General features: G+C 41.7%; 4 protein-coding genes and 1 long non-coding RNA gene across 14 annotated transcripts; 2 read left to right on the forward strand and 3 right to left on the reverse strand.

Annotated features, from left to right (window-relative positions):
• The first annotated feature begins 331 nt into the window (after positions 1-331).
• Positions 332-14,203, forward strand: PLEK (pleckstrin). Its single transcript, XM_023923201.2, has 9 exons — positions 332-570; positions 1,102-1,257; positions 6,031-6,212; positions 7,154-7,245; positions 8,071-8,255; positions 9,407-9,511; positions 11,229-11,312; positions 11,956-12,025; positions 12,858-14,203. Exons 1-9 carry the CDS (start codon positions 523-525, stop codon positions 12,995-12,997), a joined length of 1,062 nt encoding a protein of 353 aa, XP_023778969.1. The 5' UTR covers positions 332-522; the 3' UTR covers positions 12,998-14,203.
• A 1,355-nt stretch (positions 14,204-15,558) lies between these two features.
• On the forward strand, positions 15,559-39,187 carry APLF (aprataxin and PNKP like factor). 9 transcript variants are annotated; one of them, XM_086879268.1, is made up of 9 exons: positions 15,559-15,656; positions 24,580-24,731; positions 25,389-25,515; positions 27,341-27,519; positions 30,210-30,598; positions 32,303-32,428; positions 33,626-33,672; positions 34,695-34,733; positions 38,312-39,187. In XM_086879268.1, exons 2-9 carry the CDS (start codon positions 24,633-24,635, stop codon positions 38,518-38,520), a joined length of 1,215 nt encoding a protein of 404 aa, XP_086735394.1. In that variant the 5' UTR covers positions 15,559-15,656; positions 24,580-24,632; the 3' UTR covers positions 38,521-39,187. The 9 variants fall into 9 exon arrangements, with proteins under 9 accessions (XP_086735394.1, XP_086735392.1, XP_086735398.1 ...); XM_086879266.1 differs by having other exon boundaries at positions 15,594-15,656; positions 34,680-34,733; XM_086879267.1 differs by lacking the exon at positions 15,559-15,656 and adding an exon at positions 22,978-23,246.
• Positions 19,543-22,955, reverse strand: FBXO48 (F-box protein 48). Of its 2 annotated transcripts, XM_023923356.2 has the most exons (3): positions 22,683-22,955; positions 21,280-21,379; positions 19,543-19,716 (listed from the first exon to the last, which is right to left on the reverse strand). In XM_023923356.2, the coding sequence occupies exons 1-3, from the start codon at positions 22,953-22,955 to the stop codon at positions 19,625-19,627; spliced, it is 465 nt and encodes a 154-aa protein (XP_023779124.2). In that variant the 3' UTR covers positions 19,543-19,624. The 2 variants fall into 2 exon arrangements, with proteins under 2 accessions (XP_023779124.2, XP_086735399.1); XM_086879273.1 differs by lacking the exon at positions 19,543-19,716 and having other exon boundaries at positions 20,218-21,379.
• Positions 39,188-40,932: 1,745 nt separating the features above from the next.
• PROKR1 (prokineticin receptor 1) lies at positions 40,933-49,001 on the reverse strand. Its single transcript, XM_023923197.2, has 3 exons — positions 47,978-49,001; positions 45,817-46,488; positions 40,933-43,186 (listed from the first exon to the last, which is right to left on the reverse strand). The coding sequence occupies exons 2-3, from the start codon at positions 46,311-46,313 to the stop codon at positions 42,490-42,492; spliced, it is 1,194 nt and encodes a 397-aa protein (XP_023778965.1). The 5' UTR covers positions 46,314-46,488; positions 47,978-49,001; the 3' UTR covers positions 40,933-42,489.
• A 5,205-nt stretch (positions 49,002-54,206) lies between these two features.
• On the reverse strand, positions 54,207-56,589 carry LOC147655144 (uncharacterized). Its single transcript, XR_015283864.1, has 2 exons — positions 56,501-56,589; positions 54,207-55,826 (listed from the first exon to the last, which is right to left on the reverse strand). It is a non-coding gene; the product is annotated as an uncharacterized LOC147655144 (long non-coding RNA).
• Between the last annotated feature and the right edge of the window lie 13,094 nt (positions 56,590-69,683).

A 69,683-nucleotide genomic window follows, 5' to 3' on the forward strand; every position in this document is an offset into this window, starting at 1 on the left:
TCCTTAACCAAGTGAGGCTCCTCCACCTTCCTGCCAGGCTCCACATGTTTGCCCACTGGGAGCCAGATTTGGAAGGCAGGGTGAAGTGAAAGCAGCGATGCATTGGAAATCTGTCCCTGAAATCATTTGGCATGCAGCAGGCAGCAGCACCGTGCCCTGTTTGTTGTTTTGCTAGAGTTCATGTCTTTGCAGAGCAGGCCCGATTTCTTGTGACTGAACACTAAAGCACTCATTTAATTTGGCAGGATTCTGCCATGGAGGCTGGCTGTATTTGATAGGGTGGGGTGTTTGGTCAGGCTGTTGTCTGTGCTGTCAGAGACAGGCTATAAATACACATGTGCTTCTGCATTTCCCTATCTCTCGCTCTGTAAGAGGAAATGGCCTTGCGATTAGCATTCAGAGGAACTTGTGAAATGACACAGCTGTGCTGTAAAAACACCATCCCACAGACTTTGCTGCCAGAGGAACTCAACAGCACTGTTGAGAGTGCAGGACTCTCCCGAGAGCAGGACTGCCCAAGCCATGGAGCGAGAGCCGATGCGCATCAGGGAGGGCTACTTGGTTAAGAAGGTAGGTGGGTAAGAGAAAACTAACTCTGAACAGGTTGGGAAGATGTAGGGAAACATTCTGTGAAATCCTGGCAAAGAGGTAACAGGAAATAGCCACAACCTACTCAGTTGCATTTAATTGGGTTAAACATCAAGGAAGAATAGTGAGATTAAAGGTGTCACCTCACCTTGGCCTCGAGACAGTGTGTTGGGCCATGGGCACATCCATTCTTTGGGAAGGTGGTTGCTGCTCCACAGTATGCTCTCCTCTGGAGTATTTTGTGGCACAGCCCATGGGAAAAAGCCTTTACTTTTATTTAAATCCACAGTGGCTTCCATTGGCAGAGCAACTACAAGGGAAAATAAATGGTGATCCAAAAAATAACAATGTTTAACTCCATAGTAGGATGGGTGTAATTGCGGCTTGTTCTCCTTGAAACACAAACTGTAGTTATTTTAGCACCAGTCAGACATTCCCTGGAAGCTCATATCTTCCTTGGGTACCACCTGAAGAGTGATTCATTGAACATAATACGTGATTTATTGATGGCAGGGCAGCATGTTTAATACCTGGAAGCCAATGTGGGTTGTGCTCTTAGAAGATGGAATTGAATTCTACAAGCGGAAGGCTGACAACAGTCCCAAAGGGATGATCCCACTAAAAGGAAGTTCTATTCACAGCCCATGCCAAGATTTTGGCAAAAGAATGGTAAGTACTTATTCAATAAAAAGAATTGACAGTATACTTATACTTCTGGAAGCACTGAAAAGGCAAAAGGCTGGTGGCTGCCGATTCCTGGCACTCATCCTAGTGGCAATTCTCATCTGCCTTGAGAGGTCACAAGCAGGCTTGGAATTGTGCACTATTTGAATTCAGGACACTTCAAGAGGACTAATTCAGAAAGCATTCTGGGGGTTGGTTGGTTTTTATTAAACTTCTGAGTCTCTCAGACAGCAGAACTAAATTTTATTGGTCTGAAGACATTTTGCAGCTGAATGGCAACAACTCCTGTATTAAATATAAATCTCATTGCTACAGAATAAAGCTGTGGGAAAATATTTTGTGAGCAGGAGAAGCATTTATTTTTCGTCAAGGAACAACTGGCTTGCTCAGACAGGAAGAACATAAATGCTGTGACACACGTATTTTGTTACAGGGTTCCTGAAATATAATTTTTGGTAAACCAGAAGTTCTCATATGAGCAAAGAATCATACTATTATTCAACTCAGTTTCATCAAATAAGTATCACATCCCCAGGAATTCCTCTGAAAAAGGGGTCCCCCAGAATCTGGAACCACAGTTTAAAGATATTTACTCCACAGGTGCCTGACTAAAGATAGAAGTCTCTGTGAGAGTATTAGAAAAATAGAAAGTGTGAGACTGCTGAGACAGTGAACTTTACTTTTTCATGTGAGTAAAGTGAGGATAATTAAACCTGTCCTTAGGTTTTGTAGTTAGTGGAATCAGGATCCTTCGTTTCAGATTTTCAGATTTGGACCTTCTGGCTTTATTTTTTCCTTCTTTTCTTTCTTCTACTTTCTTTCCTTTTTTCCTTTTATTTTGGGGGTGGGGGGAAAGGGGTGGTGTTGGTTTGGTTTTTTTTTTGTTGTTGTTGTTGCAGAACCCATATTTATATGAAAACACCTGTTTTATATTTAAAAACCCACCTTGATTCTTACTAAGTATTTTCAGAGTTACATCTATCAAGAGAAAGGGCCTGTTAACTTCCAAGCTGTCTTTGAGGCAGATAGAAAAAGGATGGTACAGGGAATAAAGATTGCTGTTAATCCTGTGCTGATTATTTTAACAAGGTTCAGCACAACACTCCTTAGTCTGTACATGAGGTATGAAGGGTACTATGTTCAAGAATATCACAGACCTACATTGTAATGGTAGAAATTAAGTTTTTCTCACAAAACATCCTTTTCCAGACAGTTTTGTGTTGAGTTTTGTTTTTTTCCTTTAACTCCCAGAAAGGCACTGCCGTCATTATTGTTTCATAGTAGTTGCTTGAAAATGTCAGTAACACATTTACAGTAAAGGAAAAATAATTCACCAGCAAATGTGCATTCAACAAAGTAGACATAGAGAGAGGTCTGAAGTACCTGATGTCTGCTGAAGGCAGAGTGAGAGAGATCCTCACCTGCCCAAAGGGTTTCTTTGGGATATACCAGTCTCCAGAAGGTGCAGTATCTGTATGGAAGGGTGATAATCTCTGAAGATCATTCCTTTGGCTGCACTGGGTTTTGTGTCATGCTTCATTTTACATTAGGTGTTTACATAATGAGATTTATGTTTCATTTTGCTTCCTGGGGTCTTTTCTGAGGGATAATAAAGACAAAGAGAGACCCAGGAGTCGAGGCACACAAAATAGCTTTTCATAAATGATATTTTCTGCAGGGTTTGCTGAAGTCAATGGAAACAATCAAAATTACTTCAGCAGGCTTTGGAGCAGATCCTCCATATGAGGTGGTGAGATTGTTCTGCAAGTCCATAAACCAGCCCTGGAGATGGATTTTCTCTTAAAATTTGCATTGTTCAAATAGTAAAAAATTGAACATGTTCATTCATATGAGCAAAGCTATCTCCAGGATTGTTCTTACAAATATAATATGATTAAACCTAAGTTTCTAGGTGTATTCCTTCGAAATGTAGTATGTTTATTTTTGCATCATACATTTTACATCTTTGCTGTACTGTTGAATTCAATGCCTCTGCATTCTGTTCTGGCTTCTCACTGGTTATGTGTCAAAGGATACATTTTTCCTCCTGTGGGAATTATTCTGGTTCTTAAGTTTACATGGCTAGAAATGAAAGAGTATTTTCAGGACAGGAATTATATGGTAATTATATGGAATATGGTGAATAGTGGGATAATTCTCCTTGGGTCAGTTTTAAGTATAGTCTCATTTGTCTGGGTCCAGTTTGGAGCAGGGACTGTTGGGCCACAAACAAACTTCTATATTTCTCTGGTTAAATTTCTGAATCAGCTTGTGTATCTGCACCAGGACCTTGTTTGAAAGCTCAGAGAACATCACCAACATGCTTGGTTTACTACATCAATTGCAAAATGCAGGTGCTGAGGGGGAAAGAAGCAGTCTTGGATTTGTTAAACACAGATAAAGGTTGTTCAGAAGGGGCTGCAACTGCATATTTTGAGATTATATTTCAAAATGCATTCACCACTATTTGCTGTCCTTGATGTGATGTTTGATCATTGTTTAATGTAACATAAATTTTTATATTCTTCAGCTTTTTCCATTTCCCCCATGGTTTTCTTGTGGATAGCATTATTGTGTTTGGTTGCTCATGGTCAGATTCATTTCTCCTAGTTTAAACTATCTAAAATGTTGGTATTTACTTTAGTGTAATGGTCTAATTTTCTCAAAAACACAACCAGATATACATCATCAGAGGGAGGCTTGGTCACATCTAGGACTGGAGACTCAACCTCTTTACCAATTTCAGAGGAAGCTTGGAATTCTGTCTAGCTTACTGGCCTAACTTTGTAAATGCTAAAAAGAAAGGGCTTTGCCAGTCTTCTCCATGTGCTGAAAATGAAAACTCTTCTTTAGCATTTCACTGTTGCTTCTCAGCTCTTTGAGAAGGTTATTTTTTTCCTTTGGTAATAAATCTTGTCAATGCTTTGGTGTTTCATTCTGTTAATCTGGAGTGTTAGCTTGACTGTTGAATATTGGGATTTGGATAGATCTGTCTTTTTGCTTTTCTCATGCACTGTACATTGATTTTCAGTACGTAGGTCTTTCCTGCATAACAGAAAAGGTGAGTATTGCTGGAAATATGAACAGTATCAGATAAGAAAAGGTTGCTTTTCTGTCTGAGATGGATTTTTGAGGACTCATTGCTTTGTAAGTTTGAAACGTATCTTCCATGAAATTCGGTTGGACTTCTGCACAATTTCAGGGTGTCAGAACTTTTCCTGTTGGCCATTGTTTGAAAAAGGCTTGCAAGGGATGTTCAGAAATGTTACAAACATGGGATTCAGCAGAGCCATTCAGTGTGTTGATTTCACTGATGTAAATTTGCTGCTCTTTGGCAGTAACCTTTGCTTTCCTTTCCCTCACCACGTCATGCTGTTGGCTTGTGGCTTACCTTGGCATTTTTAGACACCTGCTGAGTCAGAACCTGTGATATTTATTATAACACAACTACAGAACAAATTAGTGTCACTAATGGGGAACTATATTTTAGAGGAAGTGGAAACATGAGTAATTAGATCCAGATTTTCCATTCAGAAGATCACTGGATGGAAATGAGTTCAAACAGTGTAAACTTTGTTGGATAGTTTTGGGTTTTTGTTTTGTTTTTTTTTTTTTTGGTTGATTTTTGTTGTTTTGGGGTTTTTTTAGTTGTTTTGTTTTGTTTTCCAGGTTATTTTTATTTTTCTGTTCACAACTACCTCTAGAGGATCTATTCTCATTTTTGAATAAAACAGTCTTTCCATTGTTGCTAGTGTGTTTAGATAGGTGATTCTAAGGTGTAGCCAAGGATTGGATACATCATCTCCCTACTAAGCCATTAAAGGCTTACTAGGCTGCAAATGTACTCAGGTACTCTCCAGTGTATGGCTTTTTTCCTCTTGTGAGTCAGTAGCTGAATATGGTGTGGGGTATTTTTCCTCCTTAGATTGCTCACAATGTTTGTGTCTCTAAACAAATTTACATCCATTGTAAGCCTGCAGGGGCTGGGTGCTTCTGAAGCCTTAGGATTTTAACTTTCATATTTTTCAAATCCTCTACTGCTTTAGTGTATAACTCTAAAATTCCATACTGTCTTCACATTTTAATCAGACAAAACAATTCCTCTAGGCCTGAAGCTCAAGGACACCTCCCTGTCTCAGGCCCCAAAAGTATAAACAAAAGTGGGTTGTGAGTGGAATCAAACTGGGAGTATAAGACTTCATTACCTGAAGCTGTAACTGGAAGATTAACATATTAAGATATGTAAATGGACCAAATTTGTATCTGTCTGAAAAACTCGTGACTGTCGTCCACCGGGGGTGTAGCCTCTCAGAGACTTGTGACTGCCCATGGTGTATCTATTGAAGGCCTTCAATAAATACCTGCTTTTATTCTCTTAATCTTGTCTAGGCTCTGTTCCAGGTAGCCACTCCAAGGAATCACTTCAGCCTTTCAGCTGTGTTGAACTTCCCAGCAAAAGTTACAATCAGCAGCTCTATTGGTGCCACACACCTTGCTGACAATGTCAGGGATCAGTCACAGTGAAGTAACAAAAGCATTCAGTTATGTGCAGTGTTTGTTCATCGTTTCCTTCAGAGTTTCTATAATTTTAAGATTAAAAGTGTTTTTAATTAAAAGATTAAAATGTCTCTAAGGCCCTTTCCATAGTCCTTAGGCATAGGTAAGCTCTGTGTTGTGGTGGTACTAACTTAATTGTGCCCAACTGGCTACACCAAAGTAACTTTTTTAAAAAAAACCTCCCATAATTTATCATTCCAGTTTGTCTTCAAGCTCACTGTGGCCAAGCAGCAGGATCACTTTTTTCAAGCTGCCTACCTGGAGGAGAGAGACGCCTGGGTGCGGGATATCAAGAAAGCAATTCATCACATAGATGGAGGCCAAAGGTTTGCCAGAAAATCCACAAGAAAATCGATCAGATTGCCTGAAACAATCAATCTGAGGTTTGTTCTCACAGCTCTGAGCCCCCATTTACTTCCACCTGTAGTCAGTGTGTCAGACATGTAACCTTGGTCAGGAAGAACAATCAGAACCGGGAAGCTCTTTTAAATATACTATCATTTACAAAGAAATGCTTATTTATCAAAGGTTTTTGCTGATAAAAGGATTTCTGGGCATACTGTGGTGAAAGAGGATACACAGCCAAAGTGTGACTCTTCCAGGAGAAGCATTTTATATAATAAAACATTTATTACAAAAATATTTTAGACCTTTAGTTTCCTCTCAAAAGAAATGCTGATGTTAGCCTAGTTTTTGGATGGTGAGGAGACTGTGGTGCCTGCCAAAGGACATGAAACTGGCAAAGGCAGAAGAAGAGATAAAGGGAAGCAATCTGTACTTTTAAAAATCAAGAATGACTTATTTGCTGTCTCTGAGCTGTAAATACCAAGATAAAAATGAGCCTGAAGCGTTCTTATAAGACAGTAAAACTGCACAGGGCCAAGATCATCTGAGAGCATGCAGGCTCTGGCACAGGGAGAGGTTTTCTGCTCAGCCCAGAACCTTTGGGTGAACACAGAGCACAGCAGTGAAATGAGCTCTCCCACTGGGGCTGTGGGGCCCTGTGAAAGTGCCTCAGCAGTGGGCGTACTTCTCTTCACGCTACAGTCACCACAAGTAGTTGCATTCTCAAAACAGGGAGATGTGGTGAGCCCTTTGTGCACTCCACCCTCTGCTCCCACAGCTGTGAGGTAACGTAGCGAGACCTCCAGGCTTTGCAACTTGAATTTTTCAGGAGATGCAGGAGATGAAACTACGCTGTGTTACATCCCTGCAGAGAGCCACGTGCCAACAAAACATGAAGCCCCCATGAATGACAATGACATTATTGTACAAACTGGCAAAACATTTTGCTAACAGCTTCTGTGGTTCTTTTTATGCACAGTGCTTTGTACCTCTCAATGAAAGATCCTGAAAATGGAATAAAGGAGTTGAAGCTGGAAAAAGATAAAAGAGTGTTCAATCACTGCTTTACAGGTAAGGAGCTCCTGTCCCTCTATTCCGTACAATAAAGGGAGCACAGAGTTGAAAAACTAAAGAGATAAAACAGCTCTAAGTTCTGTAGAGCACAGAAAGGTTTGATGTTTCCTTGACTAACCCAGGAGATGCTCAAAGGATATATCTTGGAAAAGTGTTCAGTTATGGCCATGGTAAACAAAGGAGAAGGATGAAATTTTACCAGTGTCAGAAAGATTGGAGTAATCTTTTGAGTAGATTGTAGTGTGAAACACTTAACTACAGAAAATTTATTCCATTCTGAATTTTTCATCACCGAAAGGTGTCCCATTGTAATTCCTGCTTCTCTCCAAGTCAAATCTGTGTTTGTGCAAAAACACATGGATGTAGCACGTGAGGACATTGTTTAGTGGTGGACATGGCTGGGTTAATGGTTGGACCGATGATCTAGAGCTCTTTCCCAACTTCAGTGATTCTGTGATTCTGTAAAAGTCACCCTGTTTCCAGGAGCATTATGTTAGTAGCACAGCAGCCTGGAAGGCTGCCTTTTCCAGGCTTGGGCAATCCCTGTTTTTGAGGCTTCCTAGCTCTGCTCTGCATCCCCTCCCAGCTCTCTTCTCCCTCAGGAATGGTGTTTGAGAGTTGTCCTGGCCCCTGCCATCAGCTGGCAGGGCTGTGCCTCACTAGATGGTCAAGAACTTCCCTAGATTAGCTTCCCACGTTGTTGCTAAGAACATTTCTTCAGGAGATTGATGAATACATGGAGCAGGCTTGTTTCCTGTGTGCTTTTAGGCTTTTTCATGTCTGTCTTGGCTTGTGGCTGACATTTTGTTCCTTTGTAACCAGGCACCTGTGTGATTGACTGGCTGGTGTCCAGCAGCTCCATCCGAAATCGCAAAGAGGGTCTCCTGCTTGCCTCTTCCCTCCTGAGCGAAGGCTACCTACAGCCTGCTGGGGATACATCCAAGGCAGCTGCTGAGGGACTGTCAGACACCCCCTTCCTAGATCTCAGTGATGCCTACTACTACTTTGTGAGCATTGTATTCTGGTTTTCTATTGTCTCAGACTTATTGATGCTCTGCTCTTCTCATGCTTCTTCTTGGGCTTCTTAAATCCTGGAGGAAAGATTGTACAGGAATGGAGAAAGCTATCTTAATTGTCTTTTTCCTGTGAGAATGAGCCTGCTCACTTTCATAGCTGTTACCAGACAGGGTTTTTTTCTGGCACCCTTCTAAGTGTGAACTGAGTGCTGAGAACAAGCTGGGTTCTTTTTAACTTAGCCCTTGTTCCTGGTAATTGTACTGGTGACCAGAATTTAACCATCTGTTTTCCTGTTGGCTCAGTGGAAGAGAAGAGAGTAAATCATTATCACAGAATGGCAGAAGCTACAAACCCATTTTTGTGCAGAGCCATCAAATCTGGCTCAGTGTGAGTGTGCACCCACACAGCTTGCCTGTGAGCAAAGAACTAAAAGTTTTTTTAATATCCCCCAGTAACCTGTCCTGGGTGTCATACCCAGCCTTCTCCATTTATTACTTCATATTCTGTGGACTGATTTGAAGAACTTGAAATATCACAGCCAAATACTGTTTGAAAGATATTTGGCTTATGAACTTAGGCTAACAGAAAAGCATGCTTTCTATAAAGTGAAAACAAGTACATTGGTATTACAATTCTATTTGTATTTACCACATGGAATCATTTGGCCTCAGCAAAATGACTCTCCCACTACTCATTTGTTTTCCTGAATGTGTTTGGGAGACTTTACCAGTTCAGCAGAGATACTGCTGGTAAAGACAGCCTTGTGGCCTCCTGGGATGCTTCTTGTAGCAGCCTTTGTGTACACTGCTTGCTTTTGGATCATTTCTAGTGTGATTCAATACCAATGTGGTGTGAGGATGCCACAGTAAGTCAGTGTCTGACTTGGTATCACAGAACTGTAGTCCCACCTCACACTGAAATGTGATTTGGAGAGCTCCTCAACTTCACTGGGAGGCTTTTTCAGTAAAAGGTTAGATTATTTAACAGTAACCATCACAACAACAACAAGAACAAAAATAATATTTTCTTTGGGGTGGCAAAAAGCAGGCTGGAAGGAAGCCAAAAGAAGCCAGACTGGTACATGTACACAAGCATGCAGCAGCTGTGTAATTTCTGTAACATTTCTCTTGTGGTCTTGCAGCCAGACAGTGGATTTTTCTGTGAGGGATATTCCAGTGATGATGATGTGGTCCTAAAAGAAGAATTCAGAGGCACAATTGTCAAACAAGGATGTTTGCTGAAACAGGTCAGTATTGCCCATCTTCCATCCTGTCACTAGGATGATGTGACATGGGTGCAAGATTACTCTTTTACACTTAAAAACTTCAGGTAAGAGAGAAACTACCCTATGGCATCTCCACACTTGGCAGATTTCATCTCTGTCCCTCTTGCCTTTGCACAAGGAACACTTGCTGCAGCATGGCAGCAGGACTCTGGACAAATATTGCAAGGTTTATTGCTCTTAACACAAAATAAAACAGTTAATAGCTTTAATTAGGAAAGAGTGCTAAGGCAGAAGATGTGACTAGTCATTGGTACAATGCAAAACTGACCTCAGGTTAAAAAAGCTGCTGCTCCTGTGTCCCTCTGGACACACAACTGGATTCAGTTGCCAGTTTTCATGGACATTTTCAGCATGCTTGAGCCAAGGAGCTGTTTCAGTCACTAATGTTTGATGTGTAAGAAGGTAACTGGATACCTTCCTTTACAGCAAAACTTTAAGCTATTCAGTGAATGTCATGTTTCCAGGGCCATTGCAAGCAGATATTAGTGAACTGAAGGCAGAATCAGGATTCTTCAATGAATAAAATAGGTCAGGTGGAAGGGACCAGCAACAATCCTCTGGTCCAACAGCCTGACCACTTCAGGGCTGACCAAGGGTTAAAGTACATTGTTAAGGGTTTTGTTGTCCAAAAGCTTCTTACACATTGACAGACATGGTGCACTGACCACCTCTCTAGGTAGCCTGTTGCAGTGTTTGACCACCCTCTCTCTAAAAAAATGTTTCCTAATATTGAGTCTGAACCTGCACCATTAAAATAGTCCTTGAGAGCCTAAGACCTTTTTGGTGGTGCTCACATGTACTTCTCTTGATTAATCAGTTCACTCAAAAGCAATGGAAGAATTTAGACCCACACCTTGCTGCTCTTTTACTCTGTCACGTTCACACCAACCTAATTAGTAAGAGCTTCCATGCAAACAGTAGCTAATTGAGAAACCTGCATTTTGAAATGCCAGAGGAAATGATTCATGACACTCTTCCACCAGTGTGAGTCTGCACTTGGTCACCCTCAGTGAGTTGTGGGTCATTGCTTGGAAGGGTCACTGCTTCTGCTGAAAATGCTTTCAGTGGGTCTAAACCTCCCACACCCATTCTTCTCAGTCATGACAACAGGCCACAAGGCACCTACGCCCATATTTCTGCCTGAGCTTCTCAGCCATCAGCCCTCCAGGGTGTTTAAGCCAGATAAGCTCTTTCTTTGTTATCTTTGCAGGGACAGAAAGACTTTCAGATCATCCTTGCCAATAATTCAAGCCATTTTTTCTAGCAAGCAGATAAACCAAATTCTCACAGATCTCACATGAGTGTCATGACTACCAGACTGTGTGATATGTTTAGGGGAATCTCCCATGTTGAAACTCCTCTGCTTTACACAAAAAAAAAAAACCCAATCAAACAAACAAAAAACCACAAACAAAACAAACAAACATAAAAAAACAAAACAAGAAAAGAGGGACATAAAGCATTTTGACAGTCCAGTTCTTGTGCAAAAGATTGGAATGTAGAAAAGGCAGATTCAAGTCCTACTCCAGTGAATATTTCCTATCCATAATATTCAGGTCTTTTTCCCTTTTGTGAATTGTTGTTCACATTTGAACATTTGCCTGTCCTCTCATGTGTGGGTAAGATTTGCATGCAGGCAGAGCAGCTCCATGACATTCCTGGTTTTGAATTTTCCTAGGGACATCGGAGGAAGAACTGGAAAGTGAGGAAGTTTGTTTTAAGAGATGATCCTGCATATCTTCACTATTATGATCCTGCTGGAGTAAGAGAGATTCAGTTTATTTCCCTGTTTGTTTTGAATCTAGTGCCTCTAGTACCTGGAGTATTTGCATGAGACTGTGACAGGGAAGATCAGGCAGGACAGTGGGACTTTTTGTTCTCACATGGCCTAGCCACCCTCTGGAAAAGCAGAGTGAAGGATAGTTTCTGGGGCTGCCAAGTCAGGGTGGCAAGTGCCACCCAGACCTGGCAACAAGTAACACTGAACTGTATTTTCCCCTCTTATCTGTGATTAATTAGAATTAATGAGTACTCTCACTTGATCAAATTAGGACCTGTAAATGAACACAATATAGTGATTCTTTTCAGTTGATATTTGAAGTATTTGCCGTGCCAAGCTGAGACATGGCATCGTATTTCTTGTGCATTTCTACTGGGCCCATTCCCATGCTAAATACTCTGCAGATCCTGAATTCTAAATCACAAGAGATTCCTTATTTATTTGTAAGCCTTTCTCTTACCCCCATCCTTCCATGTCACACACAGACTGAAGATCCCCTGTTCCCTCAGGTGAGACATACTAAGTAATCAAATGGTTTTGTCTCCATACTGGAAATCTAGGCATAATTAACATGCTGCTGGTTTCAGAAGTGTTGCATCTCATTTTGATTTCATGTCCTCCCCAGGGAGAAGAACCACTGGGAGCAATTCACTTGAGAGGCTGTGTGGTGACAGCAGTGGAAGATATGCCAGACAGTAAGGAACCATACTGAATGAGCTCTCTAATAAGCTTTTGGTACAACCCCCTCCTTTCAATCTGCCTAAAATCACAAGTGTTTTATATCCCAAAGCAACCTATGTACAACAATTCAGTAATTCTAGTAACTGGTCTCTCTCTTGCTGCCTGAATTAATGGGGAAGGGTAATGTGGTAAAGGCAGCAATAGAGAATCTTGTGTGTTGTCAGTACTTTAGGGGAAGCTGGTCAAAAGGGTGACACAAACCCTGTGTTAGGACAACTGGCCTTTAGGCAAAGTAAACTGAGTTTGATCTCTTTAGTTAATGAATCTGGGAGGGAAGCTTCATGCTGGAAGTGGTTATGCCAACAAATTGTTACTCTCCACCTTCTCTTCCCTCCCAAAGCTAGTTGTGGGAACAGAAATGGTGCTGCTGCAAGGACCAAGAAACATTAATTTCATGCATTCTCCTCTCCACAAGAGAGGCTGGCTGTCATATCCAGCAAGATAGTTTATTGGCATCTCAGGAAAGAAACAGATGGATGTGACATAAACACAAACATCTTGTTTTCATAGATGGCAAGGCATGGGAGGGTTTGATCTGTCTGCAGGATTGCAGATCCTTCCATGGTTTGAGACCAACAAACCAGAGACTCCTGAAGGTGAAACATGCAGAATTCATGAGGGTTTCTCTGAGAGAGATACTCCTCTCTTGGACCCAATCTTTGTGAAGGCCTGATCAGGCTCAGCTGTAGAAAGAAAGGAGATCCCCTTACAGTGTGTAAAGGAGGAAATATTGAAAGTACAAGACTTTTTTTGCTCATAGATGACTTTCTTGTTTTTTCCCTGTAGCCAAGAAGTATGATGATGAGAACATCCTCTTTGAAATCATCACAGCAAATGAAATCCACTATTACTTGCAAGCAGCCTCATCCACAGAGCGTACAGAGTGGATCAAAGCAATCCAGTCAGTTGCTAGGACTGGTAAATGAAGATGATCTTCCAACAAGAAGACGGATAAATTAAATTAGTTACTCAAAACAGAATTTAGCCTTTCACCAAGAGAAAGCAGTATCATCCCAAAGGGCACAAGCCCTTTGGGGTTGAAGACTGGGTAGAAGTTTCAATTCTACAGTTGGCACTAACAAACTAACATTTTTTCACTTGTGTTATGGTAATATTTTACTAAATTATCACATAGAACATGCCATATTAGTGTGTGTTTCTTAATCAGTCCGCCTTGAGAAGGCTGTACCTGTTGCCATAGCTGATAGTGGGAATCTCACCATTAACAGGGGACAGAGGCATGGCACTGACAGAGAGGACCTCAATTAATCACCCTCTTCAGCCTGTGATGTGTTTCAGGATTTTCATGGATTTCAGTCTTCTCCAGACGATTTTTTCACTTTCTTCTTTACCAGATCAGGCTGCTGCATGTTCACTGATACAAATAATGACATAGATTTAAGGAAAAGAAGTAATTTGGAAACCTGATCCACTCCTTTATAATCTGTCAGCATTAAGGGGGGGAAGAATGCAGACAACTATGGAAACACCATGTGGAACTGAGCGTGAACCCATGACAGCAGTATGAGGAAAAGTCTCTCCCCACAGTATTTCAAACACAAAGCAATCTCACTTCAAACTCCCTATCACCCAGTTTTAAGCCTTGGCAAATTTTTCCACAACAATCTGCCCTGGGACCATTGTTTCTCTTTATTTATGTCTACAAGCAGATGCTGGATTGTCATGTACTATTTGAATTAAGAATCTTGCAGCAGAAGGGAAAGGAGGCAAGGGTTGGTTACTTGAACTACTGATTGAAGTGGTTTCAATTAGATTTTCCTTTTTTAATCTCTAGGAATTTACTGAGTCCTTGATTCTGTGCCTTAGTAATCTAAGAGAAACCTTTTGCTTATAACTGAAATAAAAGTTTTTATTTGATAGGGTCAGTTCACCTGATTAATCCTTGTATTTTTGTCTGACTGTATATCAAACAAACTTCTAAGTCTTAAACTCTAAGGAGAAGCTGAAAATCAAGTTCATGTCAGATTGTGCATGTAGGCTGTTCCTAGTTTGAGCAAAGGAAACTTCAAAAATCTTTAAAACTCTGTTAATAGATCTAATAAGATACCTTATCCTTAAGAATTCTTACTGGAATCTCTTCCACCTAAAAATAAATGTGGAGCTAAAGCTTCTCTTCAGTTGTGCTTAATTATACCTGTAACTGAGCTAATGAGCCTGAAGCCCTGTTGCCTTGCACAACTTATCCCAAAGAAAACACAGCCTTGCAGGAGCAGCAGGCTGAGACACTGCATCATCATGTCCACTTAAGTTGGCCAGCAGAAATCAGCTTCTGGCAGGCATTTCCCGTCTCTCATGCAAGCTAACGAGATCATTGAAGTCTGATATGTCATTCTGAGGAAGGAAGACTTATGGTAAAAAGATCCACTGTTTGCTCAGTCTGCTCTCTTGATAATTGCTGCTTCTTGTTGCTTATTTTTGCTTTCAGAGCTCACTAACCCAAAAATACCCAAGGGCACAGGAAGAGAAAAAAAACACCCCACACAACCAAACAACAGAAACTTGTCCAGCTGACAAAAAAAGAGGGACGTGACTGCCACAATTTAATAAAACTAAAATGTTTTACCAGTCTATGACCTTACCATTTAAACTTGTGCCCAGTCCAAGGCACAGCTGTCCACTTATGAATGGGGTTTTCTCAGGCAGAGGATGACAGCCAGTGTACTTATAGAAAAGCTCTTATGTTTGTACCATCCTATATTAACAGGGTCTGTGACCCCATACTTAGTGCTTCAGAAGACACATTTCAAGGACTTGTAGGTGTCTCTGCTTCTTGGCAGCAGTGAGAAGACCTTATCCAAGGGAATTCAGTATTGGAAAGCAAGTACATGTCTATCAGAGATGATGAGGCCAGCCCAGTAACTCAGAAGGAATGAAGAGGCACAGATCCTGAATACTGGCACAAAGAAGAAAGAGACAGCTTTGTGCAAGGAACGACTAAACAAAAGGGAGAAAACAGAAGAGCAGAACTACATGTGTCATTCTTCCTCTAACTTTCACCTTCTGTTTAAATCTCACTCCTACTACACCCTCAGCAATTACTACGTTAACATCAATTTCTTTTTTACTTATGAAAAAGAACTAGTCTAAAGGACAGCAAAATAAACAAACCATTATGGATAAGGATTGTATTTAATACCTTCAGCTACTGAAAGACTTGTATAATATAATATCATATAAATATCCTCTTAAGTTCATTTTTGTCTTGCCAGAACTTGCACTCAGCAATTTTCCCTCCCATGGGACACTGCCTACATGCTTACTACAGTCAGGGTCAGATTTTTGGGAATGTTGACTAACCACACACCCATAAAAACACCAACACAGACACAACGCTCCTACTTCTACTTTAAAATAAAGTTTAACAGAAAATGGTATGAAGAAAACCACAAACACAGATGATGAAAATATAATAACCCCAGCCCAACAAGCTTTCAGCTACAGGTGTTAGTACTTCTTATAATCCAACAGACAGCACATATGGAGGTAGTTTGGACTTAATATGTCTCTAGCAATTTTTTTCAAAGAGCTCCTTACTTTTCCAGCCCCACAGCTTTCTTCTGAAGGGTAAGGTGATATAATTTTGTTGATAAGTATAGCTATTTTGGTGCTCTTCTTTGCAGTGTGCTGTCTTTGCTTTTTATTTGAAAGAATAGTTAAAGTGTGAAAGGTCTACTGAAAATGTGTTTTAGTAATAGAACAGTTTGCTTAGTAATATTTAATCGAAGTTTGTTCATAAAGATGAAAAAACTCATTAAGGCTTCTGATGTATCTCACATTTACTGTCAATCCTCTCTTTTAGAAAAGTTTTTGTTTTAATTTCTTCTGGCAATATTGTAAATAACTCTTCAATGCAGTAGTACCTCTTCTGTCTTTGGCTTAGAGCTCACTTTACTGCAAATGTTAAACAGCTATTTCCCCACCCCTAATTTGTTCTCCAATATTTGAGAAGTTATCTTAAGTTTAAACTACTTGCTTCATGGGGCTCTTGATTAGTGTTTTTCACTGTTTGAACTGTTCCTCTGTTTGTTCTGAGTTCAAGCTTGGGTAACACTGAAATCCAGAAAAAAATTCACTAAATAATCGTTTTGGCGGGGGCATTTAAGAAACATTTAAGTAGGGTGGGAGTTTTTGTGGGAGGGCAGTGGGGTGGGGATGGTTTGGGTTTTTTGGTTGTTCTTTTTCAGTTTGTACCTTTTAAAACTGGAGGAGACTATAGGAGGAACTTGAAAAAGCAAAATGAGTAGATATTAGTTCTCTGCAGGCTGTTGGTATTTCTGTGGGTGCCTTCAGTTTGTGTTTTGAAAAGTGCACGTATTTTTTGTCTGTGAACTGTGATATTCTTGTTAATATATAAAGATTTTTCTGTGCTCAAGCTGAACTCTGAAAACAAGGGGTTCTCCTTTAGCTGTTACTCAACAGACTTCTTGAAATAGAACTTCTCATTTGGTTTCAAAATAAGGTTGGGGAGGGGGGGGTTTGATTAGAACATAAAACTTCCTGCTTTGCATTTAGAACAAAAACTGTGGTTTTCCATACTTTGTTTCTGGTTCTTGTAGATTACTTAATTTTTTTTTCCTTCCAGTGTGGTGAAAGGGTGACTAAGTCAGTATGAAAGCTGAGTAAAATGCTGCTTTTCATGATTTATTGGCCTTTCATGTTAAATGTAATGGTAACCATTAACCAGTTAATTCTTGAATTAATAATTAAGTATTGAATATTAATAAACTGGAATGATCAAGAGAGAGGAAAGAGACCTGGGGATTGACTAGTTTAATTAAAAAATCCAAAACAACTAGACACCCTAATCTTCCTATATCCTCAAACTCTGATATGAAAAGGACATTGAGAACTCTCTTCTTAGAGTATTGCTATTAGCCCCTCTCTCTTTATCAAATATACTAGAACAGCCTATTACAGACTAATACACCATCAATTATGCAAATCAGTGTATGATCAGTCTTTTCATGTACCTGCTTCCATACCTTAAGGAAAAGTCTGAAAATCCTTTCTTAATCACCAAAGTATATCAAAAGAAAATCAAGGAACCATCTCTTTTTGTCCTCCACTGCTTCTGCTGTATGTGTATGCAGGTATCCTGCTTTTGAAAGCTTAAGTTGCTGTTTCCCAAGTACATGATGGTTAAAGCACAGTAACAAAATCAATGCACATGTGTGAGGTATTTTTGAATAATAGGAAGAGTTATTTAGATCAGGCTTTTAACTCTCTTATGTAGTTTTTTGCTAAAAGGAAGTATTTCACTATTCTGGTATACAACCGGTAAAACAAGATTGGTTTGTTGATTCGGGTTTCTCTTAATTAATATTTTTACTTAAAGGAATGGTTTCTTTCCCAAGTTACATTTTCAGTTTTACCTTTCTTCACTTCAGCTTTCCCTCACATCCTTCTTCTTATAACTATTTTGACCTAAACATCCTAAAAGACACTTGTGTTTCTGCTTTTAGGCATCACAGAATCTTGGATGAGAGAACATTAAATGCCTAGTGTCACTTTAGAATTGCTACAACATACCATGTGTTCTTCAATCACCCCCTTAAAACAGCAATAACTTCCTCTCATCTCCTCACACTTGCAAGCTGTCCACAGATATGTAGTTGCTCTATGGGTGTTGGGTCCCTGTTTGAACAGGTCCCTATTGTTGTTATCTCTAAGCACACATGTTGATGAGCTACATGTTCAAATTACTTTAAAGAGCAGTATAAACTAGTGAAACAAATTGTCCACAGACCAGTGATGTTCAAAAATAAAGGTGCATTAGAAAAGCAAATTTAGTTTGGCCAGCCACAGTAGGTGACTTCAGGCATGTTTTTGTCATTGGCTATGCTGTTAAACAGCTAAATAGTGTACCTGGTGAAACCTAGGTGTTAGGGTATCCCAGATATATTTGTTCAGTGCTCTTGTTCTTTAGCAAGGGAATGGAAAAGTAGTGGAAACTGTTGAAAATATTTCTTCAATGGAACAGACAAGTAAAGCTCTTATGGGGTATTGTAATTGTAATATTTCATTTATTAGTTGCTAGATACTGTTGCAAAAAACCCCAAACTTTATCTTTCTCAACTTTTCCTTTTTCCTGTATAAGGATTAAAGGCTTAAGGTGGCTGGTTTGTTTGACTGATTCTCTCTCTGTTCCCGGTTTGCTCAACCTACACCTTCAGTTCAAGTCTTCAAACTGAATTTTCCAATAGGCAGCTGGCAGCATCTTTTGGTTTTGGCATTCTGAGACCGTGGAAATGTTTAAAAGCAATATTTGGTGCTATGACTGATATATTAGCTCATGGCCACTGATGTCCTGTGGCACCTGGAGAAGCCTTTGTCTACAGCTCAAAGGGTCTGGGATCTCAGCAACAGAACCACCCATGCAGTCAGCAACCCTGGACTGGCAAACAGCAGCTCTTTTGCCTCTTAAGGTTTTCAAGGACTGTCCATTAAAACCAAAATGTGCAGTTTAAACGACATTTTTAAACATGAGTCAAAAACCAGCTAGTGTTGTACCTAATCTGCATGCTCTAGCTGGCTGGGTTTTATTCCCCTCTGGCTTTGTAAACCCATAGTTGCTGGGCATGGGTTGGCAGTGCTGGACAGGGTGGTTCTGATGAGTTGGGGGAGATTGCAGCAAACTGTGCCAGTATATAGAAATATCCTCTTGGGTTTCATCTTGCTAGCTCCTCCAGGATCTCTGAGTTTGCAATCCATCGCCTCCCTCCTTCTTCCCTTTCAACCTGTAGCCTGGGCTTTTTGGTTTACCAGAATAGCAGAAGTGGGTCTAGCCCTTAGCACGGAGGCCTGAACCTCTCTGGTCCCCAGTGCTCAATTCTTAGTGTTGTGCTGATCAAGAAGCTGCTGCTCTTAAATGTAGCAGGTGACTTCTTCTATGGTTTTGGAGATGGACTTTTCTGAACAAGCAATATGGTGAAAACAACTGTGCCAAGTGTCAACATGCTCTTGGGAACCCAAGATACCTCATTCCAAGTTCATTTGGAGGGAAAGTAAAAAAAAATACCACCACCACTACCTCAGTCCTCCCAGCTGTATGCTTTTATTGTCTTCCTGTCAGCTCTGGTGGGCTGAAACAGCTGATCCCAGCTCTGAGCTCAACAAAATAAGCCTTGAAATCTGAGTGGTCTGATTAAAAGTCTGTGGTGATTAAATACCTCATGCATGCCTTTTCATTTAATCTGTTAAAGGCAATGGCCCAAAGCCACATCCTGCATCATGACGAAATAAAGCCACACTGTCAGCTAGTCACTTCAAAAACGGAGCACTGCAACAGTGAGTAGTTGCAAGGAAGGTTCTAACACCAACAGGTGTTATTAAAAACACCAGAGGTGGTTTTGGAGATGCAGAAATAAAATGCTGAGCTTCTGGTCTAAGTGCTGGTCTTTTTGATACCCAGCTGTGCAGCAGCTCACAGGGTTTTGTGCAGGAGGGAAGCCTTTTTTCCTCACAGAAGCCTGGCTGGTTTAAGGCCTTGTTGCACAGTTGAGTTGTGCAGGCAGGAAACATTTGCAAGCACCTCAGCACACACAAACTTCTGTTCTTGAAAGCACTTCAGAGCTGCCCATTTCACCTGGCTGGTGTTTCTTCCTTGACCTGTAGATGTGGGCACCTACAAGATAAAGCCTGTGAGCCCAGACACCTGCAATAAAGGGGAGTAAGAAATGCTAGATGTTTTCACCAGGTATTCTGCAATGATTAAGTAAGTGTGAGAAAACAAAGTGTAAACTGAAAGCAAGTTTAAACTAATGGTTTGTTTAAATGTCAGCATCATTGAAAAAAAAGATGCTACTGGATCTCAACCCAGATGACCACAGTCTGTATTTTCAGAGCAAAATTGCCTTGCTTAATCTACTGTTACTGGGTCCTGATAAAGGTAAGGGCAGGACCTGTTTTGGGTAAACTCATCTAATAAGGTCATCTTAGAAGGGCCTGATCTAGTGTCTTCCACTGTCAGAATGTACTCTGCCAATGTCTGCAGTAGTTGTATGAAGGGATTTTAAAGTCTAATCAAGTTTCTTAAGCATGGTAGAAGTCTTTTTATAGAAAATTGGTGCCAGATTGGTGACTGAATTTAGCAGGAATGCCTCAAGCAATGGGGATCTTCCCAGCATTTTCTCTTTTATTTTATTCTTTAGTGTAAAGGAGGTAGGGAAAGGTGATATTCAGAATATTATTAAATTGATTTTATAATCACTTTTATATTGATTAATATGACAAGCAGCTCCTGTTTTACTAGCATCAGTTTTTAAAGTTGGTGCCAAAAATTGGTGCTGGTAAAACAAGGCCTGTGTGATGGAAGATCAGCACAGAGGAAAAAACTAAGTTTCTCATTGTGTTTTAACCTATGAAAATGTATCAAGTTGTGTTATCTCAGACAGTTATCTGAGTTACTTTGTTTAAAGCAGTTAAATTTTGCTCTGTTCCTTATCCTGCAAAAGACTAATGTGCATAGCTAATGTCTGAGAAACTGTTAGTTACCAGTCTGCTTCCACCCTGTCCTGGATCTGAGAGTCCTAATCCTAAAATTCCACAGCTGGGTAGTAGAGGTTCATCACTGCCAAGCACTAACACTTCTGTGAGTGCAAGTTCAGAGATCCTTGTGAGGATTCTGTCCCTTGAAATGGATACTGGGAATGTTCAGCTGATCCTGAGGTTGCCACCTCTTGTCCTCTTCTTCCCAGTGTTTGGATTTGTCCCTTCCCCAGCCTTCCTTTGTGGGCTCCCATGTGCTGCTGACATGATACACTTCATGTCAAAAAGTCAAACACACCTTTGAGGTTTTTTTTAAATATAAAAATCATCTCTTCCAAAACAAAAAGTGCAAACTGAAATTACAATCAGCGTATTTTTGACAGTGCAGTAGAACATTAAATTTATAAATATAAATTATGACTGAATATTTAGCAATATTTAGAATTTTACATAAAATTAATACAGTAAACTGCAATTAAAAAAAATACACCCATGGTTGTTTTTTTTTTTTTTTTGAAAAGCTTCCATCATAAATTCATGATCAGTCCAAAATCATTCAAAATCAGTTTTGCAACTGCCAAACAGTGCATGTGCTACTGGCAAAAGTTGCTTGAGTTGCAAGAATTAGCACCGGTTTCTCATCTCTCAAGTTCTGCTTCCAAGATTTCTCCCCAGGTGTCAACGTCCATTGGATACATACTTTTCTCTGGCAAGCTGAATTGTGAAGGAATGTTACTGTATTTCCCACTAAGCCATTCTTGCTTCACTTTGCTTTTCCAGTAGTTTCTCAACAATGTAATCTGGTGGAAAAACAAATATTCAGATCTTGGAAAGGAACCAATTTAAACTGCGTTCAATATAACTAAGTTTAGCACTAGAAGAGTACTGGTAGAAGAAGGATTTGAAATGTGCCTTTAGATATCTATACATTAAGCCCAGGAAGGGGCTGAGAAGCAGAGTATGCTCCACTTCCAACTTTTCTGTTCCTGCCTCCTTTTTTGGTGGATAAGATTAAAACCCCAAACCAGGAATTCATCTTACTCCTTAAAAGAGGCACCTTTTACTTTCTGTTTAGGTTGTGACCTTTATCTTTTGCTTGAAGGCTGGCTGAATTCTTTTCTGCCAACCTTCTGGGGCAAGAAAATGCAGACTTGTGTGTTTCTTCTATTTCAAATCCCCTCCAGATAAAACAATCAGTGCAGGGAGTTCTGAAAATTGTTGTAGAAAGATCTACACACTGAAAGGGTAACCACTACCTGCTCATGGCTGTGCAGTAACTTTACTGAAATGTCAGAGTGCAGTGGCTGCTTTTGTTTCTTTTGCTGCTGCTTCTCTCTTTCCACCCCTCCAGTATCCCCCTGCTCCCAAATGCAGCAGCTAAAATAAGGTGGGAGATTACCCTCTAGCTGGCCCAGAGTAACCTGTGGAACCAGCTAACTAACCAGGTAGTTCAGGTCCTGATCTACCTCAGCTTCCAGCCTGGATTCAACACTGAGAGATCATTCAGCATGTTATGGAGCTGAACCTGCTGCAAACTCCTCAGAGCAGGAGATTTCCTAAACAGTTTATAAAGGCTCCTCGTTTCCTTTTCTGCTCCCCGTTACTTTTCCCCCTGCACGTGTGTCACTTGAGGTGTATTCAGACAGCGCTATCCAGGATGATTTTTCAGGAAGTCATTCCTAACCAGCAGATCTATTTCCACAAAATACCACCGGAGAGCACACACTGCTCCTGGCGGGGCTCTGTTATCTTCTCCCTGCCAGCCCTATCTGCGGGAGCGTGGGCTTTGTGCCACGTTAGGACTTGTGTATGATGAAGGTCAGCGCTGAGGCCGTGCGGGGAAGCAGGAGGACTAATGCCGAGGCGGACAGGCTGTGTCCCGGGTGGGAAAAGGGACAGCCTTGCTTTATCTCTCAGTGTATTTTACCAGATGTCCGTCTGCCAGGGATGCTCTACCGAGCCACGCTGTCACCGCAGCCGGTCCCCTCACAGCCCTAGGACGGGTGCGACGCGCCGATGTCATTTCCTTACACATTTCTATTGGCCCTCCTAGCAGCTTCGTCTGTGTCACTGCCGGTGTTGTGCAGCTGGAGGTGGATTTACCTTCCAGGAGAAGCCGTTCCCCCGGTCGCTGTCGATCTCCCGCTGGCAGACGGCGCGCACGGCCAGGCAGTGGTGCCGCCACAGCCGCTCGTTGCCCTCGATGGCGCGGTGCCAGCCCTTGCACGTCACGGACGCGTGGCACAAGCTCTCCACATCCAGCCCGCTGAAAATCCGGGAGCTGATCTCGGGAGGAAGGGCGGACACGAAGTCACCCGCTCCTCCTCCTCTCCCCGCCTCGGCGCTGTCCCTGCCGGCAGCGCGCCCCGCGTCCATGGCCGCGGCCTCGGCCTGGCGAGGCGTCACCGCGGCCTCTCCGTGTGCGGGCGGCCGCCGCCGGCCGCGCTCTGGGCCGGCTGCCCGCCTGCTGCCATGTCCCCGCCGGGCGCCCGCTGCGGGATTTCGGGGCGAATCTCGGCACTTTCGGGAGCACGGAGGCGGCGCTGCCGCTCGGCCCGGGGAAGCCGCGCGTCACGGGGCGGCCCCGCGTCATCAGGCGGCGGCGGCGGCTCCTGCCGGGCCCGGCACCACCTCCGGCCCCGGCCCGGCGGCTCCGGCACCCTGGAGGTGAGGCAGGCCCGGCCCTGCAGAGCCGCGGGCCCGCGGTAGCGACACCCGCCCGCAGGGCCGGCTGGTTCGTGTCGGCAGCCGCGGGGTTTAAAGGCGAGCGCTGTAACCCCGAGCCGGCTCCGCCGCGGGTGGAAGGGGCGGGCAAAGCTCGGCTCCAGCGGAGGGCAGCGAGGATGGTTGGGAGAGTGGAGCGTCCCTCGTAGGAGGGAGAGATGGAGCAGCTGGGCCTGTTCAGCTTCGAGAAGAGACGGCTTAGAGTATTCATTTACATAAGCGAAGAGTGCCAAGAGGATGGACCAGGCTGTGCCCACTGGTACAGAACGATAGGACAAGAGGCAGTGGGCAGAAAGTGATGCACAGACTGAATATAAGGGAGAACTTTACTGTGCAGCAGCTGCACATGGAACAGGTTGCCCAGAGAGGGTGTGGAGGGTCCCTCAGCGGAGATATTCCAGAACCATCGGGATGCAATCCAGTGCCATGTGCCATGCTTGAGCAGGGAGGATGGGCCGGTGTGGTCCCATTGAACCTCACCCACCCTGGGGTTTTGTGAGCCCCTGCAGAGCTGAAGGGGTGAGGGCAGAGCTTAGCCCACGGTGTTTCTCTTCATAGGGTGACAGAAGTGCAGAAAGTTCTGGAAGGGTTGGCAGAGACGCCCCAGTGCTTCTGTGCAGGGAATACTGCAGCAATTAGACTTGTTTTTCCCTAATTATCTGTGCTTGCCAATTGAGTAGTGGGAAGGCGATGTGTTGAAGGAAAACAGTTGCAGTTTGGATCTGCTTTCATAACCTAAAAAGCTTTTTAGACTTAGTGGCTCTGAACTGAGGCTTTTGAAACTAGCACTTGAGTATCTAGTGTTACCTCAGTGCTGCAGGCTTGTAGCCTGTAGTGAGAACTTTCTGGGAAATGCCTGATTCATTTGGCATCTGATCCTGAAAACTGCACCTTAAAATCGTTGCCTGACTTCTAAGATAGGATCAGATTTTGGGGAGTTGTGCAGTTTTACTATAAAGCAAATTCCAAGATACAATTTCTGCTTTCTCCAAGTTTTGTCATGGCAGCAACCAGTGTAAGTTACGTACTTAAACCCCAAAACACCACAGTGGTGGTCAGCAGTTATTAGAGAGTCTTTTCTTCAAAACCCTTTAGGTGTGAAGTAGAAGGAAGGTGCATTTATTTCCTGTGTAATTTGATGTTAGAGGATGTTGATGGTCAGTTTCAAACTGCATTTGTTAATGGCAAACATTCAGACCAACTTTTGTGTTTGAGTCAAAAGTGCATGTTTATGTCTGTAGCATGTGAGTAGCTAAAATTGATTTTGTTTTGTCAGAAAAAAAACAGGAGGCTGATGCAGAAGAAGCGCCAACTGTTGATGCTGTTGAGATGTCCTGTATTCCATTGTTAATGGAACCAGCATGTTCCAGCTCTGAGGTTCAGGGAGCTGCAAAAATGAGGAATAATGATGCTGCCTCCAGACTTGTGGTGGGTGCTTAAGTTTTTAATGAAGTTTGATATTTGTAAGCATGTGTTGAAAGTTAAGGAGGTGTTGTGTTTTCTATACAAATGAAATGTCAGCCTTTGCTGTAGTTGAGATCCCTGGAGTGTACTGGCTCAGGAAACTCAAAATTATGGTGCTGTTTTTAGTAAATAATGAATGTGACTTTGATGTATTTGCACTGTTTTTACAGATATTTAGAGTCTGGTTACTTTCTGGAGAAGTAAATTATAGGAATGCAATAAAGACTTTTCTGTTTGGGTTTTGGGTTTTTTTTCCTTGGACAAATAGGCTTTTGTTAAACTTGTTCTTTCTGTTATGCCTGTGTGTGGAAACTAGAGCAAGATGGTGGTAAAGCTTTTCTATGAATCTTTCAGTTTGTAGCCTTTTAGATATTTATTCCAAAGACCTCAAGAGTTTTGTTTTGTTTTGATTTTACTGCATGAGGATTCCTATAGCTGTTGTTTTTCTGGGTGGGTGGAAGCTGCTAGAAAAGTAAAATATTTGAGCAATGGTCCCCATATAAAAAGTAGGTGGTTACCCAGACTGCTTTTGAAGGGCATAACTGAATACAAACTGTGGTCTAGTTCCCCCCCAGTCTTCAGTACCTGGATAAAGGCACTAAACAGTAAATGTTGTTCCAGGTTCCTCTTTCTGATGATAATGAAAGCAAACAGTCAAAATCTATTCAAAGAAAGAGAGTGCTTCCATCTTGGATGCTGGAAAGAGATCTCCTGGTGCAGAAGGTTTCCAAGCCTGTAATGACAGGAGGTAGGTTTGCAGTGTGATAACAATTGCATTCCAATATGCATTTCTGTGCTTTGATGTAATTAAAAAAATTATAATGGTGGTGGTAGAAAGTATTAATTTGCTACTTCTCTTTCCATGATCTGTGTGGGGCAGCTGACAAAGACTGATTTGTGTTGTCTTCTTTGTCATCAGTCCTGTGGGTGTGGTAGAGCCCTTTTTCATCAGTTAATTTTCTTTCTGTTCTTTCTGTTTTTAATGCCAGATAATAAACTCTGTTTGCACAGCTGAGCATTAGATGTTATGGAGCCCTTTCTTATAAACTTGCCTATGCAAATGCCATATGCAAATTCTAGGTAGTTTCTGTCTCTTTAATTTCTAGCCTTCTCCACACTTAAGTCACTGATGTTTTGCCCTTCTAAATTTAGATTCTTAATTTCACCCATTTTAAAGGTAGAAGGGTTTGGGTGGTGTTGCATGTTAGTTTTTTAATCATTACTGAATCAAACTTGGTTATTTAGTCCAAAGTTAATTCCTAGGAGGAGCAGTTCATTACAGTCTGATAGTTTCTTACCAACATGAGGCTAAAATAGTGTTGCATTCCCTCCTGTTCTTGTGGGAAAAGAAATTGCTGGATGTGTCATGGACTCCTGCTGCTGCATATCAGCGGTGACAGCAGCAGAAGGTGATGCTCAGTCACTGTCAGTGGGACACATAATGCCTATGCATTGGCTAAAGCTCAAGAGGACAATCTTAATATTTTTAACATGAAGAGTCAGGATTTGACTTTGGTCCTGGGATCTTCTAAAACTGCCATTAGGCAAACTTTCTACGTGGCATTTATTGCCCTTACGACTTTCATGGGTGGAACAGTTGGGCTAAAGAAGTGAGAAGAAGAAACTGTTCCTGTCATTCCCTGTGCTGAGCACAGCACAGCACAGCCTGTTTGCCCTTCAGTGAGGAGGAGTGAAGTGGTTTGGGTGCAAACTGTTGAGTTTCCTTTGCTGATCAGTCCAAGTGTATGAACTGTGGCTGGTGAGTGTGTGTCTGCTCCCCTGTGTGCAGCAGCTCTGCTTTAGTCACTCTCTTTCCAGCTGCTGTTTCTGCTGAGATGCTGTAATGGATTTGGCTCTTACTGCCAAGCAGCCCCACAGGAGTTATGTTATTATGTTATGTTTGTTATAATATTATGTTATGCAGTGTCTGGCCACTTGCTGCTTCTCTCCTGTTGTAAATACAGGGGCCTGTGTGCACTGATGTGGGCAACTGTGGCTTTAAACACCTCAGTCAGGTGCCATCCACCACACTGCCTATTCTTTTATCCAGAAGCCAGTTTGGAAAAAACTATCAGATACAGAAGGAAATTTGTGTTTCAGTATCCTTTTCTTCTAAATCTAGACTGTTTCCTTCTGCCTTATTTATATAAAAATTACATGGACTTTAACTGGCTATGCTGAGTCCTGTACTGGTGTGATAGTTTTCTTATGTTTATGCTTTTGTTTTGTATTTTTGGGGGAGTGGGGTTTGTTTATTTGTTTGTTTCTCTGCCAGTACTGTAACTGTAACATACTGTTACATGTATGCATATGATATTTATTTCAAAGACTGAACACTTTGATTGTGTCAGTGTTGAGATTAGGAGCTGTGTGGGTGAGATGTATCTGAAGGCCTGACCTTGAAGGAGCTGGGGCTTCATGCAAACGTTATCAGAACTGTTTAAAAAGTCTTTTTCACAACTGCTGCTTTTTCTCATATCATGTGCCCAGTCTTCTGCTTTAATGATTCCTAGTGTCAGGATTTCACTGAAAAAGTTGCTTTCCAAAAGTACCATTTTTTTCTTTATTTTAAGGTAGTAGAAAGAAAAAAGGCCAAGGAAGGGGAGAAGGTCATGCAGAGTCATTAAAAGCAGAAGTACATGTACAACAGAAAAAAAGATTAGCTTCTGAAGAAACTATTGAGGATTTTGAAGGTGGAGAACAAGATCAAGGGAAAAGGAGCTGCCTTTCCATCCCTGTTCCTTTATCTCAGGTAACTTTTTGGCTCAGGGCAAAATGATAAGGCAAAAAATGAGAATGTAGTTGGCAATGTCATGTTGAAGGTTGGGTCTATAACATAACCTTTTGTACTATACGTTCTGCTCGTGGTTTGTTGTTTTGAAATACCAGTCCATTGGATAGCTCTGTAGCAAGGATCATGGAACCCTCAAAGATTTGATTTTCTGTATTTCCTTCAAAAGATCTGGGACTTGGGCCCCAAGTGTCCCACAGAAGTACCAGACTATGAACTTTGCAGCAAGAGGCAGGAACACTGGCCAGAGCACTGCTCCTAGGAGTGGCTGGTGCATGTGGTTTCTTTTCCTGAGAACCCCTGGGGATAGGTGATGCTGTGCTACTGATGTAATGTGACACTGGGCTTTGCCCAAGCTGTTGCTGTTCTAGTAGGTGAGGGTTTATGGTCAGAGAAGGATGGTGTGTGGCTCAGCAGCTGCTGTGTTTCAAAGGAACGTAGCAAGGAGTGTGCTTATGCCACCATCTCAAAATCTGAGTGAAAAAGAGCAAGGGGGAAAAAAAAGTAACCTGAAACCCAAAATGATTCATGGCAATGAGTAAACAGACCCTTTGGTCCAGCTGGTCCAGTGTCTCTGTGACCTCTATTTACAGCTGCATTTGCAGGCAGTTAAATTCTTACTAATAACATCCTGCAAGTGGTGAAAAGAGAAGGAGCATTGCTAAAGACAAAGCATATTCTGGTGAGAGCAAACTGAGGGTTTCACTGACTTGTTTTCTTTAAGTGAACCCCTTGGGGAGGTGTTTTTAATATTTGGCATTAAAATTGCCTGGGTGTGTTCTAGGATCTGATAAAATACTTAAAATGCTTCTGACATTGAAAATTATTGGGGTTTTGGTTTGAAGATTATTTGAAACAAACCATGCATAAAGAGCAAGTGGTAGGTAGTAGTTTTGGTATAACAGTGGTCTGCTAGGTGCATTAATAACAGCTGCTGAGCTATTTTCTCTTTTCCAGGTTATAAAATGAGTGACTACATAATGAATTATTCAATTTTGCAATTTGCAAGTAGGAAGCCTTACTTATTTTCACCTAATAATTTCATAAATCATTTTAATCTCAAGTACAGTTTAAGAAATTGCTTTCAGGACTTTGCAGAAAAACTGATGCATTAGGGCAAGCAAGAGTAATAACCACAGAGAGCTCCAAAAGACTGTAATTTGGATAGCAGAGCCTAAATCACAGTCCTGCTGTCGTGTTTGAGGCAATTGAGAAAATGTTCTGTAGGGAAGAAAGCAAAAATATCTGAACTGTTGTAGTTGGCAGCAGCCGCCAGAGGGTGCCGTGGTGTCCCAATGCTGGGCGCTGGAGGATTTTGGTGTCCCTGGATCTCAGCCAGGATGTGACTGATCCTAATCCATGTGCACCTTCTGTCTCCTTATGTGCAATACAGGCAGTGGGTTGAAACCCGTGGCAGAGAACTCGTCAGTGGTAGTGGCAAATAACAGTAATTTATGCTTTCTTTTGCAAAGGAAGGCTTGTTTCTTAAGTCTCAGCTTGCTGAGCTGTATTTTGGGAGTTGTCTTTGTCTCTCAGCTGAGTCACTAAATATGATTCTGTCAGGATCATCTGATATTAATGCTGACTTTGCCCTTTCTTAATCACGTTGCTGCTCAAATGTAATTGTCTCTGGTTTTGGATAACATTTTATCCAAAACTGACTTGCATTGAAAGGAGCAAAATCAAATAGGAAATCACTGGCTAATTTTCAAGCTCTGCCAAACACACTTGTCTAAACTAATTATAAATTCACTGGAGGGAAAACATAGATAAAAATCTTTAGAAAGCAGAGACTTTTTAATGGTTCTATGATGTATCAAAGTAGTTCAGCCTTGAATGTAGATATGCTTTCAGGTAATGTCTCAATTGTCAGGACTGTGTTCTTTCCCCAGTTGTGAATCTCATTTTCCTTTTCTAAAAAACACATTTCTTATTTTAAATGTACATTTTTTTCCAAAATTTAAAATGCAATTTGTGTAAAACCTGAAATATTTGCTTAATGGTGACTGTTATGATTTAGAGTCATGAGCTGAAGCATTTAAGATGAATTAGTGTGGGATTAACCTCAGGGTATATATCCTGAGTTGCCATGTATCTTCTATATAGATAAATACATATGTACTCCATATATCTTGGTGCTTAAATTGTTAAGAAATTAATTAAATTAGTAAGTAATTCCTTAATCATTTAAATGGAATCTTAGGTAGGAGTCTGCATTCTTCTACAGTCTACTACATCTTCATCCCATTAATCCCCATTAATTTTTCAGGAACAGTACTTTTAATTATAAATTAAACTAGTCCCTGGACTATTCACAAACTGAGGTGGTAAGAGAAGAGGGCATGTTGTGAGGGAACTGAAGCTGAGGAAGGAAGCTGTTGGATGACAGCTCTTTTCTTTAAGAGTGTGTGCTCTCTGTGTTTTCTGAATTTGAGGTTTTCATTCAGCAGCTGTGTTTAGCAGTGCACTTGAGTTTGGGAAATGCAGTAGAAGATTTTTAAAGCCTGGGCAATCTTTCAAGGTTCTTTCTAACTTGGGCTGTTCCATGACTGATTTTGAAAACACGGATGATGAGGCAATTTTACTTCAAAGCTTTTAATTCTGAGGTGTGTAAATTTTCAGGTTCTTCAAAATGTAACCTTGTTCCACAGAATACATCTGGATTTCCTCTTGAGACTACCATGAGGGATATGGAAGGAAGTGGCAAGACTGGAACAAAAAGCCCTGGAAGTTCTCTGGAAGAAAATGATAGGCAGCTGCATAGCAAATGGTCTAAAAGAGCAGGTCAGATCTCCAGTAAAGACAATGGAATTGAGGAAACAGAAAACAAAGAGCAGATTACTGGTTCTACAAGCCGACAAGCTCACTGGAGCAGGACTTCCCAATACTTTGGTGCCCAGGAAGGGATTCCTGAGCCTGATGCAAATCTGGACTACAATACTGAGATTTCTGATTCAGACAGAAGTGCAGATGCTTCAGAAAGCTCCAAACAGATGCAGCGTAAGAGGACACCTTGCATGTATGGAAGTGGCTGTTACAGGTAAAACAAAATTAAAACTAGCTTGGGCAAACTGTAAAGTTGTTAAAAGCTATGATTTGGAAAAACATCTTGGTGAACATAATTTTAGAAGGATAAAAGAAGGAGCTGGGATGTCTTCCTAACTCCTAATACAGCCCAAACAAGGGATGAAGTACTTGATCAAATTAAAAGATGAAGTGTTGCATGAAATAAAATATAAAGGTCCAATATAAAAGGAAAAGAAATAAAAGACCTGTGTGTATGGTATGAGCAGGGAGAAGAGATGTAAAAGGTTCAAATGCCCAACACAGATCCAGTAGGTCTGTTTTATTAGCAGGTGAGACTTATATGAAATATTATTGTGTTTATTGAAGTTACTGCCCACTTTGCGATTTGAATGTTTAACATATTTACTATTTGTCATCTGTTAATAATCAAGAATTTCTTTTATTATAACTTGGTGTTTCTGCAATTTTTTTTAAGCTTTCAGTACCCCTAAAACCAGAACAAAGCATATTGAGAACTTGTTGGAAATGCTTCAAGTGAGGAATAACTGGGGTTTTCCCTCTTCTTTTTCACCCACTCATATCCTTTCAAGGTGGAAGTGGCAGAAGATTTGTCATACAAATGTTCCAGAGAAGTTCCAAAATACCAGTGCTGGGTGCCTGGCATCCTGCTGGTTCTTTCTGCCCAGTAAAGATCTGTGGTGTTATATTGAAGGGAAGGTTGAAATCTAGAGATGCTCTTGAGCCTAGAAAATGCCCAGTGACCTGTGAACTACATTTAGGAGAAGGTTTTGAGCTCTAGATAATCCCACGTACTTCGTAAATACAAAAGACAAGGGTAATCCAGGAAACAGCAGCTCACTTTTATAATTTGCACAAATACACTAGAGGTTATGTACTCTGAGAATAATTAAGGGAATCATTAAAGTATTTTGTAGATGCCTTTTGGCAGATAATTTATTCAAAAACGTCACATTTCTTGCTTCTCAATATTATGCTTGGAAAAAAAGTCTCTAAGAAATTACAGGGAAAAAGTAGATTTGCTTTTCCTACTAGTATGTTAATGTTGATGTAATTTTTTGTAGCATGTTTATCACATGAATTTATCCTGAAGTCAGAACTTGATTTTCTGTATTCTTTTAAACTCCACTTGCAACAATTCTAGAAAGAAAAAAAACTCTTCTTCAAGTGATGTTTATGGCTGCCTAGTCTTGAGTGGTGTGTGTTACAAAGCTCTGGCAGAGAAGTGGTAGAAATGTTCTTTCAGTGATGCATAAATCTGTGTTCCCTACTTGTTTACCTCAGATTCAAGTGTTGTAGAGCAAGAAGTTGTGGATGATGATCTTGTGCTGTCCTCACTAACACTGGTGTGACTCAGCTACACATGGAGTTGTTAATGTCTTATGATACAACTTCATGTCAGCGCACTAATTTGTAATTCACATAAAACCTTTTGTGTATTTGTTGGAGGTCTGAAACTTAAAGCTGATGGAAAATAGGAAATTTCCTGGTTTAACCTCTGTTGCAGCAGGTGCTAGGACAAAATTTCTTCTGTTATCCTGAAAGCAGGGACATACATTCTACATCAAGTTAAACATAAAAAGCTTCTCTTCATGTAACCACAGAAAAATGAGCTCAGTGATTCAGTAACATGTTTTATATGTCCTCTCCTTGTGGTGAAATGGAACAGTCACTTTTGGTGTATATTTGTCTTTTGCAGGAAGAATCCCATTCACTTCCAGCAGTTCAGTCATCCTAATGATGATGACTATCATGACATGGAGATGGTGGCTCAGGATGACGATGACAACCGGCCTGAGTGTCCCTATGGAACAGCTTGTTATCGGTGAGAAAGCCTGTGCAAAGTGGCTTTGCTTGTGTACAGGTTAAGGATGTTCCCCTCTGCAGCTGCAGAATGGCACTGGAATAATGACTAATTCTTGATGTTAATTCTTTGACTGTAGCCTTCTGAAATTTGCTGTGGTCAGACTGCTACCCTTAAAGCATCCAAGTCTGTGCATATTTTTAACATTGTCACAGTAAAAATCACTATTTTGGTAATGATATCAGGGATGAAAACTTGACTATTCAGTGACCTGGAAATCAACACTGTATCTCTTTTCAACATTCAGTAAGTTGTTCTTTATTATATAAACAATTTATTGTTACATGTTGTTCTTGATCTGTAACTTTCAGTTTAAATTTTGATAATGTATTTGTTGGGATTTTGTACAAAAACTATTTAAATCAGTACTTGATTTATTACAAAGCATAATTGAGGTAACAGCATGTCACCCCAGGACAGATCAATAAAATCCATTTATGGCTGGCTGCTGTTTCTTCAATGCACTGCTGATTTTCTTCAAAATACAGTTGTATTCCATTTGTTTTTCAGTATCTAGTTTTTACATATGTAGCAGATTATATAATTATTACAATGGACAAGAAGATATATTTTGAGGCAACAGCATTTCTATGGGAGCATATTGAAACTAGTGGCTGCTGTTAAAGATTGTTTCTCCTCAGAAACATTTTCTCCTGGAAAGTGTGGTTGTCCGAAAATGTCTCCCTGAAATGTAACAAAATAAGGACAGCTCTTAGGAAAAAAAGCTTTGGTGATACTCAGCTAATGCACAAAAAGTGGTTCTCTTGAGAACACCTATGAGATGAATTTCCCATCTCAGGCTGAGGGGTGCAGGCTTATATCAGTAATGAAATTGCCAACATCCTTTCCAGGAATACAACAGATGCTTTACCTAAACCCCAAATTGCCTTACCTTGCAGATAAGACAACTTGCATTAGCTGATAATTTTCTTATGAGTGTTTCATTCTTTGGGGATAGAGGAAAGAAGGCACCCACGAAAATTTAATCATTCTTTTGATGTAGCAACAGATGTAATTTGAAGGGGTTTTGTGTTAATTTTGTTGTCCTTACTGTACTTTGTGCCTTGAAAATTATCTGTAAAATACCAGGGAATTCTGCACTTTACAAATGTGGAACAAGGTGAAGGAACCAAGCTTTTACTGTTTTCTTCTTTGCAGGAAGAACCCCCAGCACAAGCTAGAATACAAGCACAGTGCACCTCCAGGTGGGCCAATTTGTTCAATGTTACAGAATCACAGAAAATTCTGAATTAGACGGGACCCACAAGGACCATCAAGTCCATCTCAATAAAATACTTTAATCTCCCTTTAGGGAATTAAGTTGCATTTATAGCTCCCTCTGTATTAGGATTATTTTCTTTTTTCTGGGATTTTTTTTTGAATCAGAAATTCTCAGGTATGATATAATTTTGAAGTATTCTGATACTCTAAACAAAATACTGCAACCATATCTGTCATCTTTTTGTGCTGGATTTTTTATTTTTACCAGTGATTTTCTTACTTAAGAACTGATTTTTGCGTATATATTCTCTTGAGGCCTTCTTGGGGACTGGAGGGAGTTTAACTAAAACTGAATTTGATTTCCTAATCTAACACTTCATAGTCTTTTTATATTCCAATAACTTGATTTGGCAAAAAAAACTACAGGGTAATGTGCTGTTTACATTTTGTCTGCTCTTAAAGAATTGAAAGAGATACGTCTTTGTTTTATTTTTTTGGGGTGCTTTCTCTTGATTATTGGATTGGAATTTTTCCACATGAAATCCCAATGAAATAAACAGTAGTTTAGAGCAGAACACTTATGAAAATATCATGATAATGCATTTTACTTTGAAGATTCAGGGCAATGACATTATTAAGAAAGAGTAACATTTATGGAAATAGCAGTGTAAAATATTTAAATGCCCTAAAATATTCCAATTTCCTGCTTAAAATCCCTGAGTCAGACAGAATTGATAACATTTGTCTACAGATGGCAGGAATGATAATTTTAAGAATAATAATAAATAATTTTAAGAATAATTCAAGTTTATCTGGGTAATCTCTTGGGAATGATTCAAGACAAAACCAGTATTTTTGGGGCATCAGAGTAGCTTTTTATACCTGTAAGTACAGCACAACCATTTCAGCATTTGTTTAATAGGTCAGTTTTCTGTTGTAGCAGCTGTAAGAATAACCTTTATGTCAGGGTTTCCTCTGTCCTGACTGACAGCTTCCCTTTCTTTAGTAACTGGAAGAGGAACACAACGACGATCTTCAAGGAACGGTGAGTACATTCTAAAGTTATGAGTGGGCACATCAGCCTGGGACACAGCTGGTCTGCTGTGGCCCTTTCAACATTTAATTTTGCTGGAGAAGCTTGATAATAATTAGCTGAAGAGAAAGTAGTCATTATTTAAGTAAAACCCTTCTTGTTTTCTTACAAGTAATAGTGCTTCAGTTGAATTTGTGCCAGTCTTCCTGGATAATCATAGCTGTATTTGCCTAGAAGCAGACAAGGAAACAAACATATTTTAAGGAGAGACACATATTGGTAAATGGTGTGTTCCATCCTCACTCCTTACACAGCAGCCATAATAGGATGGAAGGAATCCAGTATTTCATGCACAGCTAGCTAAGGTTGCCGTGTAAGGAGTGATTGCTCTTGCAACATAGAGATGCTCCCTCTGCATTGCATTGACCTTTAAATAACTTTCAGGTGATAATCTGTGCATGTGCTGATGAACTCACTCTTACCCTGAGTTATTGATGTTTCAGGGCTTGTTAGGATCAAAGTGTAGAAGTTTATGGATGTTGCAGGTGCACAGACTCAAGTTTTAAACATGCTTAGGTCTGCTTTCAGGGTTCTTTTGTATCTCATCTACCAAATGTGAAGCTTCCTATGCTTTCTAAAATTGAAAGTGAGCTTTAAAGAGCAGTCTGAAAGTCTGATGCTGTGCAAGCTTCACTTTCAGTGGCCAGAGTAAGGCAGGAGGGTGTGGAACTGCTGCATTTTGAGTGGGAATGGGAACTGGCTTGCCTTCTTTGAGATCACCAAGCAGTGGCTGGGAATTTCCTCAAGAAATCTTCAGAATGGATCTGCTTTCTACAGAAAATACATAGAAGTGCAAATAGCTGTAGTTAGCTTTCCAGGCAAAGTGTTTTGGCCTCTATTTCTGTTGTGGGTGGCCTCTGTTTCTGTTGTGGGTGAGTGCAGGAGGTTGTTTTAAACTTTCCACTGAGAAATTCCTTTGCCACACCATTTCCTTATCAAGTTTGTGTGCAGGTTGGCTGTCACCAAATATTTGCTATGCTTGTAATCTGTGCACCAGCATATTCTGAGGCATGTTTGTTACCTGTGTGCTTTAGTGCATCCTGTGATGCAAATACCAGCCCCATCTTGATCAGAGGTCCGTGGTAGAAATTTGTGTTTACAGAGTGTTGAGGCATGTACTGAATGTTGGAGATTTTAGAATGAAGCAGGTTGGGCTGTGTGCATATCTAAAAGTCTAAATTTATTCTTGAAGGTTTTAAATTGTAGCTGTGCCTCTCATAAGAGCACCTTCCTTACCCAAATAGTAGGTTCTGTGTGTGCAGCTGATGGTCAGGCAGGGGTGACTCCGAAGGGAAAAGTGCTGCTCTTGTACCATGTAAAACTTACACACAGAAGTGAAATTCAGTCTGTCAAATTCAACTCTTCTCACCAAGAACAAACTGGGGAAGAACTCATATTCTGCACAGACAGGGAAGAAGGGAATTAATTAATTAAATTCTGTTTATATTCAATATTTTAAAAATTGTTTAATGTCTTGTTTACGGGCTTACTTAGCTCTGTGGAGGGCAAAGCTTATAAAAGGTGGTGCTCATATAAAAGGCAGGAGGCCATCATACCACATCCTGCAGGGTCAGACAGACAGTAAGGGCTCCATTAACCTTTATTTTGTCATATTTGGCACAGCTGCACCGTTAGACACAGCAGGATTAAATTTCCTACAAGTGTATTTAAATTCCACCAGCCAAGAGAACAGGGGAACTCTCCACGTGACAGTTAACATGTTTAGCTTTTAAGTCTAATTGCTGCCAGAACTGCCTGTAGAGAATGTTCTGAAAAATAATCTGAGGAAGATTACTGGGGAATAGTTGTAGGGAAGGAATTGAAAAAAAAAAGTCAGCGTTATGCTGTCCTTAAATTGTCACTAGTGAATGACTTCTCTAGGTTGTTGCTGCTGAGATAAGTAACATGCTGTAACCATGGAACGTGCAGGATTATTCTACACTCTTGTATGTAGGTTTTCTAGCAAGCTGATCAGCTCACTTTAAAATAAAACATTTTGGAAGGAGCAGTCAGCTCCTTTTTTTCCCCACTTTAAGGAGATATTTTCATACAAAGTTTCAAGGTCATCTTTATAGATATGCTACTAGAGAAAAGGCAAAATTGAGCTTAATCATCAGCTTTAGGGGCTGCAGGGCTGAATTAAACTACAGCAGAAAGAAGTAGAGAGGAAAGGCATAAGAGGAGCTGCATCACTCACTTCTAAAATCAAAGCATAGATGTATGGGGAGGGAGAACATGGTATGCACCTCCCACATTTGTAGGAAGAATATGGAAGTCATCAGTATTTTGCCAGAGTTCCTGCTTCTGTTGCAAAATACCACTCAGTGCTGTGAAAGTGACAAAGGGCTTTTCTTTGATAAACAGCTCTTGGGCTCATTATTCTTGTAACCTTAGTCTGAGATGGGGGATTTTCTTCTTACTTTATTCAGCATCTTCATTTTGACCCCTCCAGAACATTATTAATTCTGCAAGGACTATAGTCCATGATTCTGCTAAGAATTTCTGCTGGCTATGGGCTAACACAGTGTCTTTGTTTGAGACAGATTGGGAGGAAACGTCCTGAAATGAACATGTCCTCCCAACCATGGCATGATTCATTGCCTCTTAAGTCTGTTAAACAAAAAGCCAGCAAGCATAAAAAGGAAGGTAATTCTGGAACAGGGGCATTCCCACTCCTAGAAAAGTGTGACCAATAAAGGCTGTAGTCTGGCTATATGAAATCCTGGTGGTTGTGTTTGTGCCTGGAGCTCTGACCTGAGGTTTCTAGAGTTCGCTGAGAAGTGCTTATGATTAATTTAGAGTTAGGATTTGGGCTGTGGTCTGTAGCTAAAGGAAAAATATATATTCATGGTTTCATATGAAAACTGGTGGCAACTGCTCAACTGATAAGTTAGCTAAACCAGTATCTTTGAATGGTTATTTCTAGATAAGGTAAGAATGTAAAAATGGGAGGGTGGGAGGAAGAGGAATAAACATGATTTTACTCAGAGATGTGACTTAAAGACAGAATAAGACATGATTGGAATATTAAGAGGACATGGCTAATTAGGAATTTTGGACATTTAAGAAAAGCAGTGTCACAGATGTTCAGAGCAAGGCTTAAACACATCTGTCAAAATGCATTTCTGAAGGAAATGACCTTCAGAAGGGAAACACTAATTATCCAGCCAGAAGGCAAGTGGAGAACATAGGAGGTGAGTGATCTAGAATATCAGATCACTCTTCTCTCATGTGAAGCTTAGAAAAGAAGTGAGTAGGAATTAAAAGTCATATCAGCTTCCAAAGACTAAGAATAGGATGGATGGATGGATGGATGGATGGATGGATGGATGGATGGATGGATGGATGGATGGAGGCAGAAAATCTAAGGTCAGAGTAGCCATCTAGCAATAGCTAGAGGCTTAATTGGAAGGTAGATGTGTTGTTTAGGTGATTCTTTTGAGGAGAGACACTTAACTATGTGGGCTCTGGGAGGGATCTTGAGCTCTACATTTATTAGTCATGAATACATGACATTTTTGTCTCTACAGGAAAAAGGGCTGTGGAGAAAAACAGTGTCAATGATGGTGAAGCCAATGAATATGACCTCAATGACAGCTTTATAGACGATGAGGAGGAGGAAGAGTGTGATCCTACTGATGAGGACTCGGACTGGGAACCAAGTTCAGAAGAGAAGGATAATGAAGATGTTGAGACACTTGTGCAAGAAGCACGTAGATTTGTTAGGATCAAAAAATAGCTGCTCAGAACAGCCTTATGAATGTCCAGTGTGGTTGTGTTAAAAAATGGTTGCACAAAGGAGAGGAATTGTCTGAATTTTTTTTTCTCTGTGATGCAGGGACTACAGGAAGATAATAATGGGGGTGAGAAGATTCTGCAATGCCTTTCTTGTCCATATGCATTATTTTGGGGCTGGTCTGGTGTTTGTTTTCTTAAGGCATTGACCCAGAGGATAAACTCTGAAAATTTTTGGTTGTTTTTTCTTTTTCCCTCTTTTTTTTTTTTTTTTTTCTGGCTATACAATTGGTACTTTGAAATACATTTTTAAAGGTTGTTAAAACTTCATCTTCCTGAGCTTGAAAGAAATATAGCTGCTAGGAAAGACTAAGCTATTTTTATTGTTGAGTTAGTGCAGTTTTAAACTCCATTATTCTGTTCCCATCTTTCCCAGATGTTGTTTTGTTGGTTCTCTTCAGGTGCAGTAGTTAAATACAGGTTGTCTAAATCACTTGAGAAAGGATCTCAGTGTATTGAAACACTTGATTGGCTCAACAATTATAGAGTTATTTGCTCCAATTACAACAGTACCTCTTTCTGTGTACTTCACTGGAACTCTGTCCAATTCTCAGCAAAGTCTTGATGACTGTATTTTTTCCCAATTAAACTTGTAATATACAGTGGGAAAAGTGTGTAACTGTGATTTTCTGTGAGGGCGTGGGCACCGAGCAGACCGCCCTCCCTCCAAAAGGCGAAAAAGTGGTGGGAGGATTGTGGTTAACTGCATTTCTGTGATAGGAATACTCCCACAGCTCCCTGAGCATTTCTGTTTTCCCTGGGGTCCACAAGGTGGGGGTCTCTTGCAGCCCAATCGTGGAAGTTTTCTCTGCCCTGATCAGCTGTCAGGCGGAGTCCTCCAGAGACAGAGCTTTCCTCTGACAGGAATGAGAGGGATGTGTCTCTACAAGCTGGGCCTGCTTGTAGATAAAGCCAGATACTGAAAGGTGAAAGAAGCAGTGGAGGGAACCATGAATTCCAGGGGAATTCCACTAATTGACACAGACTGTTGTTCACTCGAGACCATGCTAAATTCCTGGACTTGGAGAAAAAGAACAAAGATACGAAGAAAAATGGGGGAATGGGGGCATTGCTGAAATTCAGGAATGAATTGAATTGCTGAATTGAAATTCAGGAATTAATTTTCTTCACAGAAAGGGTGGTTAGACATTGGAATGGAGGTGGTGGAGTCACTGTCTCTGGAGGTGTTTAAGAAAAGACTGGCACTTGGTGCCATGGTCTAGTTCATATGGTGATGTTTGGTGAAAGGCTGGACTCAAGGATCTCAGAGGTCTTTGCCAACCTAATTGAGTCTGCAGTTCAGGGCTTTTCCTGGCAATGTGTGTTTACGATGCAGACTAACAGTGTATGAGAGAGCAAGATCTGTGTCTGAGGGACAAGTGTCTATCTTGCCTCAATTTTCTGCTCAGTGGTGTTTTTCTGCACAGGTGTACAGAGTATTTGGAAAGAGGACAGCCCAAGCACCCAGTGTGCGTCACAGCCCAGCCCACACAGGGAGAGGGAGAATGCAGACACTACAAGTGCCCGAGTACCCAGCTGTCAAAAGCATCTGTTGCTACTTGTTGGAGTCATGGGAATCCTGGGAATACCTGCATGACGCCATTCCCAAGGTGTTTGACGTGAGCTGATGCGGTTTGTGGTGATGCTGTGCTGCAGAGGCAGCAGCTGGAGGGTGCTGTTGCCACAGGAGAGGCTCACAGAAAGATCACAGCAAAGTTTTAGCTCCCCAAATGAGTGAGGCAGTCTTCTGGGAAATTTTCTGTGCTGACTACTCTGATGTACCCTGGCCTGGGATCTTGCAGGTCATCCCCCTTTTGTAGAGGGACAATTGCTTTAATGACCCAGCCTTTGTTTTCTCAGTGCCTGTTGCTGAGAATAGCTGCTTTTTCTTCTAGTGCACTCTTAGCCTTTTTGGCTCACCATTTTAGCTTCCAGGTGCACCTGGGTTTGTGTTTTTCAGTAGAGAAATCAGAGACTGGATTTTACCCTCAGGTTATTCCTGGAGAAGCTGCAGTAGAAGGAAGTGAGCCTATGGGTTTTGGAGATTTTTTTTTTTAAATTTAAATTTCTGTGGCAGGTTGGAAAACAAATTTAGTACTTACTCCTGTTCAAAACTGAAATTTTGAAGGATGATTTCAGTCATTGTTTTGCCTAACAGCACATGATTAAATGCTCTCCAACATATATTTAAGAACAGCTAATGATGAGAGGCTTTGAGCATTTTAATGGGTTTGAATATCCTTTTGCCCTTAAATTTAATTGGTCAATTTTTCTTCAGCAGGAATGGGATCATTCACATTACTCAGTTGGGTAAGAAAGTGATGGCTAAAGGAAAAAGACAAAAAATAATTCAGAATGCTGATATTGATGCCATGTTTTATTTGCGGGATTTGCTGCTCACTTTAAATTCACAAATAGACAAGTAAATAAACCATTTACTCCAAAAGTAGGCACAACCACACACTTTAAAACAGGAAGCATTTGTCATCATGACAGAAAAGATTTTATTTCCATACACAGAAGTCCACGATATGTGTAGTTGAAACAAGTAGGGTATTACTGTTACTGTCACCTGCTTTGTCACAATTATCAGTTAAGAAACATCCAAACTGGAGTTGCACTAAATCAGAACAGTAAAAGAAGCACAGAAGGAAATGCAGAATTCATCTAGAGTTGTTTTCTCATATCTGAGCAGACAATAAGCTACTCAGCTCAACCAGAGGCTGGCTCCCTGAAGCCTAAGCCTGTCTTGCTCCTAGAAAGATGGATCATCTCAGGATCTCCCTGGTATTTTGGCTTCACTTATCCTTTATCATGAAGGTGCACACAGACTTGGCAAAATGTCTGGTTGGATTTTTCCCACCACCATGCTGTAGTTTCATATGGATCCCACTGACAAGCAAGGTAAAACACACGAAATTCCATCTGAACTTAAGAAAACACTTTTTTACTGAGTGAGAGCTGTTGAACACTGACACAGGTGATCCAGGGAGACTGTCAGCATTTCCTGGTCAGTCAAAGCCTAGCTGGACACAATCCTGGCCCATGTGTGCAGAGGGATGGGCTAGATAATGTGGAGATGTTATTCCCAACTTCTACAGTGTTGTGATTGGTTCTGTGATGAGCTCAGCATCTCAAGGCAGCAGAAGCTGGCCATAGGGTGCCTGGAGGTGAGGGAAGAGATCCTTTTCATATGTACCTGTGGCATTTCCAAATACATAGCAGACAGAGTAACACTCTCCATAAAACTAAAGGGTGGAATATTGATAAATCATTCTTAAACAAGGTTTAATAGGAAGAGACTTGATGTTTTCACTTGGCTGTAAAGCAGGTTTTAGCTTTCAGAGTATGTGCCTTTCATAAGAACATGCTGTGCATATTGTACAATGACAATAGAAAGCTGGTGGTCTGTAGACTTCAATAAGCTTCATCAGGAGGGTTAAACTGAGAGGTTAAAGAGTGACAGGAGTCAAAATAGGCTTTTTTTGGCATCCTTTCTCCTCTTAGCAGAAAGAAAAGGACACCAAATAGCTTAAAGGTATGAGTCATAAGCTCAAAAGGGTTAAGAGGTTTCTCTTAAGAAACAAAGAAGCATCACTGCTAGGATCAGCACTCAACTTTCCCATCATTGTAATATGCTCTAGTGCAATCTTTGTTCTCATTAAACAACTCTAAAATGAGTGTCTACATCCCAAACTGACAGATGTATAAACTGAAGCACAGCATCCGTTCAAGCTCAAGCATTATCTAGCAGTCCAGTGAGAAGAGTTCTGGTGGGAACGCAAAGTCGGCTGCTGCTTTGAGAGCTCTCACCAGTGGTGGGTACTCCCACAGACAAGGAAGAAGCTTCTGAAAAGGTATGGTTTCTTCTTTACCCCTCTCCAAAAAAAGTGAGATTAGAACCTCAGAAAGTTTACTGTAGTTTTATGCAGTCTACTTCCTCCGTGATTGGCATTGCACTTGTTCTCAGGTCCAAATCTGTGCTGGATTTGCTTCCCTTATACGTTGACCTCCATCTGAGCAGCATGATCTTCTTGAAGTACTTCATGGTGTTGTTTTTCACGGTTAGGAAAAACATGGTGTTTATCATGCTGTTGCTCATGGCGATGCACTCAACTATGTAAAAGGCAGTAAGATAATGCTTCTCCTTCACCAAGATGTTGGGGAAGAAGTCCCGGACAATTGTGAAGCCATAGAAAGGTGCCCAGCAGAGAACATAGGCAGTCAGGATGCACATTAGTACCATAACAGTTTTCCTTCTGCACCGAAGCCTCTTTCTGATTTGTTCTGTCTGAAATCCTGGGACGGTTTTAAACCAAAGCTCCTGAGAGATCCTGGCGTAACACAAGGTCATTGTAATCACAGGTACCACAAATTCAATGCCAAAGATGAAGAGAAAGTATGATTTATAGTACATCTGCTGGTCAACTGGCCAAATTTGGCCACAGAAAATTTTCTCCTGGTTTTTCACTATAAACAACACGGTTTCAGTAGCAAAGTATGCAGATGGAATAGCTACAATTATGGAGACGACCCAGACCAAGGCAATGAGGAAGGTTGCTGTTTGATAATTCATGCGTGGTTTCAGTGGGTGAACAATGGCCAGATACCTAGAACAGAAAAATAAATTCAAAATGAAGTCTGAAAACACTGTTGATCAGAACACACTTCAAAATACACGCAAACAGAATCAGGCAGGAGGAAATTGCTGTCGTTCCTGAGGGGAGAGCCTGAACATATTCGTCTGTAAGGACACGATCATCTGTAAGAACATTCTGTGAAGTAGCAGCCAAGAGCTGAGTTACAATTTTGTATCACAACTTTTCCTTTTAAAAGGGAGCAAAAGTTTGAAAAATGCAGTATTACACATCTATTCAGGTTCAGGGAAGAAAAGACAAACATGTAGAATCAGGAAAATGTTTTCCCTAGGCAGAGAGCAACATAAATAGCTCTTTTTATAAGGAGGTTAAATATATATCACAGTGTTTTTCTTATTTCTGTGGTTATTCCATGGGGTGCAAAGACCTGAAGGTGATACTAATGTATGGTTGCAGGTGAACATGATTTTAAGCCACCTACAGAATGTATAAAATACCTATTTTATAGATGCATAATTTAGAGGAGTGTGTATCTATTTTCTGCCCATGCTAATCCTTTCTGTGCGTGTTCTGGGGTTCTGGAGGTGACCATTGTTTATTCACCTTAAAGGTACAGTATTAAGTAATATGGCAAAGCAGAAAACTGAAGTTAGCTATTTGCACTGCTTGGGACTGTAAAGTTGCAAGGTTGTAGTATTCTGCTAGGAGGAGATTTTTATAAGAGGTCCCAGTACAACTGTGTTTAACCCAAAGTATTGTTTCAAAAAGTGGGATGTCTCATTCCTTTGGAGTCTATTCCATTTGTATATATTCAATACATAGAATAGCATCCATAAGATATATTCATTCCAAAGTAAAATGGAAAGTCAGCAGCACTTTTCATCGGCCAGATCTTGGAAGCAGATGAATTGTTCATGGCTCTTAATAGTTCAGGGTAAATGTCAGGGGACAGCAGAATGAATCAGCCTCATTGTGGAGCAGATATGTTAACACTTTTAGATCAGGTCCTGGGGAAGTATGTTGTGGCAGAGTGTATGTGTATGTATTCATAAATACGCATATCTGCTCAGCAGAACACTTGGCTGGATGGGATCAATCTGCCCAACACAGTCAGGAGGAAGATTTTGTGGTGGATTTCCTGGTTGTCATTGCTTACCACACTTGGGCTGTTACCATAGAGTGGTCTTGCAGTTCATGAACTGAATTCAGATGAAAGTGTCCTGGAAGATGTGCTCCAAAAGTGTACCTAAGACACACTAAGTGCCCATGGGTGTTTGGTCCAGGGGACCCAGCTAAAGATTTGCAGTGTGGACATTGGACCCTTATTATGCGCTCTTCTTTTTCAGATGTTGTATTTTTTCTAGTGCAGGTGTGGGCTTAAAAAAGTGAAATTCCTATTTTTTCATGTGAATAGAGATGGAGGAAGAAGAAAGAGAGCTCTCCCTAAAGGAAATCCTCAGTGGGACAGACTTACTTGCTTTACAGGGCTGATTCCTTTTGAATTATCTAAGCATGGGAAGACTTTTCTTGGGAGCCTGTTCTTTTTCGACACAGAAGTCAACAATCCATGTGACGTAACTAACATGGACTAGGTGATTGTTAAAAAATGAGGTTTCTCTCTGTTTACCAGGTCAATAGCTTGCAAAAAAAAAAGAAAAAGAAAAGCAATGAAACCAAAACAGAGTGTTCTTACAACAAGCTTCAGTAATTAATCTTTACCAGGCTTGTTTTTAAAGATGTGTGGGAAGATATGCTATAAATCTGATTTCTTAGCAGACATAAGGGCGCCATGACCCATGTTACTTCATCAACCTGGGATGCACTAGCACAGCTTTCCAAGAAAACTTCGTAAGAGCTGAAAAACTGATAGAAAATGGTAATGCATACATGGAAATGTTTAGAAGCTGCACCCCGAGTCCTCAGCTGCTGTGGAAAGGATATTCTGATAGATGCTCGTTAAGGATTTGCTCTGTAGGAGCCGAAGGCAAAAAAACTCTGAACTTCTCGAGTCTTTTCATAGAGTTCTGTTGATGTCAGGAACAGCTGGATCAACCATACACAAGCTGTATCTGTACAGCCTTCAGCAGGGCTAACTATTCCTGAGCTGACTTTTGCATCAGGGACTGAAAACTGCAACACTGTACTAAAGTTTGAAATGGCACGTGAGAGAAACTGGGGAAAAGAAGAGAAAGGAGTGGTGGGAGTCACATATGTACGTGCAGAGGGTCTACAGAGATGTGTATTGTGTTTGTATGTGAAAGAGGTTTTGTGATGATGGCCTTTCTGTAAAGAGTTTAGTGAGCAGGTCTCTGGCTTTCTGTGAGCCAGTCATGTCAGACTTATGCCAGCACCAGGCTGATCCTCAAGTGCCTGGAGTCAGAGTCAATGGTGCATCAGGCTGAGAGAAGAGTCTTGAGAAAAGATACAATTAAATTAAATCATTAAAGTTCCTGGAGTAAAAAGCAGTCTCCCAGGACTGCAGCTCAATTGGAAAAAAAATCCCCACTGAAAAAATGGTCAGGCATCAAAACAAGCTGCCCAGGGACTAGTTCACAGAAAGTATGGATGTGGCACTGGAGGACATGGTTTGGAACCTCGGGAGCTGTGGCCACATTTCTGTGGAGTCGTAGCATCCCACTTACCTGTCAACAGCTATGGCCAGGAGAGCATTGGTCGAAACGTAGAAGGAGACAGTTCGAAGGTAGTTGACTGAGGCACAGAGGACATGGCCGTGCTCCCAGGACAGCTGCTGCACCACGTAGTAGTCCATCTCAAAGGGGCAGCACACGATGGCCACGATGAAGTCTGAGATGGCCAGGTTGGCAAACAGCAGGTTGGTGAGGTTTCGCAGCTTCTTGTAGCGGGCGAGAGCAGCGATGAAGATGAAGTTGCCAATGCCACAGACCAGCATGATGCCAACCAGAGCAACCCCGATCACAATCTTGGCTGTGAAGAAGGTGCGGGTTTTGGTCATGTCATCTTCACTGTCCAGTGGCAGGTCATAATCGCCGTAAGTGAAGTTGAAAGGGAAAGAGAAGTTTCGCAAGGAGGTGAAATCCCCATCGTGGATGTTGTAGATTGCAGCAAAGTTGAGGCGGGTGGTAGCATTTAGGCTGCGTTCAGTTTGCTCCGTGGCCATGCCTGTCTTCTTTTGGCATGTGCAGTTTGGCTGGCCCTCGGTGTTGTGTCAGCCCAGTGTGGCAGGGCACAAGAGTGGCAGGAGAGAGCCCTCACCCAAAGCTTCTTTTTGAGCAGTGAGCAACCTTGTCTTTGTCCCCAGAAGATTCTAGGAGAACAGCCTCACTTATCTCCTTCTGTGGAAACAAAAAGAGGAAAATGTTTCCTGAAAGGATGACAGCAAAAGTACTGATCTTGAAGGAAAGCAATAGCCACCTTACTGCCCCACAGATCTGCTGCTGCATGTGCACAGAAGGAGGAAATACCCTGTGAAGGGATGCTTCTGTTCTCACAAAATAAATGCTTCTAGTTGCTTCGTGCACTGTTTGTTACAGCAGCAGTTTTATTTACCAGCAATGAAATTTTCATCAGGCAGTGAAATGACAATATAGGAGGAATATAAAGTCTGGTTTAAGCCTCCACTGGCCCGCAAGCCCATGGTGCTGTCATCACTATGCTAGGTAAAAGACTCTAAAATGACAACTCAGTGTGCTGTAAAGCATTTGATGTGCCTTTTGGACAAAGTTTATGCTTTATTTTGGTTGTTTCAGAGTGATGTGGTAGAGGAGAACGAAAAGAGAACTGATGTCCTTGCTTCTAAATACTTTTCTTAATGAAGTAAGAGTTGCAAAGATCCAAGAAAATACTAAATCCAGCACTTTCCCTTTTGGCAGCCATTAACTGAGGATAAGATTTCCTGCCAGCATAATCCATTATCACTTCTGTCAAAGAGGTGAAGCTCTGCCAATTTGCAGAGACACGAATTTTGTCCCGTGAACCAGCTTGTAGAGCTTAGCTGTGATGGCAGATCTGCCATTCACAGGGAAAGTGTTTCCACAGGGAGTGAAAGGTGAAAGGGAAAATCTTCTGTAAGCAAGACAGTGCCTTGCATTTTTGATGCTGGGGAGGAGCAGGCTCCTGTCTTTGTACTGCTAAATGTACCAAATATTAAAAACAATTCTTTTTTTCCCACGCAGAGGGGAAAAATAAATCTCATCTACTCCTTCTTTTTGCCTCTCAGTATCAAAATGCTGAGAGGGCATCTTCTTCTATCTTCCCATGATCCATCTAGGAATCTTCACACCAGAGTCCTGGCTGTTAGGACAGTCTCACCTCATCCCAGCAGAGGATCAGGGAGCATTACTGCTTTTTCTGCCCTCAGGCAGCAAGTCCTCAGGGTGTCAAACTCTAGTGAACAATAGCAGTCACGGCTACAAAGGGTAATCTGTGTAGTGGAGCTGTTGCTTCCTTCTTTCCCTGGAACCACCCTCGGACCCTGATGTACCGACACTTGAGAAATATCTATCAGAAACTCTCTTTTACAACTTCGGTCACCACGTTGTTTTTCAAACTGAGCATTGCAGAACAGAATAACAGAAAGCCAAAGCCTGAAACCAAACAGTTCTGACAACGAGCTGCTTTAGGAGACATCTCCACAGCTGCCTGGAAAGGTAAACATTCGTCTAAGAGAAGTGCTAAATGAACACTTGAATACAAAATCTGTTGTCCAAAGCAAGGGGCAGCATCTGTGTCAGATTTCGCTGCTAAATACCAAAAGAAATATAAAGTAAATACAGACAACACAACCATCCACAAACTGACATCACACTATCAAGCAAAGGGTACCTGCAGTTGAGCTCATCTTCTCGGAGGTCTGAGGCACCCTGTGGAGAGCCGCCAGGTTTCTCCTCTGCACGTGCTGCTGTTTCAGGAGGAAAGGATCACTGGAAGTAGCCCAAGGACTCCGCTGAGCTCTCCTTTCTCTCCCATTCAGGTTAGCCCTGTGCTCAGGGGAGGATGGCTCCTCTGCCTCTGTGCCTGCATCTAAAGCCTTTGCTCAGTGGGAGGCACCTTGAAGCTGTCCGTGCATTTCTGATTTTAAAGAGGCAGCACGATCTGGAGACAATAGAGCACAGCCCTTTTGGGGTTCCTCTGCCTTAAACCCCCCGAATGCACGGAATTGTCAGAGTGGCTTTGTTAGCAAGCCTGAGTGTGGAACATAAAAGCTCCGGTTTGCCCTTGCTCTTTGGGTTTTGCCCGTGCTGGTCAGCAGCAGCCTGCACCTGATGTGCCACAGAAGCAAAATACAAACCTCCCACTGGAAAGGAGGGGGAGGAAGGATGTGCTTTCCCCGGGAACCTTTCTCTGTGTGTCTCTCTCTGGCTATTGTCTTTAGGACTGCAGCTGCGGTAGCTCCAGCAGGAGGGACACACAGTGAATAGCCGTAAATCAGAGGACCCCTGACAGCTTTCCTTGCCCTCTTAGGGAATCAGACCGGAAAAATGGCAGTAAATCCTTATAGACTTGGTATCCTTTGCTAATGCTGCCTCCTCACTGCTCTGAAGCACTCACACCTGAGGAAGAAGTTATTCTGCTTTCCAGTTCTCCAGAATGAAAGGAAAAGTGTGGCACATCACCTGTCTTCTTCACCTCCAGACTTATTCACTTAGCTGACGTTTTCCAGGGTCTGTAGTGGGACACATTACATAGTCCCCAGCAGATGACACCATCAGAGGCTGTCAAAGGTCATGAAGAGTGTAGGGGGTTTGCAGAAAACTTAGACTGTGTGTCCCCAGTGCACATTCACAAGGCTGGGCTCTGGTGAGCTAGTGGGCACTTAGCTCTGGAAAAAGAAGGTAAGGAAAGAAACCTGCGAATGTAAAATAAACCTGGGGTAGAAGAGCCACTACTGTGGCATTCCTTCCAGAAAACTTGAACAAGATGGGAAAGTCCCCAATGTCTGCAGACAGCAGGGAGGATTAAGAATTTCACAATAAATACTTTGCTTGGCTTTGTTTTGAACAGCCAGTCTAATATTTGAAAATACACTAAGGGATTTTAATGTCCTGAGAGGGTGCAACCAGAACGACAATGAGGAAATCAGATCCGGTTCACCTGCTACATTTTGTCACAAAAAATGTAAATATAGTAAGTGTAGAGAGAGAGTCAAAGGAAACTCTGTACATCAGAGCCATGTTAAAACTATCCCTAAAATGGGCCACATTAACCTTAAATGCCCCCGAAGAAAAGCTGAGACACTAAAGGGAGTTCTGTGTTTAGTATGTTCATGATCTCTGTAAGACTTTGTTCAGCTGTCTCACATGAAGTTATCTATTAGGCTAATCAAGCAATATGATGTCCAGATATTTATATTCCTTTAGGCCAAAACCTCATCTGCTGCAGAGCTGTCTCTCCCCATCGACTCAAGGCAAGCTGGCATCAGAACCTTGATAACTCCAGATGTGTGCTGCGTGCTCAGTGCAAGCTTCTGTACAGCAGTAGTTCATCTCCTGTGCTCCAAGGAATTGTGCTGTCTGTGTCAAGCTGTTTCTCAGAGAAACAATATGATTTATATGTGCTGTTCAAGGCAGTGCTTTGTAGCTGTTGATTGTCATCGAATTGAGAACAAAACCAGCGGTGCTGGGAATGGTCCTTGGGCAGAGTGGAAGTTCAGGAGTGAGTCTAGAACCTCAGTGACTGTCCCAGTACCCTGCCCCATTGCAGCAAGGGCTAGTGTGGTAGTCTAAGGGCTCTAAAGCTGTGGGGTATATGTAGCAAGTGTATGCACATGATTCGGGTGTGTGATTTCTGCAGGGGACAAGCTTTCTCCTTAATAACGTTAACTGATGATTCCCCAGTGGTGTCACAACATTCAACACAGCATCACAAGGCATTTCCTGGGACTAGTGTTGCCAGTGTGATAAATTCAGGCTGAGATAGAAAAGTTGCCACTGAAAACTATCATGGAAAACACTGTATTGGGATTGCATGGTGTGGTTTTAGCTAGATGGGGGGACACAGAGGTGGCTTCTTTGAGAAGCTGCTAGAAGCTTCCACCAGGTCTGGCAGAGACAAGCCCTGATGGGTCTGAAGGTGGATGTGCTGCTGGCCAAGGCTGGGCCAACGAGAGAGGTTGGTAATATCTCTGTGATAACATATTTAAGAAGAAAATCAGAACAACAGGAGACACAGTTGTGGGTTGTTTTGTTTGTTTTTTTTCTAGACAGAGAAGAGCAGAAGATGAGAATATGTGAGGGAAACAATATGGAAACACCAAGGTCAGTGGAGAAGGAGGGACAGAAGGTGCTCCAGGCACCAGAGCTGGGATTCCTCTGCAGCCTGTGGTGATGAGCATGGTGAGGCAGCTGTGCCCTGCAGCCCATGGGGATCCATGGGGATGCAGAGATCCACCCACAGCCCATGGGGATCCATGAGGATGCAGAGATCCACCCACAGCCCCTGGGGATCCGTGGGGATGCAGAGATCCACCCACAACCTGTGGAGATCCATGGGGATGCAGAGATCCACCCACAGCCCATGGAGATCCATGGGGATGCAGAGATCCACCCACAGCCCATGGGGATCCATGGGGATGCAGAGATCCACCCACAGCCCATGGAGATCCACAGGGAATGCAGAGATCCACCCACAGCCCATGGGGATCCATGGGGATGCAGAGATCCACCCACAGCTCATGGAGATCCACAGGGAATGCAGAGATCCACCCACAGCCTGTGGGAGAGGTGCCCATGCCAGAGCAGGTGGGTGCATTCCAGCAGTTTTGGGAGGACTGCTGCTTGTGAGAGGCCCCATGTCAGACAGGTTTGTGGAGAGCTGTCTCCCATGGGAGGGACTCCACAGTTTCACAGGGGAAGGACTCCTCTCCTGGATCAGGGGAAGAAAATCTCAGTGATGAACTGACCAAAACCCCCATGCCCTGTCTCTTTGCATTGTCAGTGGGAAGGAGGGAGGGTTGGGAGAAGAAAGGGTGTTTTTAAGGGCTTTATTTTATTTTTCATTATCTTCCTCTGAATTTTTTTAGTAATAAATTCACTTTTTACCTCTAGGCTGACCCTGTTTTACCTCTGGAATGTTTTCTCCCAGTCCTTATCTCAACTCATGAAGTCTTCATTACATTTTTCGCTTTCCTCTGCCCGGCTGAGGCAGGGGAATGTGAGTGAGCGACTTTTATGGGTGCCTGGCATTTGCCAGCATCAAACTATGATAAGATTCACATTCTTGTTTATTTGTTTCAATCATTAATATGCTCACTGGTTGAATGGAGAGGTTGTTTGGAGGCAGAATGATGCAAAAACAATTGCAGTGTAAAGAACTTGTTTGGAGACTTTTAAATCATGAAGTTCTAAACCCAGCATTTAGCCTGGGAATGGACCTGAGGACTCTGGCCCTTCATTTCAAAACACCAAACTCACCAGCTACTGTCTAATTTTTCCTAATTGCTAAATAAATTGGACTCTGAGTGAAGTAATTAATCTTACCGAAGCTTTGCATAAAGTATAGCTGGAGTTTTCCAAAGGTTGCTAATATAAATCAGGCAGTGAAGTGGGACAAAGCATCAAACTTGTGATTTTTCTGGGAAAACAAGCAAACAGATGGTGCAGGCACACATGGATTACAACAATTTGTGTGTATTTTTCCTCAGTATTCCCACCATTTGGCTCAGGGGCTTTACTCAGTCTGAGAGTCTGTAACTGATGTTAATGAACACTACATTTGCCTGCAGAAAGTTAGGTATGTATTTTTTTAATACATGGAAATGTGCCTTGTGGCACAAGAGGGAAGTGACTTTTCGATAGAGTTTGGCAAAAATATTTGGCACACGGAAGGAATCCCACCCTACTCAGCTGTTCCAATGGTAACTTGGGATGTGGAAATGTTGTGGAAAGGAGTAGAGAAGAATTTGACTTTATTACTGGATTATGCCACCATGTTAGTTTCCTCTTAACCACCTTCTGCTTCCTCACTGAGTCTGCATCACTTTGTGGTTTGGGAATAGGCACAAAGCACGTGAAGGAACCATAGAGCAGGCTGTCAACAGCCACAGTGACGCTCTGACAAGATGGTTGTCAGCACGGCTGGAACAGCAGATGTGTCACTTCCATCCAAAAGGTCTTTTTCTTTCAGAGCAGCACAGGTTTCTGTGGACAAGGCCATTCAGGTGGCTCTCACAGCTGAATGACACAAGATTTAGCTGAGTTGCTCAGAGCACCCTTCATGTACAAGGTGACGCAGGGGCAACCAGCAGCTCTTTTCCAAGTAGAGGCTCCTTTGTTTTCACTTGTCTGGTTCTTTTCCCCCCTATTTTATAATTATCTAAATGTCTATTTCCCACTTTTCTCATCTTTGTTCATCCTTCTGTGACTGTGTAGGAAAATGGTGTTTATTTAGCTCACTTCAGCCTAGCATTGCATTTTGTGAGGAGCAACCCCTGCCCTCAACCACAGTGTATGAAATATGTAGAAATAGCTCTAAGAAGCTGATGTTCTTGCTATCACTTGTCACCCTCACTAGAGAAGCAAAAATAACAGTATTTGGGGCAGGGTAGGAAACAAGGACCAGCCCAGGGACTGTGCATGAGTCTTGATGCCACAGCATATGACACGAATGACAACAAGAAAAAACATTTCAGTCTTTAAACATTCAACTTTTTGTTCAATTATTAACTATTCCTTTGGGTTTTCTGGATGTATTTTTCAGGCTTTGTGTGATTGTTTGTTTGTTTGTTTGTTTGAAATCTGCCTGCCTTAGAGCAAATGTCTCTTAGCACAAACCTTCTCTTGAGCAGAAGGCCTCTGCAAGGTAAATATTAAGAAATCTCAGGATTATTGTCTAATCTGTTCCTGGGCTGTGTTACAGATACACAAATGTTGGGGTTTACGATTCTTCATTTTGTTTCTTTCTCTCAGGGAATTTTCCCGATGTGTTTTGCTAAGAGATAATAAGGACCAGGTAGATAAAAGAAGTTTCCAAGCTCAGGGGAGGAGGGCACTTGGCTGCACTCCTCTTATATGAGGGTTTCTCTCCAAGGGGAAGAGATACCACAGAATTGGGCTGGGATAAAAGCGCAGCTGCTGGGGGGTATTCCTTCTTCTTCTCTGGGCATTTGGAGGGGAAGGAGGCTGCAGTGGCTGTGGGGAGAATTCCCCACCACTGCGGGGTTCTGTCTCCTGCTGTGTTTTGCCATGAGTGGAGCTCTGCTCCTAAGAGCGGCTGATGCACTGGGACCTTTCTAACACCAGGCCTCACCAAACAAAGCACCCTTCACCATCTGCTGGTGCCTCAGGGGAAACCCTGGGATGCCTGAGCACCCTCCCCTTCCAAGGGAGCCTCTCCCTACCCTGTCTGGGAGCTGAGCAGCCGCTGCCCAGCTCTGCTGTTTCTCTCCCACTGCTCCGCCGTTTCTTTCCTACACTGTAACTCACAGCCCCTGCCTGCCAGGGCACCCCGCAGTTCCAGCTACAGCTGCAGAATTTCTGATACATCTCATCTACCGCTCCGGGACTTTGCTCATCCCTGCCTCCTCAGCTTGCTACTCCAATGCTCCTGCTACAGCTCCTGTTGCTATCCGGAGGGGGCACCAGGATTGACTCCCTCTGTGAGTTCATAAAGGAAGCCTTTTCTCCATCCGTTTGTCCTGGCCCGCCCGCCATTGCCGTGTGAGGGAACGCGGCCGAGCTGGCGGCACAGCGCCCCCTGGCGGCGCGGGGGAACCATCGCACCCGCCCTGCCCGGCCGGGAGCCACCAGCGCCCCTGGCGGCTGCGAGCGGAACTGCAGCCAGGGGAAAGCGCCCGCGGCCGGGAGAGCCTGGGACTGCCTTTGTGGTTCCGCTTGTTGGCGCTGCTGGCCCTGCTTGTCTGCCTTGTTATATATCTATTTATACTCTAAAAAGAAGTGTTATTCCTTTTCCCATATCTTTGCCTGCGAGCCCCTTAATTTCAAAGTTATAATAATTGGGAGGGAAGGGGGTCACATTTTTCATTCCAAGGGAGACTCCTGCTTTCCTTAGCAGACACCTGTCTTTCAAATCAAGACAACAAATAATTTGTGAAAAATGCTTTCCTGGCCTGATGGCAAATAAATTTTTTACGGTAGAGCATTAAATGAGCATAGACATTTAAAGTCTATGAAACTATTAAATGTTTCTTAGCTGCACCAGATAGTGCCACTCTAGTGGTCCTATTTAAAATTCCTTATTTTACTATCTCTGATCCAGAGCTGAAGACTGCATTTCACCTCTTCCTCAAGATTTATACGGGTTTATAAATACCCCATATTCAAAAGCCTTTGAATTTAGAAACATACAAAAGGAGCTTAATATGTCCTATATCTCATTCAAACTTGTCACTCCTTTGGATTTGCAGAGACAGTCTTGTTGACTTTGGATTCTTCTCAGAGAAACACTTGGTTCATCTTCTCTTTCCGGGGGTGCTCTGAGTTGTGGAATGTTTTTGGAAATTAAGCAGCTTTTGAATTGAAGTGTCTGGGTAGGAGATATGTCCTTCCAAAAACCTGCTGACTTCTTTGGCGGTCCAAGCAGGAAAAATTGGATGCTGCAGTAATTAAAAAAATTAGGTGTTATCCATTCCAGCTACAGTCTCAAATTTAAGCTCAATTGTCAGTACTTTCCTTTGCCATTGCTGTTCTCTGTTAACAAAGCCATGTGATTTGTATTATAACCACTTCAGCATCTTCTTTATTCTGTTCTTTCTATTCAGTGATCTTTACTTTCTGTTCATTTGCTGTGGACAGAATCCTGCTCCTTCACATCTCCCCTTTGGAATATTGTGGTGGGTTCACCATTGCTTTGTCATTGTCATTTGTCATTGACAATTCGGTATTTCACCATGGCAGGCAAAATGGTTCCAAGATTTTCTTGAATTCTAATTCAACAGAATAATGCTTAGTGGTGGTTTCATTTGAAGCTACTCAGAGCATGAAAACACAATCTTGGTGTCAAGATGAGTCATGAAAAGCTGGATTCACCTTATTTCTAACATAAGAAAGGCCTTGTGGTACTTCCGATATGGCATCAAAACTGCAGGGCTTCATCAGCTTCCTTCTCCTCCTATTTTTGAAGCTGTAGCATTGTAGAAGAGACAGTAGATGAAAGACATGTCCATACTCCCCAGACTAAGTGGAGGTGAAGTAAATCCATGCCAGATGTTGTCCATGCATGTTTTGAGGTGGAGTCTGTGTCCCCCTGGACACTCCAGGGCTGAATGCTGACCATGTGGCTGGCAGAGTGGTGGAACAGGCTCTTGTTTAGGGCCCTGTGGAATACAGGTTATTTATGGCCAAAAGGAGACAGATGCTGGTTTGTCTGAGAGAGCCAGCTCAAGGGCATGGATGTCAGAGCCTGGGGCTCAGCTCTCCCTTTCAGTGTGATACATAGACTGAGCTAAATACTTTGGAGCAGGAATGGCAAAGCCCCCACACTGCGAAAGAAGCCTCTTTACCATTTGGTTGTGGTGAGGAAGAAAACCTTCCCTTCTCTCTGCTGGTGGTCACAGTCATCAGGCAATTATACCCCCATGTTTCTTGTCTTTAAAAGTGCAGCCACACATTCTTGTGTAAAAATCCTTTTTGTTTGGTAGTAGAATTGATGAGTAGGGCTTCAGGGGTCCCACCTGAGTCAGGTAAGATTATCCATGCTCTTCTTTTTGTCGTATTAGCTGTAATGAAAGGCATTTTAGGCGATAATGTACAAAGTCTGGGTGCCTTAATTACTGGGATCACAACAAATATGCACCTTGTGGTTCAAATCACTGGTGGTGCTTTTCCTGGAATATTTAGAAATGCTGTGGACAAATTAGAGGCAATAGGAGAATGTGACATGGCTACACCTGTGTGGGAATGGGTATCCCTCAATTCCAGAACTGCAAGTTCTTGAGGAATAAAATGCATGCTAAGTCCCAGTCTTTTCAAAGGAACCTACTTATAAATTGTTTCTATTTGGCAGAGACCAAAATTGGCAGGGAATTGCCCTTTTGAAATCAGACCCCATTAATTGTGATCTTCCTCAAGCCCCCCTGTACAGGGGCTATGACACAGTGCCACAAAACTAGCTCAGGGGGAATGAGCTGTCCAGCCCAAACTGGCATCTCTCAGCCTTGGGGATGCCATGGTTTAACCCCAGCTGGCAACAAAGCCCCACACAGACACTCATTTACTGCCTGTCCCTTCACAGAGGGATGGGGAGAAGAACCAGAAAGAAAATAAAAAAAAAACCTTAGTGGGTTGACATAAAAACAGTTTAATAATGGAAGAAAACTTAAATATAATAATAAAAATAGCAATAGCAGCAACAAGAATAGATAATTAAATCCCAAGAAATACAGTTACTCACCACTAGCTGACCAAAGCCCATCCAGTCCTTGAGCAGTGACCATCCCCTCTCAGCCATCTTCTCCCAGTTTATGTTCTGGCCATGATGCTCTGTGGAATGCAATATCCCTTTGGCCAGTCCTTGACTTAGGGCAAGCAATGCTCAGCAACAAGCAAATTAGTGTGTTAACAACATTATTAACATCCCAATCCAAAACACAGCCATGTACCAGCTGCTAAGACAAAAATGATCTCTGTCCCAGCCAAAACCACAAAAATGGATGAATCAGCTAGAATTACAATCTCCAGAACTTTTTTAGAAAGAAATTTAGATGTTCACAGGTCATTTGTATCTCTTGACTACTACTGATCCCAAAGTAAATTAGAAAGAGAAAAGGATGACACGCTGGATATTTGAGTACTAATACAGAAGGTTTTTTAAAGGCTCATTTCTCATGCAAATGCTGTCTGAAATCATGTCAGATTCTTTTCTATCCAATACCTGATCCATTACTTTGCCACTGGAGATTTTTACTGTACTATTTCCTTTTGCTGCTTTTGGAGCCAGCTACATCTTCCAGAGCTGTAGCCCTCTGTTGAAAGAACGATAAAGATGGTGAAAAGTCACCTGCTCCCTAGTACACAAGGACATTATGCAATGCTCTTTCTGCTAGAAATGTACAAACTGATTTTCCTGAGCTTTCTGCCTTGGTTTCCTGGGCAAAGGAACATTTTTTGCTTGTGTTTTAGTTCTGTTTGGCTGATTAAAAGGTCATTTGCTAAAGCCCACAGAAAGCTAGAGCATGTGTAAATTTATGTCAGCCCACTTAGTGAGAAAGGTACCAACATGATGGTGTGAAAGTCTGTGGGAATGAGATCTTTGGGGTACAAGGAGCCTGCTTGTGTCCCCTGCTAAGAAAGGACAATTCCAAAACATGCCCTGAAAGTCAAAGAGACAGTGCTACCCAGGAGAATTCAGGTGTCTGTTGTTTTCAGGATGTGCAATTTTTACAGTAAGACTTAGCATCCTCCAGCCCCAGTACACTTGACTAAAGAGATTTTAGTCAGGAAATTCAGCACCAGGCAGATGGAAGTGTGCCAAGTGTGCTCCCTGGAAGGGAAGCTCCTCCTCAGCTGTATTTGTACCAGCCATAGGAGAGTCTGCAGATACAGCTGGCAAGGCAGCAGGAGCTGACAAGAAAATATTGAGAACCCTCAGCTCTACTAATAACAGGTCCTAAAACCAGTGCCACTTCTTATTCTTTAGGTCTGTTCAAAACAAAGCCACCCTAAGATTATGTTCACCTGCTGATTTTAAAAGAATATCTGGTGCTGGTGGGGTAGTCTGAGGCTTGAGCCTTGATGTTTGAAGAGTTTGAAACAAATTCTGCAATTAAAATGGCAGGCAGCAGAAATGGCCAGTCATTAAAACTGATGTTTTTTTTCTTTGTAAAGGTGAACTATTGGAAAATAATAAAAATTAATCCCATTGATTGGATGGCCTGGGATCACTCAGAGAGGATAAACCTCTCTAGAACTCACACTGTCAGAAAACAGAGTCATTGTTAAGATGGGTGGGGTAGAGGGAGGTGGAAAGGGGCTCTTCTCTTTGAAGCACTCATGATGTCTGTCATGGTTAATTCTATGTTATGGAGTGATGTATTTGAAACCACATTGAAGCTCTCACTGTCTGTCAATGACAGCTTCACACAGTGCCCATCCACAGGAAAACACAAGATCTGCCTTAAAAAAAAAATTATGTGTTTTAGAATTTAGAGAAAATTCATTTCCACTCTTTACCAGTGAATGTCAAGCAATGGATTTCAGGAGTGACTCAGATGTTCTGTATGTGACCAAATATACAAAGGATAAAAAAAGTCCAAAGTCTTGGATTTCCTATAAGTTTTTGCAAGTTGTCAATGTTGGATCAAAGATTTAAATCTATTTTCTAAAGGTCAAATTTTATTTTTTATGTGATAACACCACTTAGTTCCTGATAGATCACTTCAGTGAATTGGATGGAACTGTACATAAATGACTGAAAGATTCCAAACCTCCATTATATATTAAATACAAATTTCCAGCCCTGCTTTAGGATCTCTCTTTCCTCCTCTGGATGGACCTGAATTTTTGTCTAGCAAACCACCCTTGCTAAAACATTTGATTTGAGAAGTGTACTTTAGAAATGTGGATTTTTTTTGTATTCTGCAGGCTCAAGAAATTTCAGGTGCTTCTTAGTTTCTAAGCAGTTTCTTATGCTGTCTGGTCTGATATCTATGATGATAAGCAAATGTGAAGTCATATACATGTGCTGGATTTAGGAATGGCATTAAAATTGGCAGCTAAAAAAACTCTCTGATGGAAGAATCGTGATGCTTGGAAATTAAGAGTTACTCTCAAGATAGATATAAGAAAAAACATGATTAAATCTTAAAGGAAGCTCACTAATACACAATTACTGGATAGTTTTGTAATCTGGCATGCAATTTTGCTCTGAGGCAAAAATTCCACACAAATCAATTCCAAAGTTTGCATAACATGGAAGGGGAAGTTTAGAAAAATCTGCTATTCTGTGTCTTGATGATACTACTCTTTTGTCCTGACCAGTATCTGGTCAAGGGCATGGAACAGAGGCTCAGATGGCCATGCTGTTAGTTCTGCTGTTAGTATTAGAATTTAAAGGTTGAAGAAATTGTATTTTGCAATAATGTCTGAGTTCTCGTATGTAAACTTTGGGACTGGAATTAAAAGAAGTCTTTTCTGTTGACATAGCTATTGACTTAGTGGGTAATTGTGATTAACTTGCACGCTTCTCTGCTTTCTCACTTTGAAATGCAAGGATCATTCCAGTGATGGTGATATTTGAGACTGAGAGGTTTACAGGTTCAGGGTTTAGAGAGCAACTGAGCCTGGCCAGTTTGCACTGGAAAGGCAGTAGTAGAAACAATAACATGGAACCTTAGGTAATTGCATTACAAGTCAGTGGCTGGTGGAGGAGAATGAGGGAGGTCTGAGCAACCCTTGGTCTGGTGTGAATGCAGGTGATAAGTGGCTGACTTCCATTACCCACAGGACACAAGAGATGAGTGGGGAAGCAGTGACTTAAGTGAAACAAGGTCAAATTTTGCAATACCTAGGAAAGACTGACATTCAAATTAAGTTTTTTTTAATTGGAATATCACAGTTTTGAGTTTGGAATATCACAGAGGGAGGTATCAACTTCTGGATGATGTGCTGAGTCAGATCAACACTGATCAACTCAAGAATCTGTCAGTAAACACTTAGTTTGGCTGTTCCTGGATTGTACCAGGAGCAAGCATTGAAATTGATTTTTCAGCAGCCATTCAGTCAATCAAAAAAGCCAAAAGCAGAACGGCACCAATTGTTATTGTCAGAAAAACCCACAAACACCAGAGGTATATGTCTAAAAAGGAGACAGAGGAGTCCTTCAAGTCTATTCAGACAGAGGGAGAGAGTCCACCAGGGCACATGCCTGTGGGCTTTTCTCTCTTGGGGTTTTGAAGGGTGAAGCCTCCTTTTATCCCCAAACTCCCGGCCACATGTTGCCCTCTTCCTTTCCCCACTGGCTGAGGTACTGGAAAGGTACAGTCTTCCTGAATTGTCTACCACATATCCCCCAAAACCTGCTGTTTTATCCCAAAGTTTAGCCTTGTGCAGACCCCCTTGTCTCTCTCAGAAGCCAAGCTGTCTGGGCTCTGTAACAAACCTGCTGCCCAAAGTCAGTAGAGACCTTAAAGATCCATTTTAAAGATGTTAACAGCCATACCTTCACACATCAAATTATTTGTAAATACATTATCACACACCTTTCCTCTCATTAGTTTGTGCCTTCTGGACTGCCAAACAAGCAAAATTATAGGTTCATAGGCTTTAAAAGGCTTCATTGGAGCCAGGCAGCCAAAAAAACTGAACACATGGAAGAAAATCAGTCATCTCCTAGGAGCAGGTGGAGAGAAAGTTGTTTAGCCATCACTAATATGAAAGGGTGATTTGTCAGCAGGAGATCAGTGTGAACAATTGAAACTTTTGTATGAGGGAAATGGGACAGACGGCAAATCAGGCTGAAGACCTGGAAACCCATTGAGGCAGATGACCTGCAACAGAAGTTTCCTTCAATTAAAACTTCTGGTGAATTTAAAATTTGCATCATAAAAGATTTTTTGCTCTTACAATGCCCATAGCTCTGTCACAGGGATGGTGTCTGATGGGACCAAATGTAATGCCTGGATGGTCCAGTGCCAAGCTGTTGACTGTAGCTTTTAGTGATGTGGCTTTCTGCCAAGCTCCAAAATGTCAGACAAACTGTTTGTGGCACCTAACAACATTTGCCTCTTCTCCATGAGTTATTCCACTATTTAGAAATATCTAGAGAACAGAGGTATCTGGACCTGCCACTCCTCTTGCTATCCAGCTGGTTTGTGGGGGTGTGTGTTAAAACAGCTGGATCCCATTTGTCTTGGCACTCCCAGTGCCTTTACTGCTGCTGGCAGGGATGGTGAACACTTCCCTGGCAGAGAACAGCAGCATTTTCTCCTCAGCTGCTGCTGCTGTTCCTTGAGCAAAATTAACAGAGCACAGGCACAGGGAGAACCAGCCTCTAGAGCTGCATTTGCAGAATTAATTTGCAAGTCAGGAAATTTATAGGATTGTTCCAATGCTTTGAGGAAAGTTAAGGAAAGCCCTGTAATGTCATAGCAAGTTACAATCCTTTCCAAGGGTAAAGGGATTCTTATAGTGCCTGTGTGTGCGCTCCATAAAATTAAGATATTGATAGATAATGGTATTTATCACCCCATCATTAATTTAGTCTTTTTAAATACTTCCCTTCAACCTATTTTACCTTCAGAACTCCAGAATCTGAGATTAATATGCTTTGACTGACATGCAGCAGATTAGGAATGTTGTGGGAGGGCCTGGTTGATTGAAATAGTTGGTATAGAGGTATGGAAATAAGGGGAGCATTCACTGTGCTGAAGATCTGACCTCCCTTTGCCTACTTTAGAAAGAAGGGTTAAAATTCTCTTGGTTACTAAAAGAGGTTTTGGTATGCATAAATGCCAGCTCAGAGAGCATCATGAAGGTCAATGAAAATGGGGTGTCTTGGGTTAGATGTAAGGTGTAACCAAAAGTAAGTATTCTACTACCATCCACATGAGCTGTTAAAATGGCTGGGGCAGTGTTCTTTATCCTCTCCATGATAACTCCAGCCCTGATAACTCTCTCTGGGGAAGCCGCAGCCACCCTGAGGGGGCCATCTCTGCTAATGGGCCACCAAGGTCTCCCAGAGTTTCTCATAAAGTTGCATCATCCCGTTGTGAGATGTCCCCCATGGGGGAGGAACCAACATTCCTACCTATAGATAATCTGGAGGTTTTGGGGCACCACAATACCAGCACGGGATTCCCAGAGAAGAGCTCTTGATGACCTCCACAGGACCTTCAGAGAAGGACCACATCCATCACTCCCATCATACTGCTGCCACCACCCTGACCAACAGGGTCATATTCTGATTTTGTTGGCATAAGCCACTGTTTCTGTGCTGTTGCCTTTATTGTAATTTTCCTATTGAATTGTAGTTCTGACTTGGCATCTCTCACAATATATTTGTGTGGACTTAATTCCTCCTGCTGATTTGCCATCAAACCAGTACACGGGGATAAACAGAAAATGAGATTTGTGCTCTTTTGATAGCATGATTATTTTCATGAAGTGCTTTCCATACTGTTTAGACATCTGGCTGGCCTGTGATGACCATGTGTCCTGATTGTGACTGTGGTGTTCTTACTGGCATCTGGCTGTGCAGCTGTGTCCTTTCCTCCTGGCTGAAAAGCTCGCTGCTCTCATCCCTGCCTCAGCTTCATCAGTACAGTTGTGATTCAGTTCACTTCAGGCTACACTTGGATCCATTTAAAGGCAAATCTGGACAGAGAATTTGGCTGTTCTTAGCACATTGTCTGACAGGAAGAGCTCTGTCATGCTGACTGACTTGGTGCTGAGTAGTTCCAGATGTCTGTTCCAGGTGTCTTTACCTGTATTTGTATTTAGACACTGCTCCTTTTCTGTCCCAGGAGTTCAGTATGAGTAGATACTCCATTTTAAAGAGAAATGCCACTGGAAGGGGAAGCTCCATGAACCTCTTTTTAGTTTAGCATTTACTCCCATAGCACAGCAGTCCACTTAGCCTAATTAGTCAGTCAGCAGAGCTGTGGGTGGAAGCATCACCAATTCTTTGAGATTCAGTCTGTACAAGAACAGGCATTGCCACAGTACCTGGACAGATCTGATGGCCTTGATCACCTGTGTTTTTGCACTAAATGATGGATGCTTTGTGTTGCAGTTGTCCTTTCACTAAAATATGAGCAGGTTAAGACTGTGCAATGAACACACAACTGGCAGAGAAAGTGTGCAGGGGAAATTTTGCATTGAGAAATTGTGGAAAAAATTGCCCCAGGGAGTTCTTTTGAAACCAATAACAATCTTCTCTAGCTTGAAAACAGCAAGACTTCTTTCCAGGGAAGTGTCCATTATGTCAGGAAAGCTGCTGCAAAAAGGAAGCCAGGTATGTGGGTTATGTATTTCCATGTAGTTTCAGTTCTTTCACATGGGCTGTAACATGTTGGAGACTGGCTGAAACTGCAGTTCCAAATCATGTCCATTTGTTGTCTTCTTCCAGAAGGGAAAGAAGTAGGGGCAGAACCTCTTTGGGAGCAGAAGCCTTTCTGGAGCTCCTGGCTATGCTGAGGCCATGTGTTCTGTGTGCTTTCCCAGGGTCAGCACTTGCCCTCCCTCATCTCTCCTGGGTGTCCGTGTTCACAAGATCCCTGTGAGGAAATTCTGGGTCCTTTGGTTGTGTGAGATGAGGCATTATGTGGGATGTTTGAATGTGCTGCTGTTTTTCACTGTGAGTCTAAGAAACTTAAACCTTCATCCCTGTGTGGTGCCTACACTGGTCTTCATCTTCTCAGTCATCTTCCTTAGCAAAAATGTGTAATTTGCTGCCAGGTAGTGACACCTTTTGTAATATTCAGAGGGTGATACTGCTTTAATGTGTGAAAATGCCCCTTGGGAAAGCTCATGTCAATGGATGAGCTCACTGAACTTCTGATTCTCTGAAATCTCTTTTACAACCTATTTTAAACCTGATTTAGTGGATTCTTTGTGAAATGGTGCATTTCAGTTTCCAAGGGCCTGGTGAATCCATTGTGAATTGTGAATCCATGAAAGCCTGTCTGTTCATGCATCCACATGAGTGCTCTCAGGGAATGTTCATGTAATCAGTACAGCCATGTCATGCAGGATGGATCTGGGAGGATCTCGTGAGTTTTGTTACATGGAAAATAAACTACTCATCCTCTGGCTTTGGCTTTCCATTCAGAAATGCACTGTGTATACTAAAAGTGCCACTGCTTTGAGTTTAGTCGAGTGCCACTAAATCTCTGGTAGCTTAAAGTGGGACAATTAGTCTAAAATTTAGTGTTTATTCCTTCTTTGTAAAAAAGAAGACAGTGCCTCATTTCTCTGATAGTCTGATCTCAGTATTTGCTACCTCTCAACTGTTCACAAAAGTGTATGTCAAGTTTTTTTCAAAACTTAATCAGAGGAGACGTTTTCCTTCCTATTTCCTTTTAGGGATGCATCTGTTTAGTGTCTTAGAGCAGCTGCCCTCATAGATTACCAGACAGTTAATCAAAGCTGAGGCTAACATTTCAAATCCAGCTGGTTTTGGCAGCAAATGCTAGTGGGTCACTCAATGCACTTAGCCTGGCTTTCACATGCCTGAAAACAGCCCTCTTTGATTGTGGAGAAAACAGTTTTCAAGTTTGCATTTACCTTGTGTTCATCATTGCTGTGTTGCTCAGACATTTGACCTCCCAGAGGTTTGCCACGCTCTCACAAGCTGCCCAGCTATTTGCAGTGTGCAAGGTGGAGGAAGAAGGATAAACCTTCAAGAGGTGTAAAACTGCTGCTGATTTGTTCAGTTTGCAAAGCTAAACACTAATCTGTCCACTCTTACCAAAACATATGGCTTTTACTACTGCTAGGTTTTTGTAGGGGATTCCTGGAAATATGAACAGTGGAATAGGATTCTGGTTTTCCCTTGTGGTTGAGGATTTTTCACACTGAAATGTGGTATCTCTTAACTAGAGATGTGTCACTTAGTGCAGCAAAGACTATTAAATGGAATAAAACTTCAGCTTATTAACAAGGAGAACATGGGCTGAGCTTCATCATGCAATAATTTCCAGCCTTTGGCACTGAGGTTTATCTTTGGAAGTGCTAGGTTAACACTTCTGTTGCTGTGCAGAAATATTCCTCATCATCTGCTGGGGAAAAAAACCCCATAGTGTGACAATCTGGCTTGGTTTCCCATGTTTTTCTAGCTTTGCCTTGCTGTATTGCTAACATTTCTTACTGATCTTGTTCCTGTACAGCTAAATGCATAGCCTGAAAGCTAGACATAGCAGTCTTTCAAAATACTTTCTGGTTTTTCTGCATCTGTGATAGAAAATGTCACGTTCAGCTGGTAACACTGCAAATTATTAGTGTGAGAAGCTGTAAAATAGAACCTTGATAATGTATGTGTGTGAATTTAATGGCTATGAGTAGATTAACCTTGATCCAAAAGGTGACAACCTTGTCTTGATTTATAACAAGCAGTTATGTTACCAAAGAGAGATAATTTGCTTTGAACGTTCTCCTTTACAGCTGTACTGTATCACATTAGCTGCTGTACTTCTCACAGAAAAAATACCTGGATTTCTCTGTGTAAACATCAAGTAGCCTCCAAAACAGACAGTTGGTTTTATTTAAATCTCAGTATTTATCTCACAGGGGAACATCTGATACAGGTGTTTGATAACTGCTGACTGTTTATTTTCAGATTCAGAGAGAAGTTGTATATATTCAGGGCAATTATGTTAGCACTGTACTGACCTGGCTCTGAAGAAATCTTACTTGGAAATTCAAACTCCTTGATCACCCAAAATACTTAGGCTTGTAGCTTGTAGCTACACAAGCAGTATAAAGTTAGAGGGATCATATTTGTTAGTAATAAATATTCATGAAAGAGAGCATTGAAACCAGACATCAGCACTAACCAGATCTGTTAACACTGAGCTTTGCAAGTGTCAGGAGGCGCCTCACTGTACTAGTGCTGCATGAAAGTTTAGATGCTCAGTGACCTCTGGTTTTAAGTGGATTTACAATTTTAGAGGCTAAAATAATTTCACTGGACTAAATGGGCTATGCTTTGAGACAAAATGTTATTGCCATATCTTTACAATTGGAAACTGCTAATGGCTTCCACATCCTCATGCCCTTTTCTTTAATTCTGCACGTTGAGTGGAATAGCAATAATGGGAGAATGTCTTGGGCTCCTGGGATAAGAGATGAGAAGCTGTTATTAATCTCTCTTAATAGCTGTATTTTCCAAGCTCTCATTTGTTGAAGTTCAGCAAAGGGCCAATTGCTTTAAAATGGTAGGAAACAATTAGAAATACAACCTTTATTAAAATAAATAACCGGTGATAGATTATTTTAGTGTTCTGTTCTTACACCCTAAACTTATAATACAGATTTTATAGCCTTGCTTGAATTGAAAGGACAAAGTAGCACCTTTGGAGTTTAGCTTTGCATATTGTTCCATGTTACCTGAAAATAAAATCAAAGATCAAGCCTGTAATGGGTATATTTTATGTCATTTGAGCCTACTGACTGCACTTCAAACAAGCTCTCATTGCAATTTCCATCCCTTTGCATAGCAGATTCCTGCTGATTAGGTTCAAAACTCCTTGCTGATTAGTTGCTGATTAGGTTCAAAACGTGGCTTTCCACCACCAAATAGATACAGCAGGGCTGAAATTCTGTGCCTACAGGAATTAGGGAGGAGCAGGAACAGAATAGCTGGGAAATTGGGTTGTGATTTTGCCCCCAAATTTTAAGGATCAGCATGTCAGAATGTCTCAAAGGCCATCTGGCAGGAAGACAAAGGATTTCTGGTAGCCCAGCTTCATCTCAGCACTGTACTGGAAACATAGCTGAGCTACCTTTTAACTGGCTCTGAAATAAGATCTGTGTACCTAAATTCTCCTTATCCATTCTCCAACACAGCTTCCTAAGAGAGGCTGGGCAGTAGTAGTATTTTAATAGCTTAATGCTCATGATCTTACTGGTTATTGGTTGTAAATCTACAAATCCCCAAGTTTTTTGCTCTTCTCTGGCTGCCTCACAGCTGGCACAATATCTACCAGAGAAGTAGTCTTAGATGGAGATTTGTGCTGCAGAGATGCAGTGCAGAAAACTGAATTAACTGCAGCACTTTTCCCTCTCCAGCCTTGTGGCTGGAAACCTGCCTGGCAGGGGTTGAATTCAGTGCAGAGATAGCAAGTGACAGCTTGGGGTGATGCCTAATGATTTTTGTCTATTTTTTTTTCTTTTCTATAGTATCTGTATTCTTCACACATATATTTGTAGCTTTGTAGCCTGTTATTGCATTTGTAGCTAGTTTTCCCAGTACTTTTCCCTTCCCTGACAGGCAGAAAGACAAAACACATTCCCCTATCCTGTCTTGGTTCTCCTTAGAAAACAAGGCAAAGAAACAGCTCTTCAAGACACATTTTCATCAACAATGTTTAGGATTGTCTGAGGGGAGAGGATTTAAAAGGGGCTTGGGTTGGGGGGGGAGAAATTGAACCACCACTTTTGCTCCTAATTGGTGATTTTTGTCAAATATGGTAATTTGCTAAACCTATAAAACTGTATTCACCCACGTGGGGGTGGGCTTTTGTGGACATTTTTCATATCTGGAGGCCTCCAATAAAGATAAACCTTTACATTACCTCCTATACTATCATTATCTTGAAAGTGTGTGTTGTTACATATATAGGTTCTTAAGGCTTCATTTTTATTTCATATTTATTTGTGGGTATTGTGATTGTTGGGCACCAGCACTCAGGGCAGGCCTGAGTTTTCTGAGCCTTCTTGTTTTGGAAAACAGATTTATCTCTGATACAAAAGAGAATATTGGAGCTTAGCCAGATCTTTAGACACAAAGGGCACAAGTCTTCTTTATTCTGCAGTTATTTAAGAAGATTTGGGGGTTACTGGAATGCAGGTGAGTTGCAGAACATCACTGTTCAATAGCACTTGTTCTGCCAGTGACTCTCTCATTCATCAAAACATCAGGAAAGAAGTTCTCTGCTATGATAATGCTTAAGCTACAAGCTGGAGGGGAAATAAAACTGCAGGCAGGCTGCATGTCAGAAGGGTTACTTACACAAACAGCTTTGATAGCACTTTAGAATCTGCTTTTCTTCTGAGGTGGAAAATCGCACAGGATGTGCAGATGGGACCTTTTTGCAGCTGGATGTAGGCACAGCACACTCTGTTAGCATTTCTGGCATCTGTGCAGCCTGCAGGATTGCTCCTGTGTCCGTGGGCAGGGCACAGCTGCAGCTTTGACTGGCTGCCATGCCCTGCAGAAGGGATGGGGGGAATCCCTGCATCCTAGGAATCACATGGGCCCATGTGAGGTGGCATCAGCACAGGCTCTGTGAGCCTCTCCTAAACCATTTCCACTCGGCTGAGCAGAGGAAGTGAACATCTTGCGCTCCAAAGCACCAGTTTTGTGATAAAAATCATGAAAAGAAATTTGTTCTCTTGCCTACTGTGCATTTGTCTGGTTGCAAGAAAATATAATTTCACCATTCATTTATTCTTCTGTTTTATAATAAAGATGTTCTTTGAAGCCCACTGATCTGGATTGTTTGTGCCCTAGGCATGGGAAGCAGGTTATTACTTGGCTTTGAAACTGAAGGGGTAAGAAATTTATGAAAACCGGTTCATGCAGCCTAAGATAGTTAATGTTGGAGCAGGTGTGATTCACCAGTATTCCCATTTTTGTGCTGGGCTCTGTGAATTTAATAGGATATGGCTGAAAGGGGCAGTAAATCAATCTGTAAATAACTCTCTTAATACCACCTTTTCCACTCTTGGTTTCTCTGGCTCTTACAGTCACCAGTCCAGATACTGCTGATGGCATTGTGAGGTGTGAGGAGAAATCTGTCTGAGGGAGCAGCAGGGGTGTTGGGAGAAGGGGAAGGCAGCATCCACATTGGCATTGTAATTGTGGATGCATGAGGGCCACTGGAGTAGCAGAACACCTGCATCACAGGCATTGCATCAATGGTTTCTCCTGACTTTCTTTTACTGCCAAAGCTCCCAGCAATTTGCCTCTGTTTTGGCATTTTCAGCTGGATGACATTTCCAACCGCTGCCAAGTGTGTGCTCTGCAAAACTTATAAAAAGTCAATTGCTAGGGTCAGTTTTCTGGTAAAATAAACACTCCTGTGGCCATAGAAATGTGAGGTTTTAGTCAGTGCAGAAATATGTACAGCAGTGAAAACCATGATAGTTTAGTACTCTTAAGTTTGAGAAATAATTTTGCCCTGATCAGATAAAAGTTTCAGTTATTCAGTCAGAAGTTTAAAATAAACAAAATAAAATCCATGCTGGTTGCATTGTCCAAACTGGACTTCTCAGATAATTATTCTGAAAATTGTCTTAAAAGTCTAAGAGCTGGAGGCTTCTGACTACAATATACTTAATTATATGAAGATGCATTATTTAGTAGATACTTAAAGAGTTTATTTGCCTTTCTTCTTGTCTCCAAAGTATTATGCAGAAAGGACAAGTTAGTATCCAATGTTTACTCCTCTTTAATCCATACAGATGTTGTATATTGGTGGTGATTAATTTGTTTTCATACAGAAAACACCCAAAATGAATAGTAACATGTCTTTGTTTTTCCCAGGGAGGCTGAATTTCAACATTTCCTATTTACCCAGCCCACTTTCTTGTAATGATCTGACTGCTGTTATTACTTGTGATTGTCACAAAGGGCACAGATATGAACAACTACAACCTGTGCATTTGGGAAAAACATCTGTTTATCACTGAGGTGAGAACAGACGCTTAAATCTTCACATAATCTGATATTCAGAAGCAGAGAGCCTTGAAGATATGTCTGTGCCAGACTAATTGGCATTTGTCTTTTGAGATTTGTGTATACTGTGGAAGCACTAAGAGGAAGAGCTGTGTAATGAGGGAGACTGGGAGGAATTGTGATTTTCCTGTGTGTTATCTTCTCCTTAGGAGAAGGGAAAGAAAACATCAACTTTTCAAAC

Source organism: Cyanistes caeruleus, chromosome 2 (genome assembly GCF_971803275.1).
Source record: "Cyanistes caeruleus chromosome 2, bCyaCae1.hap1.1, whole genome shotgun sequence".
NCBI classification, from domain to species: domain Eukaryota; kingdom Metazoa; phylum Chordata; class Aves; order Passeriformes; family Paridae; genus Cyanistes; species Cyanistes caeruleus.

Bases quoted from the DNA above. Each gene is read 5' to 3' on its own strand.
- APLF (XM_023923198.2), top strand. From the start codon at position 23,541: ATGGACCAGGCTGTGCCCACTG. The intron at 24,732-25,388 runs GTGGGTGCTTAA...ATGTTGTTCCAG, and splicing joins ATGCTGCCTCCAGACTTGTG to GTTCCTCTTTCTGATGATAA. The intron at 32,429-33,625 runs GTGAGAAAGCCT...TCTTCTTTGCAG, and splicing joins TATGGAACAGCTTGTTATCG to GAAGAACCCCCAGCACAAGC.
- PROKR1 (XM_023923197.2), bottom strand. From the start codon at position 46,313: ATGGCCACGGAGCAAACTGAACGCAGCCTAAATGCTACCACCCGCCTC. The intron at 43,187-45,816 runs GTAAGTGGGATG...TTTCTGTTCTAG, and splicing joins CTGGCCATAGCTGTTGACAG to GTATCTGGCCATTGTTCACC.
- FBXO48 (XM_023923356.2), bottom strand. From the start codon at position 22,955: ATGGACGCGGGGCGCGCTGCCGGCAGGGACAGCGCCGAGGCGGGGAGA. The intron at 21,380-22,682 runs GTAAATCCACCT...TTTTTCCACCAG, and splicing joins GGAACGGCTTCTCCTGGAAG to ATTACATTGTTGAGAAACTA. The intron at 19,717-21,279 runs GTATGTATCCAA...TTTATCTTGTAG, and splicing joins ATTCAGCTTGCCAGAGAAAA to GTGCCCACATCTACAGGTCA.
- PLEK (XM_023923201.2), top strand. From the start codon at position 523: ATGGAGCGAGAGCCGATGCGCATCAGGGAGGGCTACTTGGTTAAGAAG. The intron at 7,246-8,070 runs GTAAGGAGCTCC...CTTTGTAACCAG, and splicing joins GTTCAATCACTGCTTTACAG to GCACCTGTGTGATTGACTGG. The intron at 11,313-11,955 runs GTAAGAGAGATT...TGTCCTCCCCAG, and splicing joins ACTATTATGATCCTGCTGGA to GGAGAAGAACCACTGGGAGC.